At 48.8% G+C, this 54,172-nt stretch overlaps 3 protein-coding genes across 5 annotated transcripts; 1 reads left to right on the top strand and 2 right to left on the bottom strand.

Annotated features, from left to right (window-relative positions):
• The first annotated feature begins 2,168 nt into the window (after positions 1–2,168).
• Positions 2,169–16,562, top strand: SLC15A3 (solute carrier family 15 member 3). The gene is made up of 8 exons (XM_080911342.1): positions 2,169–2,850; positions 7,492–7,790; positions 11,894–12,041; positions 12,949–13,056; positions 13,528–13,696; positions 14,486–14,644; positions 15,920–16,075; positions 16,384–16,562. The coding sequence occupies exons 1-8, from the start codon at positions 2,293–2,295 to the stop codon at positions 16,536–16,538; spliced, it is 1,752 nt and encodes a 583-aa protein (XP_080767468.1). The 5' UTR covers positions 2,169–2,292; the 3' UTR covers positions 16,539–16,562.
• A 284-nt stretch (positions 16,563–16,846) lies between these two features.
• TMEM132A (transmembrane protein 132A) lies at positions 16,847–27,246 on the bottom strand. Its single transcript, XM_080911341.1, has 11 exons — positions 27,066–27,246; positions 24,515–24,729; positions 24,033–24,251; positions 23,098–23,429; positions 21,751–21,900; positions 21,239–21,437; positions 20,998–21,141; positions 19,384–19,586; positions 18,820–19,093; positions 18,318–18,509; positions 16,847–17,906 (listed from the first exon to the last, which is right to left on the bottom strand). Exons 1-11 carry the CDS (start codon positions 27,151–27,153, stop codon positions 16,863–16,865), a joined length of 3,060 nt encoding a protein of 1,019 aa, XP_080767467.1. The 5' UTR covers positions 27,154–27,246; the 3' UTR covers positions 16,847–16,862.
• Positions 27,247–28,192: 946 nt separating this feature from the next.
• TMEM109 (transmembrane protein 109) lies at positions 28,193–38,965 on the bottom strand. Of its 3 annotated transcripts, none has more exons than XM_080913546.1 (4): positions 38,552–38,965; positions 31,548–31,792; positions 30,030–30,132; positions 28,193–29,580 (listed from the first exon to the last, which is right to left on the bottom strand). In XM_080913546.1, exons 2-4 carry the CDS (start codon positions 31,782–31,784, stop codon positions 29,189–29,191), a joined length of 732 nt encoding a protein of 243 aa, XP_080769672.1. In that variant the 5' UTR covers positions 31,785–31,792; positions 38,552–38,965; the 3' UTR covers positions 28,193–29,188. The 3 variants fall into 3 exon arrangements, with proteins under 3 accessions (XP_080769672.1, XP_080769671.1, XP_080769673.1); XM_080913545.1 differs by lacking the exon at positions 38,552–38,965 and adding an exon at positions 37,122–37,331; XM_080913547.1 differs by lacking the exon at positions 38,552–38,965 and adding an exon at positions 37,011–37,140.
• Between the last annotated feature and the right edge of the window lie 15,207 nt (positions 38,966–54,172).

The following is a 54,172-nucleotide window of genomic DNA, read 5'->3' as shown; positions in this document are numbered from 1 at the left end:
ACTCATGTGGTATACATAATACATACATACATACATACATACATACATACATACATACATAATACATATATGTAAAACATTCACACACATAAAATAAAAAATAAATGCATCTTTAAAAATAAATGAATGAATTAAAACTAGGCTCGACTGTAGCTCAGTTTGTAGAGTGGTAACCTAGCATGCCCAAGGTCCAGCACTACATGTAAGGGCATGGTGACAGACACCTACAGTCCCAGTACTTTAAGGGTGGAGGTGGGAAGATCAGAAGTTCAAGGTCATCCTTGGGTACATAGTTTGCGTTATAGGCCAACCTGGCCTACATTGAGACATTGCCTCAAAAACCAAGCAAACAGGGAGTTGAGAGTTAAAAGCACTGACCGATCTTACAAAGGACCCAGTTCAATTCTCAGCACCCACATGACCGTTCACAACTGTCTAGAACTCCAGTTCCAGGGGATCTGCAACCCTCACAGACCTACATGCAAGCAAAACACTAAGGCACATTAAATTATATATATACATATATATATATGCAAACAAAATAATAAAGCAAAATTACACATACAAATTTAAAGGCTATGTGTTTGATGGTGACTCTGGTTTTGAGCAAAGATTTATCTTAGCTTTTAGCTTTCTGATGTTGTTCTTGCTGCTGCTTAAGCCACTCTCATTCCCATTCATTTATTCAACCTGTACTTCATGAATGGCTGCCATTGCTAAGCACTGGGAAGTACTAGGAATGAATGGCGAATGGTTCTCAAATGTTCCTGCACCAATAGCGAGTCCTTTTTCTCCATGGGGCAGAGCGTGAAACAATAACTAAGCCGCTGAGGTTGAACTGAGACAGGGTGACCTGCTTCGTGTGATGGTGTAAATCCAGGTGGAGCAGGATCTTTAAACTAACACCTAAATAAAGAGAAAGTAGCCCCATGGCGGGCTTGAGGAAGAGCCTATCCCGACAAGAGTCAGCAAAGCAAGGCACTGAGGCAGCCCCGGGTCTTTGCCTGGGAGATGAGCAGAAGGATCAGCAAACCACATCCAGTGGGTTGAGATGCAGTCAGAAGGGTCAGAGCCCTTTAAACTTTTAGGTCAAGAAGCGACTGGCTCTTCTTTCTTTTTCTGTAAGGCACCAGAGGGCTTTGAGTAAGGGGTGACTGTGATTTAGTCTGAGGTCAGTGCCCCCGTCAATCTTGTGGCTCCCATATGGCGCCATTTCCTTCCCCTTGCTGCTTTTGCAATGCAAAGTGCATGCCGCCATTTCCCTTGACAGAGGTTTCGGTGAGCCCTGGGGCTCAAATACCCGGGTCACTTCTCTCCTCCCTTCCGCACCCCTACTGGGGTTGTCTCTGGGTCTGTGAAGGGAATACCTGGGCCTACCAAATGCTCCACGTGGCCTTCGCAGATCCAGTGGCCTGATCTCAGCATCACCTCCCCTTGTTAGGTTGAAGGATCTTTAACTTCCTCCAAACGTGGCTCCCTAGGCAGAAGATGCCCCTCAGTGTCTGCCTGCCTCATCCAAAGTCCCCGGCTACAGAGACAATCAAACTCTAACGGAAGAGAATGCTACTTTAGGATGGGAAGGGAAATGGGTTGGAGTGAAACTGAAAGGAAGGCTCCCTTCCTGCCCCTGGGAAAGCCGGCAGACCGCCTACGAGGGCCCAGGAGAAGGGAAAGTTTTGGAAAGCTGGATGAGAAGGGACCCTGTGACCCACAGACTTTCATTTCTCCTAAATACTGGGTGACGTAGGCAGCCACGGGGCCAGTGAAAAGGGGAAGCACAGAGTTTCTTCAGAAGCAGAAAAAGGGACAGAGGCAAAGCTGGGAGGAAGAACTAGAGGGGACTCGGGAGGAAGAGAGGCAGTCAGGCAAAGAGGCGTGTGTGGAGGAGGTGGCCGGAGGGCCAGGGGAGAGAGACACTGAGGCCCAAGTGTCATAAGAGAAGGGGACAAGAGTTGAGAGAAGGCAGCCAACGGGGGAGACTAGCAGGAAGAGGGGAGGACATCGAGAAGTGAAGCAAGCAGGGTGACTGGGTGGGGCTTGGGGGTAGACTAGGCCAGAGTGGAGGAAGGAGGGGAGATGACTGGGTAGAAGCACAGGGGCGGGGGTGATGAACTAAACTGGGGAGTGGAAGGAGAGAGTGGAGAATTAAAGTGGAGAAGAAACTAGGTAGCAAGGAGAGAGACCTGAGGGAACAAGAGGAGACAAGGGCTGAGAAAAGAGGGCAATCCGGGTTAGGGGAGAAGAGGGGAGGACAGAGGAAAGAGTCTGGGTCACGGAGACAGGAAGTCCACCATGTCCGCGCCTCGCGCCGAAGAGCAGCCAAACAGGTCCGGAGAGCGGCAACCGCTGGTGGCTCGAGGCCCTCGGGGGCCTCGACGGTGGAGACGGACAGCAGCTGCTGCGGTGCTGCTAGTGGAGATGCTGGAACGCGCTGCCTTCTTTGGCGTCACCTCCAACCTTGTGCTCTACCTCAACAGCTTGAACTTCAATTGGGATGGCGAGCATGCGTCACGGGCCACACTCCTCTTCCTAGGCGCCTCCTACCTGCTGGCTCCAGTGGGAGGCTGGCTGGCCGACGTGTACCTGGGCCGCTTCCTTGCTATCTCACTAAGCCTGCTGCTCTACCTAGCCGCCTCTGGCTTATTGCTCAGCACCATCACCAACGATGGCCGCAGATCCTTCTGTGGAGAAATGCCCGAGCTGCCACTGGAACCAGCCTGCCCATCCGCAAACTGCCAAGGCTCCTGGACCAGCCCTTACTGCGCGACCACCCTCTACTTGGTGTTGCTGCTCCTGGCACTGGCTGCCAGCTCCGTCAGGAGCAACCTCACCTCGTTCGGGGCTGACCAGGTGAGTGGTCAGAGGCACTGTGCCACAGAGGCCAAGGGAGACTGGAAATCCCGAGATCGAGGTTCTAGCCTCCGGAGGGACCACAGGCAAACCACTTCCCCTCTCTACCTCAGTTTCCTTATATGAAAACAGATGGGCTGCTCATTCTAGCAAGAGCCATGTAGGAGCCTCAATAGGATTTGCCACAGGTCCCGTGGCCCTCTGAGCCATTCCCTATACCCCAGGCCTATTGCCTTTTACTTTTTAAGGCAGAGTCTCAGCATTCCAGGCTGGCCTCCACTGGATTTGTGCCTGTGAAGAGTTATGAACTCCGGAACTTCCTGCCTCTACCTCCCAAATGCTGGTGTGCTTCCATGTCTGACCCAGTGATGTGTGTATGTTTGTGTCTGTCTGTCTTTCTTATTTTAACATAAGCTCACACTTCTGTAACCCAGATCAGTCTAGAATCCATTAAGGAGCTCAGGTTGGCCTCACATTTGTGGCTATGACCCTGACTCAGACTCCTATGTGCTAGGATTTCAAATGTGAGCCAGCTCGTTGCTTTTCATGTTTTAACTTGGTCCTCTTAACTACCCCCTCAATTTACCTCAGATGACAGAGATCAGGTCACGAGGGACAGTGAAGCAGCCGAGTCTCAGGTCCCAGCTTATGCCCTCTCTGAATGTGTGACTGGGACTTGGGTCCTGGTGCAGGGACCAGCCAGCCTTTTCTCACCCAGCAACACTAGGGGTAGTGGGTCAATGACCGACTTAAAGCCCCGCTGACATGGCTCTGTTTTGGGGTAGCTGTGCACAAATCAGAGAGTTAATAATAGGTGCACCAGTAGAGGATATTATTTTAAAAACCACACTGTGAATTATCACTGAATCACGGGATTCAGAAACACACATAGACAGCCATGGGAAAGATGAGGTGTCCATGGAAAGTGACAGTGATAGTGACGGTGTGATCAGGCCTCTGGGTGAACTGTACTTCTCTCTAATTTACTTTGTTTTGCTCAGAGGCACTCACAAGGTAGAGTTCTAAATGAGTTGTCTTTTGGCTGGCATCCACAACCTTGCACCCACCACTGGGACCACAGTCCTTACTAAGGATTTCCCTTTTAATACATTTATTGTTTGTGCTTATGTGTGTTTGTGTCTTTGCAAGTATATGTGCACATTATGTGAGCAGGTGCATAGGAGGGGTCCGAAGAAGGTGCTGGGTCCCTTGGAGCTTGAGTTATAGGCATTTGTGAGCAACCCGAGAGCAGAGGATTCCTGATACTCACTGAAAGGAATGTTCCTTCTGTTAACCTTACTCTTTGATTGGCATCCCCCTACTTACCCACTCCCAGCTGCCCTGAGACCCTGGCATAGATAGGGATGGCCAACTATTAACAGGGGCTAGCTGGCACCTACTCTACAAAACTGAATACAATGAAAAATGTATTGATACTGAGTGTGCTATAAGGGAAAGCAGGCTGGGAAGAGACTGTCACGCTGCCTACAGCACTGGGTAATGATGCAATATGTGGGTCTCCCTTTGGTTAGAATGAGTGAGTCTCTTTGTGGGCATTTCCTGGCATGTGATTTGTGCCCCATGAAGGAAGACAGCTCAGATTGGTAGTGTACAGTTCTGCTATACATAGCATTTCCTGTTGGGTAATAATAACTATGTAAATGAGCCATGCAAATCTAGGAGTATCCTGTTGATCAAGATTCAGCCCTGGTTTGGTTACAGGGCATCTCTGCCACTAGCAGTTGGGATTCCTGGACCACGCTTGTGAGCACTTTTTAAAGGAGGCCATCTGTTTTCTGACCTCTCTCATCAGTGGCCTTTCCACCATCTTTCCAAGGGCCTCAGCCACCCACCGAGCATCTCTTCTCTTCCTCCTTCTGGTGGAAGAGCTGGTTGCCCAGGGAACAGATCACTGAGCCTTTGTAACATCCATGGCTTCATTCAGTGAGTCATCTCTTGAAGTCAGTCATTGTTATTTTGACACAAAATCACTATGTATAAGATAAATATTATTTCTGTTTTGGCAACCATCACAACAAATCCATTGTGCTGGAATTCTTGAATCTCAGTCCGTGAGTGGCTTCAAACCAGACTTGAGTTGAAGGGCTCCTTTCCCTTCCCACATCCCTGTAATTTTTGCTGTCTTTGTATCACAGGACAGTGTAGAGACACTGGACTGCCTTGAGGCAGTGTAGACTTGAATTGGATTTGAGATGGCTCTACTGCAGTGGAAAGATGGGTGGGGCCACAGGATTGGGTGTAGCCTAGCATAGGACAGGCTGCTGTAGCACTTGGGAGATTAAGTACTAAGTCTGGAACTTGGGGAGTCTGGCACCATCTGGAAAAGAGCCATGCCTAGGAGCTGCGAGTTCAGCACACTTGCTGATTTCAGGAAGGGCCATACATCATTCTCCACGAGGTTTTCACTTGCTCTAAAAGGACTCATTTATATCCTGCATGGGCCGCCTGGTGTTTTCCTTCCAGCTACAACTGTCATATGCACTTACTTCCAATTAATAAATGAAAGTAGCTGTTCATAATGGGGTGTGTCCAACCGTCTCCTCGAAGGTCCAGGCAAGGATTCTCTGCAGGCTGACCTGGCCTTGCCCATCCTTCATTCACCAAGGGTACCTAGATCCCCAAGGCAGTGCAACTGTAAGCACATCTGTACAAACTATAACTTTACATTTAGATAAGGAGAAAAACATTTATCTCTCCCTCAGCATAGCAGCTGCAAGGAAAGCATGTGAGAATCCTCTTAGTAAGTGGAAATCTGCATTCCATGCCTGGAAAGGGTGGAAGGAGTGATTGATTCTGAGATTTGGTGGTTATTAGAACATGGCTGTTAGCCAGACTTGATATGGCAGGCCTGGAATTCTAAGTACTTAGGAGGTTTGGGAAGGAGGCTGGTAAATTCTTCATTAACTACAGAGTGAGTTCAAGATCAGTCTCTACTGTGTTTCAAAATAAAAGTCAAAGAGGGCTGGGGATATATCTCAGTGGTAGAACGCATGTATAGCATGCTTGAGACCCTCAGCTGGACCTTCAGCATGGAAGATAAAGGGTAAAGGGGTAAGACTACATACATGCTACAAAAATATGAGGACCTGAAGTGGGATCCTAGAAGCCCTGTAAAAAGCATAAATACACATGCCTGTCACCCCAGTGCACACTCACACATAGATAAATCTCAGCACATGCATCCACATGCACACACTCATGCTTGTGCATGTATGCACATACATATATGCACATATACACAATGTATATACACAGACAAACCTCAACATACTCGGACACACAAACACATATGTGTACACATAGATAAACCCCCAATGCAAGTGTGTGTGCATGTGTATGTGCGCGCACACACACACAGATTCGTTTGAGAAGTGACCCTCAGTTCTTATGAAGTTTTATAAACGCAAGAGACTAGGTCTTTCTTATGAGCTATTGAATCAGAATCTAAGAGTCATGGTCTGGTAATGCAGCCAGTGCAGCTAGCCAGAGTGGGGGATCTACTGTAGAATGACCTAAATCCTAAAGTGAGATCTGACCTTGCTAAGTGGTGTGTGAAAAATATTTTTTCATAAGGTCGCAGACTGCTCTGAGTCTGTGCATTTAGAACCACCCCCACCCACCCACTGTGTTTCTCCAGCTTTGTTTGAACATGGATAGAAGGGAGGGAGGCACATCAGAGGGGCAAACATTCATGCAGTATCAGGATGCAACTCAAGCTGCAGACAAAATTCTTAATCGGTCTCAGTCTAATCTTTCAGTAGCCAGCATAGGTCACATTTAGTAGTGTGGAATGAACGGAGACTTTCATGACTTCTTGCTGATTATGAAAGTAACGCACAGTGTGGGTTGTTCAAAGACAAAGGAGTAAATCAACCAGTGAACAGAATGGCTTTGAAGACATTTGTTGTATGTCCTAGTTGGTGACAATAAAAAACAATGTGTGTCATGAGCATATAAAAACATCTTCGTCAAAGTGTCTCAGCCGTTAACTGGCTCTCAGGAGAAGGGTGGATTCACACATGGGAGAGATTGCTCAGCAATTAACATGCTCACCGTGCAAGTATAAAGACCAGAGTCTGGATTCCCAGAACCCACACAGATGGTCCTTGGATTTAGTGGCCCGCCTGTAATTCTGTCTTTGAAAAGCAGAGATGGGATCCCCAGAACAACGTGGCTAAGAAGACTAGCCATACTGGTGAATTCTGGGTTTGACTGAGAGACCCTCCCTCACTGAATAAGGTGAACTAGCAAATTGAGGACAAGTCCTGATATCAGGCCTCAAACCTCCATATGTACTCACACACATGTGCATGAGCACCTCAGGACATATGTACCTATATACAAGCAAACATGTATGAACACATATGTAAACCACATACATGAAAAGGCATTTAATGGATTATATATACATACACATATATATATATATATATATATATATATATATATATATATATATATACACATACACATACACATATACATATACTTAGCAATCAGACATTAGCAATGTGCTTACTGGCCCAGAAGCATCCCTGCAGGATGTATGTGTACAGAGCCAGCCCCCCCAACCCCGAATCCCCCCACCCTCCCTCACTCTCATCCCTGGCTGAATGGCAGGTTATGGATCTCGGGCGCGATGCCACCCGCCGCTTCTTCAACTGGTTCTATTGGAGCATCAACCTGGGAGCCATACTGTCCCTGCTGGTGGTGGCCTTCATCGAGCAGAACATCAGCTTCCTATGGGGCTACAGCATCATTGTGGGCCTCGTGGGCCTAGCATTCTTCATTTTTCTCTTTGCCACACCTGTCTTCATCACCAAGCCCCCAACGGGCAGCCAAGTGTCATCTATGCTGAAACTTGCATTCCAAAACTGCTGTCCCCAGCTGTGTCGGTGGCGGTGGCGGCACTCTTCCAGGTAACAAAGGCCAAAGGTGACTGCCGAACACCACCTCCGGGGTGGGGGTGGGGTAAATCCAACTTGTTGGCTTTCTGGCTCAGCTTCTGGGCTGGCACTGAATGAGAAGCTGCTCTACAGTGGGTCAGAGTCACTATGATGAGGATGGTAGTTAAACTGAAAATGATTCGGGTGCCAGTGTTGGTGGTGGTGGTATTACTGGTGATTCCTTAAGTAGAAATCCTAAGGACAGAACTGTGGGGACAGCCCAATCAGTAAAGTGCTTGCCTTCCAAGTACTCTGAGGACCTGAGCTCCATCCCCAGTACCCCACCCTGTCATGGTGGCACAAACCTAGAGTCTCAGCACTGAAGAGGTGGAGACAGGTGAGTCCCTGGGGCTTGCTGAACATCATCTTAGCTTAATTCTTGAGCCGCAGGCCAATGAGACCATCTCAAAGAAGGCAGACAGTGTTTCTAAAAGTAAGACTCAGGGTTCTCCGTGCACGTGCACACATTTTGCACCTGTGTAAACACATACACACATTAATGGCTTGAGAAATGTCTTAATTTCTAAAGTGTTTGCTGCATACATACACATGAATTTAGAACCCATGTAAAAAGCAAGGCATAACCACATACATGTTTGTAATCCCAGCACTGGGGGTGGGGGCAGAGACAGAGGATCATTGGTTTGCAAGTCAACAGCCTAGCCCTAGGTTCAATGAGAGATCCTATCCCTATCAGGTGTCCTCTGGTCTCCATGTGCACATATACCTCTCCCCCCCCCTTCTCCTCTCCCTTCCTCCCTCTCCTTTCCTCCCTCTCCCTCTGTCACACTCAAATTTTAAAACATGTTAATAGGTGAGAAGGAATTAAGGAAGATACTCAGTGTCACCTCTAGGCCTACCCAGAAATGTGCACACATAATGTAATTTCATTCTGTTGCTGTGACAAACACCAGGATCGAAAGTAGCATAGAGAAACCAGGCAGTGATGGTGTGCAGGTCTTTAATCCCAGCACTGAGGAGGCAGAGGCAGGCGGATCTCTGTTAGTTAGAGGCCAGCCTGGTCTACAAAGTGAGCTCTGGGAAGTCAGGGCTACACCAAGAAACCCCATTTAAAGTAGCAATGAAATAGAGGAGGAGAGGGTTTATTTCAGTTTACAAATTACAGCCTATCACTGAAGAAAGTGAGGGCGGAAACTTGAAGCAGAAACCATGAAGGGATACTGCTCTCTGTCCTACCAAGGTTCATGCTGGCTCTTTTTATATAACCTAGGACCACCTGCCCAGGGAATGGTGCCTACCATAGGGGCCTCCTACATCAATCAAAAATCAAAACAACTCCCCCTAGACATCCCCACAGGCCAGTCTTATCTGGGCAACCCCTCAGTTGGGACTCTTTTCTCAGGTGTCTCTAAGCTATGTGACAAAGTTGATAGTTAAAGTTAACTAGGACACCTGTGCTCATGTACTGAACAACAGTATACGTACACATAGACACACACACATATACATACACACACAAACACATATACACAAATACACACATATACACATATGCACACTAATACACTCATACACAAACACATATAACACATATAACACATGCATATATACATACACAAACATGTATACACATACACATGAACAGATTGATACACATACAGGCACACACATACACACAAATATATGCACATACACCATGCACACACACACTCACACATTAAGTAAATAAAGTTTCTGAAGACTGGACAGAAAGGACAGAAGTTGACGACCAAGCATTTCCGCCGACACTTGTAATCCACTTCTCCCAGGTGTGAGCTCATGAGGGAGGAGCCATGCCAACTGCTTCCTGAATATTCTACTTCACATAATAACAGGGTTGTTTATTTTAGAATAATTAGATCAACTGTGGCTCCACCTTTGATCTTGCTCTTTGCCCTTTATCCTGAGAATACCTGATTTTTTTTTTCTTGTCCAAGAACCTTGTGTCATTCTTTGAGACTCAAGAAAGGATAACATCTCTACAAAGACTCAGATCATATCTCAGAGAACTTCCCTGTGGCCACCATGTTATCTGCCCAGCCTCACTGTCATCACCTACCTGCCCGTTGGCAGTGTTTCTTGTTACTGCCAATTCCATCAGCACATCGCCACTTCTGCCAAGGCCATCACTGGCATTCATTTTCCTTCTTAGAATTGTGAACTCGGGTGTACATCTGTGTGTGTGTGTGTGTGTGTGTGTGTGTGTGTGCCTGCCACAACATGCATATGGAGATGATACTTGTGGGAATCAGTTCTCTCATACCATATGAGCCCAGGGATCAAACTCAGGTGGGGAGACCTAGTGGCAAGAGCCTATTGAGTCATCTTGTACCTTCAATCTCTAGCTTACGAAATAGCAGGTTTCCTTCTGGCATTTTGATGCCTGCTAGATTTTTGTTAGCCCTTCCCTCTTCATCCCTCTGCCCCACTCCTCACCATACCCTTCTAGGCCCCCTCCCTGCTTACCATGGCATGCATTCTATCACCCTTCCTGGCCCCTCCCTTAAGTTTCTTTTGTTCACCTTTCCTGCTCCCCTTTCTAGTTTCCTAGCTTCTGAACATAATCACACGTACGTGTGGATGTGTAGCAATAGTTAGCAACTGGGATGCACACATGACAGACATGTATGGTCGGTCATACAGCATTTGTCTTCCCGAGCCTGGGTTACTTCACTTCATATGATACTCTCTGTTCCCATCCGTTCTCCTCAGATTTCATAAATCCATTGTTCCTTACAGTTGAATAAAATTCTGCCATGTACAACTGACTACTTATGACGAGTAGATATATCTCTAATCCTGGCTGGACCCAGTCCCAGCTGGGGTCAATGGGATCTAGGGCAGAAGGAGGATGCACCAGCCTTCCCCAGCCTGTTCGGTTGCTGGAGGTCAGTCAGTAAAGCTGCAGATGCCAAGGAGTCTGGTGTTTTTAATTAGATCTTACTGTCTCACAACCCTCACCGCAGCTAACTGACTCGGGCATCAGCTTTTCATCCTCTCCCGAATGATGCGGGTAACTAGGGTTATTGAGGCTTTTCTTGTCCTCTGCTGCTCTTGGCATCACTGGGTCATTTAGGAGCTTCAGTGGGCTAGATTCTAGAACATTCTCACATGGTGGGAATAGATGTGAGGTCAGAGCTCATCTGGGACGGTTGGAGAAAGCCTCGGTTTCCCGTGGCCTCTGCTGCTTACACTTCTTTGGAGATGGTGTCTGGCATGTGAGAAGATGGAACACTCTAAGAAGGAATGGTGCAGATGGTGGGAGGCAGAAGCTGAGGGTCTCCTTAAGGCCTGCAGAGGCTTACACTTGCAGAGCAGGGCATGAGCCAAGTGTTGCAAAGCTTGGATCTGGCGAGAGAATCTGAGCACAGTGCTGGTGAGGAGCAGCAAAGAATGCTGGGAGGGAAGGGGGTGATGGCAGCTGTCCCTGAAGGAGACCAGCTGGACATTTTCCCTCTGGAGTCTCAGAGGACAGCTCAGGACTTTCAGATGAGAAAGGTTCAAAAACCCTTGAGGGCAAAGGGTAAAGGTTGTCGTTCGTGGTGGTCAGTCTGTCTGTTCTCCTGGTAATGAGCAGTCTGTCTTTCTGCGCTCTACCTCACTGTTAAGTGCACTGAGGATAGACCTGGGGTCAGCCTCAAGGGAACTTGAGTCAGGTGTGTGTTGGGACTTCTGTGGTTCTTGTGGTAATGGATGTCATGGGTTTCAAATAAAAACTGAAATCCCGGAAGACTGCTTTTCTCCACCCCTGGCTTTACCACCCCCAATCTAAACGCTGTATACAGCTTGAGAGAAGCGTAAGTCTGAGTGGGGGTAATAGTAAGGGTGATGGAGTTGCTGCTACTGCTGTTAACAGTGTAATGGAGGGGAGGAGTGGCTGGGATGAGGGGGATCTAGGAGTTGGTCCTCTCCATCCACTGTGTGGGTCCAGGGGAGCCATCTCACTGCCTCCACATTCCCATCTCCACCCTTCACGAAATGGGGACCCTGGGAGGAGGATGGTGGAGGCAGAACCAGTGACCTTGGTTTGTAGAGAGTCGAGCTGTGGCTCTTTTTTCTTCCCTATTGCCTTAAAGGAACTCTGAAGGTGCCCACCTGTTGCCTGACCAGAGGTCTAACCAGCCTGGACCTTCTCCACAAGAAGATATGGCCAACTTCCAGGTGCTGGTGAAGATCCTGCCTGTGATGGTGACCCTTGTGCCTTACTGGATGGTATATTTCCAGGTAGGCACCTCTGCCTTCTGATCAGGGGCCTGGCACCCCAGCCCCTCGTGGGCTCAACCTCTGCCTCAGAAGCATATAGCATTACTTCCCTGGGGTAATGGTGTGTGTGTGTGTGTGTGTGTGTGTGCGCGCGCGCACGCAGGCATATATGTGCCCATGCATGTGCATGTGTATACTTAGACTTCATGCGAAATTCAGTGTACATATGTGCATCATATATGTGTGCATGTGCTTTCACATGTGTGGAGCCAGGGCAATAACCTAATCCATTCCTAAACCCCAAGTAACAAGGCCATTGTCACCTCTTTGTTGGAGAGAGCCTAAGATCCCCATCATAGCCTAGGGTGGCACTGTTGTCCCACATGATACAGGGACATGGGTAAGATGTCCACAACAGCTGTTAGGACATTGACATCCTAAAGTGGTCAACAAGTGGCTGCTGACCAAAGTGACCCCAGAGCACCCCCTGTATGGTCCTCTGCCAGGAGTCTCATGGAACCCCTGCATTTCAGGGCAGTTAGATTGGCAATGTCTGGTCCAGCGACAGCTGGGGAAACCACAGTAAAGTTGTCAGCTTGTTAGAGGACAACTCCCAGTGGAGACAGCAATGTCAGTATGTTTTGCATTTCAATAAACACTTACCCATACCCACCCTGTGTGAGGCCTGGAGACACAAATGGGAAGAGCACGTGAGGGGCTGCAGCTAGGCCTGGGATTGTCTGTGGGCACTGCCCATGGCCTAAGAACCTCAGGAGCTCCCATCCCCAATCTGCTTCACAATGAGTAGAACCTTTCCCTGACTTGGGTGAGAACCGGGGCTGTGGTTAAGGAATGTCTCTCCTAAAGCATCCTGAAGCCAAAGATTCAGTGATCAGCTCCACTCCAACCTGTCTCCATCTCTCCACAGATGCAGTCCACCTATGTCCTACAAGGCCTCCACCTCCATATCCCCAACATCTTCCGGACCAACCCTAACATCTCTTTGTCACTGAGATCGGATAGCAGTAACTACAGGGTAATGGAGTAAGAGCGTGGTCAGCTAGCCAAGCTGGGGCTGTGAGACTCTACACTGTGTGTAAATAGGAGGAAATGGAGGGGGCTGCGCCCTCCCACCCCCTCAGTGAGGCAGTATGCTTATGACCAAGAAAAGCATCTGCAGAGTGGGTGATGTGTGCAACACCAAGCCCCTCTCAGCATGATCAGCTGCCCACAGAACTCAGGCAGGTCGCTGTTCAACACTGCTTTTTCTCCTATTTCCCTGGGACCCTTTCCCTGATGTGCTCAGGATGGAAAGTTGTGTCCAGGAAGAACTTCTTTGCCTTCCTTGATATAACCCTATCCCCTAGTTACACAATTGAGAAGGCTGAGTTCCCTGGCTGTTGGTGTTGGAACAGGGCCACTAGCCCTGGGTTACTCGGGGATGTTTTCCAGTCCGGAGCTCTTTCTGCTCAGTGAGCCTGCCTGTCCTGGCCCCCTCCCTGCCCAGATCCCAGAAGCCTGGCTCCTGCTGGCCAATGTTGCCGTGATACTGATTCTGGTCCCTGTCAAGGACCACTTGATCGATCCTCTGCTGCTGCGGTGTAAGCTGCTACCCTCAGCTCTGCAGAAGATGGCCCTAGGCATGTTCTTTGGGTTCACCTCCATCATTGTGGCAGGTGCGTGATGCATCATGTTCATTCAGAGCTGGAGAGGTCCTGCCCTCAAGACACACAGTATAAGAGAAAGTCATTGGATGGTACACACTTGTAGCCCTCAGCACTCAGAAGGATCAGGATTTCAAGGCCAACCTGGACTATATGAGTCTGTCTGAAAACAAAGAAAAATAGCAAAGCTAAGTGAACACTGCCTTGTTGATCATGTGCAACCCAAACTGAATTTTTTTTTTTACAGCTGTGCTCTTTAAAGAATGTTTTTCTGTGCCAACCTCCGGCATTTTATCCTCAGGGAGTTTATTGCTTTTTGGGAAAGGGAATGGAGTCTCCACAAGGTTAGGTGACTTGACCAGGGTTGCACAACAAGCCAATGGAAGGGCCAGCATTGGAACACAAGTCCAAACAGATTGTGATTCACTCACCACGGCAAAGGTGTCTCCCAAGCGCTGAAGGGAGAAGATGATAGAATGTGGGCTGGAAACATTGCCAGGATACCTTGCCCTATGTGATCTTAAGGAAAGTAGGCCAGCTTGAAAACCATACTGGGCCTAAGATTCAGTCCTAACTGAATACCACCTGTGTGACTCTGGGCTGATGGCTCAACCTAAGTTTCACTTTCTTCATTTGCAAAGAATGCCATAACAGACTAGATTAATGAGAACTCCTACTAAATACAGGACCTAGCTGAGATTCCTAGCAGCCAAGGTAGCAGGGTGGGGTGTTGGAACTCAGGCTCTAAACTGCCTGTGGTGGTCTGACTGTTCTCTTGTTCTCCACCCGACAACCGCTTAGGAGTCCTGGAAAAAGAGCGCTTACAGTACATTGCTGCCAACCAGACAGTGCCTCAGCTGATTGGGAAGGACTTATACTATGCAGCACCGTTGTCTATCTGGTGGCAAATCCCCCAGTACCTGCTCATCGGAATCAGTGAGATTTTTGCCAGCATCCCAGGTACACTGGATTCCCTCCCTAGCTCTTATACTGGTTCTGGGCTCTGCTTGGGTGTACCTCCAGACCAGGAGGGAACTGTGAACACAGCCCTGTGGCTTCTGTATGGAAGAGAGCAGTGATTATCAATGAGGTCTCTGCATCTGCTCCAGGGAGGTTTGAGGGACTCTCTAGCCCTGGGTTCAGGCTTGAGCCAGCACAACAGACCCCGTGGAGTTGGAGGTTAAAGGTACTTTCCACATATCCCCGTGTGCTGTGGACTGTCTGCCTTTTGCCTCTGCCTCTTTCCTCAATAATCCCCTGGCTTGGGGGCTCCTCCCTTCTGGAATTTCAGGACTCTCTCTCTCTCTCTCTCTCTCTCTCTCTCTCTCTCTCTCTCTCTCTCTCTCTCAGTGTGTGTGTGTGTGTGTGTGTGTGTGTGTGTGTGTGTGTGTACACTCCCAATCCCTTTCCAGCCTGGACAGGGAACCAGGACTGTAAGCAGTGGTAGGCTTTTCCACTAGGCCCTGATGGAAATTCTCCATCTCGATGATAACACTGTGAACTCAACTTGCAAGCAGAGAAGTGCTGGCCTGGGGACTGCAGAGTGTGTGGGCTGTGGGTGAAGCAGGGAGAGACAAGAGGGCTTCTGGGAAAGCTGAAGTCAGCAAGTGTGGCAAGGACCTTAATGCAGTGACAACTTCATAGGCCAGGAGCATGGTGTGAAGTGAGGGGGTGGCAGTGGAGAGGAGAGCGTGGGGAGCAAAGTCACAGTGGGTCCAGTGGCTGAGCCTGGATGGTGAAGATTCCCCCAGACCATCTTTCCTTCCTCCCATCAGTCTGACAGGCATGGAAGCCTCCAGGAAGTTTCAGAGACCCATCCAACCATGGGTGGGTGATGAGGTCAGGGCCCAGGGGAGATGGGGCAGAAAGCGAGGCCTCCATGTGGAAACCGTTATAGATCCTGAATAGAAATGGTTTGGTGATAGTATGGAAGGAAGGTGGGCACAGAAGGTGGAGGAGAAGCTGAAGAGGATGCTGTCTCAGCCTTAATCCATCCCCACCACTGGGGGACCTAGGAGGGAAGGAAATAGTCAAGAGCTCTGGGTAGTGCTTACAGTAGCCAGGGGGAGTGCTTCATCAGGTATGGATGAGCAGGGCAGATAACTGTCTCATGTCACAGGCTAGTGCTGTCACCCATGGCAGTTAGGATAGAAGCTTGGAAGAGTGTGAGTGCCCACACTTGGACCCATCTCTGCTTGCCCTGTAGCTTAAGTCATTTCCCTCTCTCTCCCACAGGTCTGGAGTTCGCTTACTCAGAAGCCCCACGCTCCATGCAGGGTGCAATCATGGGCATCTTCTTCTGCCTTTCGGGGGTGGGCTCTCTGCTAGGCTCTGGCTTGGTGGCCCTACTGTCCTTTCCAGGGGGTTGGATGTACTGCCCGAAGGACTTTGGTGAGTAAGAGGGGACACGCCCCAGAGAAGACAGGATTTGAGGGAGGCTTAGGGATGGGAAGAACAGCCATGCTTTAGACTCAATGGCCCTCAGAGGTACCTTGTTGCCTCTGGAACTCAGCTATTATTGTTTGAGTGGTCACTTTTTTTTCTCCTGATATTTGCTTCAAGCCTTCTCATAGAGGAATGGGAGACACACCAAGAAACACTTGGGGAGTTCAGATACTAGGGGGCTCTCTCCCCTGCACTCTTAGACCACACCAGTTGGAGTGTAGCTTTAGCTACTAACCCATCCCTCCTCTCCCTAGGGAACATCAACAACTGCCAGATGGACCGCTACTTCTTCCTGCTAGCTGGCATTCAGGCTGGCACAGCTGTCCTGTTTCTCTGGATTGTGCGTCGCTACGAGAGGACCCGTCAGGACCCAGCCTCCCAGAGCTCATCCAGCAGGGTCAGGGGCTAAAGTGGTTTCCACCCACCCTGATAGAGAGAGCCACAGCAGTACCAGCTATGCCCATTCTTTTATCATTTATTCTGTACCCAACATTAGAATGAAGTGGTTCCCATAAATAAGGGGCATGCGCCCTCCCTCTTGACCATAGTCCATGACAAGGGGTGGGGGTGAAAGGGGCCTGGGATGGGGTCCCTGAAGGGACCCAGCAGGGGACTCAGATAAACAAGCACCAGAGGATGAGCATGAGGGTCAGGCAAGAAGTATAGCCAGATATCCCATTGGTCCCAATGCCTGAGCTGGTGGGCAAAGCTGCACCTGGCGGGCCAGGGGTAGTCAGGAGCTGCCCCGGATCCTCTCCATGTAGTTTCGAAGCTCCTCTGGATCCTTCAGCCCCATGTCCTCGCACACCCAGCGGATGTCCTCCTCACCTGCTACCAGGATGGACTGTACAGCCGGGGCCCCTATAGGCTCCTCAGGCAGCTGGGCTGGGGGTGCTGGTGCAAATGTCACAAATTCGACTCGCTTCCGACGTCCCCCAGCTTCTTTGCGGGCCAGGGTGCTCGAGGAGCCAGCAGGGCTCTCTGAAGCACTGGGAGCCACGGCTGAGGTATCCCCTCCTGCCCCACTTTCACAAGGACAGCCCCCCTCCCCCTTGGGTGGACCCGAGGAAGAGCATCGGTCCAGCTGCCGACTCAGTTCCTCCTGATCGGTACCCAGCCAGACCCAGTTATGAGGCTGAGGGGAGGCAGGGTCTGTAGTGCTGTCAGGAGGCTCTTTGCGCTGATAGCGCAACACAAAGACCACACCATTGACCAGGAAGATGAGGATGGCCAAACAGAAGATGCCCAGGAGAGCATACATTCCCAGCTCTAGGTCGGTGACGCGCTGAGGGGCAGGCATCATCTCTTCCTCATCTTCCTCCTCTTCTTTGGCCTCATTCTCTTCCTTCCCAGCTTCTTCCTCTGCCCGCTCAAACTTGCCCCTAATACCCACATGGCCCCCCACATCACCTGCTATCTGCCGCTTTCCTTCCACGGCGGCTTCTGTGAACGGTGGGGTCTGGGCAGGGCTGGATGGGAGGGCAGGAGCTGCTGTGGGCAAAGGGGGCAGCCCCAGCCAGGCGGTGCCTGAGGCCAGGGGAACACGATGGCGGCCCCGGCGGCAGGGTTCCGGTGGGTGCAGAGCCACGTGGAGGGGCAGCCCTTCGGCACCCACGCCACTCACCACCACACCAAGTTGGGCTCCCTGCTCTTCAGACGGCAGAACTGCACTGGGCTCCTCAGCTGAGACGGATAGTCCCAGGTCATGGCGGTCGTAGAGCTCGGCTGGGGCCAAAGTGTGGTCAGAGAAGGACAGCCACAGGGAGAGGGCCACCTCCTGCAGGGCACACGGACACAAGCAGAGACACGCGAGGGCACGCACGCATGCACACACAGACCACTCCCACAGTGACAGGCCACACGGAAGAAAGAGCACGGAGGAAACAGAGACACAGGCAAATGGACAAAACACAGGGAGAGAGGGGACGCGTGTCAATCACCTGTCTGCCACTCAGCCCAGGAGTCTGAGTCCTCAGGAGAACCTAAAGAACCTCCCAACGCCATGTTCCAGCCTGCCACTGCTTGATCAGTTCCAGCCAGAGAACTCACTACCTCACAGGGAAGTAGTCCTTATTTGAAAACCCTAGAGCAAGGGGTCCAAGTACCAGGACCCACTTCCTCCCATCCTCCTCCTCCATCACCCCCCATCTACCGCAGCTGACCATGCTCTCTCACCCCCAGCCATCACCTGCTTTGGGGCTGGAAGAGCTGACTGGGCCCAGCATGTGGCTGTGACCTCTCCAGGGTGGGACATGCCCCGGCTCAGGGACAGTGAGATGCCCATCACCGGCTGCACTTGTAAATTCAGCACTGAGACCTTGTCCTCTGTCACAGCCAGTGCCTGCTCTCCCAGGATGGAGTCAGATAGTGGGGAACGAACCTAAGAGTGGGAAACAACTGAAAGTGGGGGGGGAGGGTCTCCCTGTTTTGGCATCATTTTCTCTACACTCTAACACACTTAAAAGACTCTGATCCACACCAGAGGGCTGTCCGTTTTCCGGAGGCATTTCCTACAGTGAACTCCACTCTCATCCAGCCACCTATGCCTCCCAGACTGCCCACCTACTCTCCCCAGCCACAGTAAGCCCCTTCTGCAGCCTTCACACCTAACCATGAACAGTCTGGGGTCACCAGTATCCTGGGAGAAGGGGCCACAATCTTGCTCTTTAGTGTCCCCTGTGGCGGCTCACCTCGATAGAGGTGACTCCGGGCTCTCGTCCCACTAAGATGCGGCCATCTTCCAAGGTGGCTATGCGAGGATCTTGCACATGGGCATGGGCTGCCACGAGGTGACTCACATCCAGCAACCAGTCAGGACCGAGTAGGTGGGTGAGGCGGCGGCCACCGTCCAGCGGGTGAGCCGCAAAGGGCACTAAGAAGCGCACACCGGCTCTCTGGTACTGCAGGCGGCAGCCGCGGGAGCGCCGGTCCACCTCCTCAGCAGCAGCCTCAGGCTCCAACTGCCTGCGCGGGGAGGGGCGTCAGTGAGGGGCCCGCCCACTGGACACTATGATTGGCCCGCCATGATGGGTTGCATTTTGAACTGTGAGCCAAAATAAATCCCGTGTTTCTTAAGTTTGTTTTGTCAAATGTTTTGTCATGGCAACATGGAAAGTAATTAATATAGGCTGGATAGGCAGAAGGCATCACCAGTCCCCAGCCGAGGTCCACGGAAGTGTCTGCTGTGTACCTTTAGCTCCAGAAGGGATTCACTAAGCCCTATGTCCTATGGGCTCCTGCAGGTCTGCACTCACCCTTCTGCTGGACCTGGGACCCTCCAGCCTCGGATCTGTTCCAGAGTGGTGTCAGTCAGCTCAATGCGCAAAGGTAGGAGTGGGGCCCAAACAGTCAGCTTCAGTGAGGCCCGAAGTCGGCGCCACCAGAAGTCCACCCGCACCCCCTTGGCACCCCGACTCTCCTGGCCAGCCACGAACACAGCATCACAGGCCTCAGATACCTACGGAAAGGCAGAGATGGGCTGAGACACAAATGACAGTCATTGATATGTCACCTTCTTCAGCTATAAGCAGGCCTACAATTCAAACTCAGATCTGATTATCACAAGTCTTATGGTGGGCTTGAGGGAGGGTGGGACCCACTGCTCTTAGCTTAACATATTTTGCTGTACTACCAAAATCCACTCCAGGGACACTGGGCCATACTTTAGGTTCTCCAAGGGGTGAGTTGGGCCATTTGCATACAACTTACACAGCCTAGCAGGGTCTGGGTTGAATTTACAACTTTAGCTCCTCGGTGCCAATCTCGGACATTGGTGCTGGAGGCACCTAACAGCCAGCTACAGCTAAGTGTGTGAAGGCAGAGAGGCTAGACAGGCTCACATATCCACCCACGAGCCCCCAAGGTGTTGTCATCGCTGCCTGGGATCTGGGCCAATGCTTCCTCTCTAGGACCACAAGACAGAGAAAACTGTCTACTGTCTTAACCACCCCAGGTCATTACAACAGTGATTATTATGATTAATTCGTCTAATTCTAACAGTAGAAACTGCTGAAACTTCAGTTCCTGCTATTGCTGGATACTGTCTTAGGTACCTAATGATATGTTAAAGTCGAGGGACCGGAGGCTCAGAGCGGTTAAGACACTTGCACATGACCACACGGCTAGTAACAAAGATGGGTCGAGATGATTAATACTGTGAGCTTGACAAGACCTGGCACTCGCTAGGAGACAGATCCGGAGTCGCATCTGTGAGGGAATTCCTAGGCTGAGCTCACTGAGGTGGGAGAACTCCTTTTATCTGTGCACCAGTATTCGTCCCTCTGCCTTCTGACTTCAGTGCAATGCGAGCCTCCAGCTCCTATACTCGTCCTTCCCTGACGTAATGGACCGTACCCCAGAACTATGAGCCAGAATACGCCCTTCCTTCCTAAACTGCTCTTGTCAGTCATTTTGTCCCAGCAGTGAGAAAAGTCACTAACACAGCTTCCCCCCCAAGACCTCCCTGACTTCAAAGCACAGGCTTAGCTCCCCGGCCAGGGCCAAGATGGACATATGGACAAGGATGTGAAAATAAGCTTAAGGCTGGGCAGTGGTGGTGCAGGCCTTTAATCCCAGAACTTGGGAGGCAGAGGAAGGAGGATCTCTGGGTTCAAGGCCAGCCTGGTCTACAAAGTGAGTTCCAGGGCAGCCACAGCTACACAGAGCAACTCTGTCTTGAAAAAAACAAAATATAAAAAAATTTTTTTAAAAAAGCTTAAGGTTGAGCTTTCAGAGTTCCTACTTTACAGAGGGGAAGAATGAAAGGAGCTGGCATTATGAGGTCCGTGGCTGAGCTGCTCTCTTAAAGATGTACCGCAGAATATTTTGTTTGGCTGAGCAGAATCACAGGGACAAGTGCTGCCACTCACCTGAAGGACCTGTGTATTGGCTGATTCACAGCCAATGTGCTCTGTCACCTCCTCCAGGGCTCCCCCACTGTCCACCGTGACGAGACGCACAGGGATACGCTGGGGCACTCCAGTCAATGGAGCTGTGTTCACCAGCTCCTCAGCCTGAGGGTGTAAGGGGCATCAGTTCCAGGGTTCTCACCTTCTGGGGTTCCTGGGTCCAGGCATCCAGTGGGGCTGAGCACAAAGGGTAGGCTCTTACCTTGGCCAGAGGGATGAGGGCTCTGATGTCCCGCTCAGACACCAGGATCTCCCACACCATTTTGTCCTTCTCTGCTTCGGGGGCCTGACCTGGGTACTCCAGCTGCCACGTGACAGGGCGAGTGACTGCCACACCCCCACCAGTGCTATTCTCCACCGCAAAGTCCACCCACAGGAACTCGGACAGTTCAAGGGGGTTACTGGCAGAAGAGAGATGAGCCAAGTGTTTGCCAGCTGCCAGGTACCACCGGGGTTCACAAGTAGACTCTATAATCATTTCCATCTGACTGACAAGAAGGTCAAGGCACAGCGGGTGGTGTCCGTCCCCCAAAATCATAGTGAAAAGTAACAGAACCTAAGCCTGCATCCGGGCTACAGAGCCCAACTTGGCCTCTAGGCCCCTCTTAAGATCCACAGAACCATTAATCTATGTCCCCAAATGATCTGGGGTGAAAATCCATCAGATCCCCAAACCTGTTCCCCAACACTCTAGGACTAGATCTCTCTAGGCACCTGGAATCTGGTCCTGCAGGCCCAGCACGGTGACAGGTGATCAGACTGGTGTGGTGCTTTGAGCCTTTGAAGCGGTCTAGCTTAGCAGTCCAGAGGGTGGGTTGGGCTGGGCGGGCAGCTGTCACCTGCAGTCCTTTCTTCACCTTGATCCTGCAAAGAGGTTGTTAGTCAAGATGGAGACTGAGCTGCCAATTGCTTTGGGAAGGCAGATGAAGAGCTAGAGATGTTACACCCTGTCTGGCCTTCCTGGTTCCAATAGGAATCTCCTTCTATTCTTCCCAGAAGGCCCCCAACTCAAGACAGGTCATATCACACTCCTTTCTCTACCCACCCCAAAGCCACTTACAACTCTACTGCCCACAGCTGAAGCCCAGGCCTGGTGTTCCAGAGCCTCCAGGTCCTGACTCAGCCTCAGCCTCAATAGGAGCAGTGACATCTCTTCATACATTCTAGGTTTGGGCCACACCAAGAGTCATTCCTCCCTAGCCCAACTCACATTCATGTCCCCCAGGCCTTTGCCCAGGCTACACCCATAGCCTAGTCTACCTTTCTTCCTAAACACTATTTCTTGGAGGTGGTAGGTAATTTTCCCCTTACTCTGCCCACTGGCTCAAGTCCTCAGGGTTCATTATAGCTTCAGCTGAGCACCCCCACACTGCCTAATCTAGTTCATGCTTTCTCTTCCAGTCCTCGGTACAGGTGGGAGCAGGGCCTTGCACACTTCTGTGCAACAACACCAGTGTGGAAACACAGGACTGGTACGGTAAGATCTGCAGAATCAGTGGATGACGGAGACTGAGTAGGCCTGAGAGGTAGGTAGGGAGACACGTGGGGTGGAACTCCCACAGAGCCACAAATGTAGAGAAGTTACATTACACATCCTTGCCAGCTTCACTGGGTAGGAGAGAGGATGCTTTGGAGTAACTTCCTATAGAAAAGGGTAACAGAATGGGGGTCTCTGATGGGAAGGAATGGCTTTGTCCAAAGCGTTCCTCCCCCCTCAACCCCCCCAGCAAGAGTGGCAAGTAGGAGAAACTTATGGATACTCAAGCCCAGATGGATATCCATCTTATCGTTGTTTGAGCATAACCCAGCATGGACGCTACACTTCTCAGGCTCCAATCCTCTCCTGCCTCCTCGACCCCAGGACATGAAGTCCCATGGTGGCTTTCTACTCCTGGCTTATGCCCTGCACAGTATCTTGCAGTTCTCTGCTTGGGAGTTTTATGCAGAACGCACGGTTGGTGGAGACCCAGCGCTCCTGTGTGAGTAAAGGAAAACTAGGAACCCGATGTCTTCCTACTTAACCCTCATTACCTCTTCCACCCACAGGGGCCGAGTACTCACCGCAGAGTAAGAAGGTTGGCTGTGAAGTTGTGTCGAAGCAGGAGGGTGGCAGTGAAGAGCTGGCCAGGCCTCATCGGCACATCAGGTGCACGCAAAGTGACTACTTCATCCAGTGGTACCTCCTGGTACTGTGGGGGGTCTTCAGGGTGCAGCTCCACACCGCCCACCGGAAGAGCCTGCTCCTTGGGTTCCTCCTCTGTGCCAGGGCCACAACCCCCAGGGCCCTCACCTGCAGGCTCCAGTGTGTAGGCCAGTTCAGCCCTTGTGGTGGCACTCTGGGAGAACCACTGAGAGGGGAATTCCAGTTCCACTACACAGGCACCCAGAGAAGGCTGCAAACACAACAAGAGCAAAGGCTGTGGTTGGCCCGGGGAAGGGTGGGAAGGGGTCTTGCTCCCATTGGTGCAAAAACCTATGAAAGGCAGAGCCAAGGATGTCTCCTGGGTGCCACCATAAACTAGGGAGCCACCAGGTCTAGGTCTCAGACTACCCTATGAGTGACTCTTCTTGAACAGACTCATAGCAAAATGGGATAATCTTTACCACATCCCAGGACGTGCCTAGAGCTCAGAATATCAAGAACCAGAAACAGTTCTCTCCAGTGGGTGTTTGGATCCAACTGCACGATAGTGGAAACAGAACCCACGAAAATTCCATCAGTACACACAAAGGCCCATGGCTCTGTTACAGTGACTCTAACGTTTGTCTCACTTCTTCTCCAGTACTCTATAGGTGGGAACCGGTGCCTCAGAGACATATGTGCCCAAAGACAGGCACCATGAACTGCAGTCCTCAAGGGACCCTCTCTGAGGGCTATCAGGAATGGAAAGAGAGTTGGGTGGCATTGGCCCTAGACTCTCAGACTGGGGTAGAGTCCTTCCTTTCCACCCTGGCACCACACCTGCCTGGTGCAGCAGCAGAAGCAGCTCACTCACCTGGAAGCGGCAGGCTTGGTGGGCGGTGCCTGCAGGGTGTGTGGCATGCAGCCGTGCACAGGGCAAGCTGCCAGGTCCTGGTGGCCAATCCTGCCCTTTGAGGTGGAAGAGGACACGGGCATAGGGCTCTGCTGGAGTCACCGCTGCTTCCACGGAAACAGCCCGCACATCCCAAGGGACAGGCCGCCGGTGGGGCTCAGTGACCCTAGGAGGGACCACCTGGAAAAGGACAAGCATGCTCAACTGCAGAGTCAGGCAGAGAGGCAGATAACACGATCACCAGGTCCGGGAAGGTGGGATTTCAGGCTTCTAATCTCAGTGTAGAGCTTAGAGGCCTCAGTCTTCCTATGTAGAGAATGGGAAAAGCTATGCAGGGTCACATCGCCCTGATGTGCCCATTCCCTTGTTGGTGCTTAGAGTGAGAAGAGCCCCAAAACCCCATGGGACTCATTTGCCTGGGAGTCCCTGGACCCTATCCTTACCTGCTGAGTGGCAAAAGGTGGGTAGGAGGCCCGGAGAAGTGGCTGTGCCCTGGGCCAAGGTTGCATGAGCAGGAAGGTCTCAGAGCGGGAGCCCAGGGAAGAGTTGGCAGGTGGGTAGTGGCCCACCTGCTGCACACGGAAATGCTCAGGGGCATCCAGGAGTTCCAGGGACACTGGCAGGTAGATGGGGTCCAGGGCATCTGGGTTACTTCCAACTGGAGAGGAACAAGGGTAGACATGGAATGGCTACAGAACTCACAGAGGTTAGACAGGGCTTCCTTTTTACTGTGGGGATGAGGAGGAGAGGGTAAAATGGACTACAAATGTACCATCTCTCAGATGTAGAGGAATCATTCCACTTCATGGATGAGGTGACTGAGGTACTGAGAGCCTCACAAAAGTAGACAGGGTTTGAGAGAGTCAGAGATCGGAAGTAAACTTCCCAGTTATTCCTTCTACCTTACACAGAACTTGTCTCTCTCTGGCGGCAGAGCCCTTGCAACATCTCTTCTACATATTCCTACTACCTGTCTGCCTCAGATAGGGCATTTGGAGGGCAGAACGCCTCATGCATTGGGAACTACTAAGTAAAATACGGTTCCTAGGTGAGCTTTGTAGAAATGGAGACTCTTTTGGCTGTGTCTGTGCCCTTTGGTGAACATGGCTGCTCACCCCCTCCAAGTCTGATTCCTGTCATGGCACACCCACACCAAATTTCCAAACTTGATCCCTTCTGGGGATCAAGCTCTAGTGCTAGCTGGAGATTGGGGTTCAGGAATGAGACTTGAGGAGGGTACCAAAGAGGTCTGTTAGGCTACCAGCACTCACAAAGTGTGGGAACAGAGCCTGAGGAGATGAAATATTCATTCATAAAAAGCACAAAGGTCCACTATGGCTATATTGATTTGTACTATAATCCCCAAAGAGTAACAATTTTTAAAGCACTTGACCCCACACAGATCCAATTTTACAGGTATTAACTTCTTCAGTCCTCACACAATTCTGTGGATTAATTTCTATTGCTACAGATTCCACTTAATGGATTTAGAAAATGATGTATGAGGATTCTCCAACCTGCAGTGGAACTGAGAGGCCACTAAGGAATTCACCACCTAGTTACCCAGCCTTTTCACCCACTGCGACGCCAGCATGCCATATGGGCTTCACACGGTACCCCCACCCTCCTTCAGAGTCAAGAGCACATTCCGTCTCCTCAAGGAAGCCTTTTGTGGTCAGCCAGCCCCTCGCTAGACCTTGTTCGGGCTCTGCTTGCTGCTACTGCTTTTCTAAGATGGGGAACTATCCTATCCTCCCATTTCTCCAGAGTACCTGGAATAGAAAGTACAGTCGATGTGCCTGGCTCCGCTGCCTCTCCTAAATGATGTCAACCCCAGGCTCTGTCTTACTCATTCTGGAATTCCTTCAAACCTCCTCAAAAGGTTTGGGGGCTCGGGAAAGAGATCTGACTTTATGTCCTAGCTCTACTCCTTGAAAGATGGGCCAGTCACCAGCATCTTGGAGCCTGGGGTTCCTCACTGGTAAAAGGGGTGGGAGTATTTCATAACCCGGTGGGCAGGGGAGAGCTTTGTAAGCTCGGTAGATCATATGTGAAGTGAGATTGTTAGTGAGCGGAATGACAAAGCTTTCCTTCCCTCTTTGTGGAGGGGTTATAAGGACTGGTTCTGCAGGGTGCATGCACCTGAAAGAAGTTCCAGAACCAGCTCTCTCAGCTCTACAGCTGATCTGAGATGGTGGGGCTTTTCTCTAGAGCACCCCCATCCCCTGCGCGCCAATATCCCTAAGGGTAACAAGTGAGTGACTGTTGGCCCTTAGGGTGGCTCCGGTCCACCTTCTAATTCAATGTTTCCATAATTACAAGATGCTCAGTAGCCTGACTCCCACGGACTCCCATGGCTCCCATTACTGGGAGTCCAGCCCTCTTGATGGGGCAGAAGGGTAGAGACTACTTCACGATTTCCCATTTCCCATAGCACCTTCCACCTTTCAGCCCCAGCTCATGTCAGGCACACGGTAGCTCCTGCCCCTTACTCAGTGACGGGTACACCCACAAGGGGCTCGGAAAGGTAAGGCTGGGAATCTCCTAGAAGACTCCAAGGTTGGAGATCTTGGAACAGAGAGAAGCGTATCTCTCGGATCCCAGGCAAAGCGGTTGTTTTGCATTCCTGTGACTAACAGGGAGGCTTCTTGGGGCTAGAAAAGCGGGTTAGGGAGAGGTGGTGCAAGGGGAGAGCGGAGCAGCCGGGTTAGATGTCGGGGCTGGAAAGGCGGTTGGCGCGCAGAGGAGTTGGGACCGGGCTTGTGAGGATGGGAGGGAGGGAAGACCTTAGGCTCAGGTAGGAGCATCCAGGTAGTGCACAGAGAAGGCAAAAGGGCTGTTGGCTGGGAGCCGGTTTCCCAAGGTTAGACCTCTCCAGGGCATTGCTCTAGGTTTAGTTCCAGAGCCCAGAGGCTTGGGGGCATCACTGGCGCGCGGCATCGGCGGGCAGGGCCAGGTCGCCCCTCCCATCCCTTCCCCTCCCTTCCCTCTGACCTCTCACGACTTCCAGGGCGAGAGCCACCAGGAGGCAGAGCCAGGCACCGTACGGCCCCCGAGGGGCTGCAGCCGCGCGTTCAGTCATCGAGGTGCACTCCTTCCCACCAAAGGCGGGTAACCGGCGCGCGGCTCAGGTGGCTGCGATCTGGCCCCGCATCTCCCGCGCCCGCTCCGCGCCGGCCGCTCTAGCCCCCAGTTCTCTGTGCCGCCGGCCCACGGCTGCAGTTCCCAGACAATGGAGCGGGATCAGTGGGGTGGGAGGGAACGCAGGCACATGGGCCGTCCCCTTCGCCCCGCCGGGTCCTAGTGCCCCGCGGATGCCAAAACCCAGAGTCCCCCCCGCCCCCCCTCGCCCCCCTGTGCCTAGGGTCGGAAGAAGGCAGCATCCCTGGAGACTAAGCAGATAGATGCCCTCCGCCAGGAGGCACAAGGTGAGCTCTGGGATTCCTCTTGGAAGCTGATGATCAAGGAGAAAACCAAGCAAACGGAAAACCTTTCCTCTGCCTCATGCCCTCCCCACAAGCATCTCACCTGTGAAGGAATCTAGAATTCAGGGACAGAAGAGAACAGAGCTGCTGAGACTGAAAAGGGCCACCTTAGACAATCCGTAGAGGCAGCTTGTTTCATGCCCAAATCTATCCCAGAAAGAATTCTAAAGGTGAAGGCTGGTCCACCCTTTTGAGGGAGTCCTGACTCCTGCCTAGCCTTGCTCCCAGGTAGTGCTGGGAGAGGTCCAGATGATCTGGCATCTCCATGGCAACTTAAAGAGGAAAAAGAAACAGAGACAAGCCCCAGCCTTATACAAAACAGCAGAACCACCCCGAGCCACAGTGAGAACCTTACTGCAGTAAATTCTTGAGTCTGTGAGGGAAAGCCAGTTTTTCCAGACTCCCCAGGCTAGCAACATAAACACCCTGCAGGAAGGGGCAACTTCAGTCCCAACACCACTGCCAGATCTGCAAGTTTTACAAGACAGTGCATGCCTTCCTCCAAGGTCCTAGAAGAAAAGGTATCAGATACATCCTGCCTTCCTGAGTTCTCCCTTCCTCTCAACAGATTCCTGTTATAAGTCCAGAAGGTTGGGCTGCCCCCACAGAAGAGAGTATGGCAGCAGAGTCTTTGAGTAAATACATTTTATTCAGAAGAAGATAACAAAATAGCATGCACTTTATTTAAAACCACCAAGCGCTGATAAAAATATATCGCTGCAGCCATGATTCCACATCAGACCTTATCGGTAAGAATAGGCATTTATTCTTCACATCTTGTGCTGGACCTGGCATAGGACACCTCCCTCCACCAGGGCCCTAAAGGCCAAGGCCAAGAGTGAGCAAGTGCCCTGGTGAAGAGGGGTTAATGACAGGCTCCCTTCCAGCCCCGGAGAACAGATCAGGGCAAAGCCATGCCCTTCCCAGCTACTGGGACACAACACTGACCAATGGTTGCTCCTGGATAGCATGGAGTAGACAGGAATAAAACTGCAAGACAGCAGGTCCTCCTGCCCTTTTCAAGGTCCCTAGAATCTCCAAGGGAGATCTGACAGTCCCTGCAGGGCCCCAGCCTTTGCTTTGTTTGCTAGAGTGGGGATTTTGCAAGGGACTGCTCACTCTGAACACAAAGTAGCCACAGCACACTTTACTACACTCAGTGTAGCAAGGGGCAATTGGAGGGTGCTGCTGACTCCTGTTAAGGCACTTGTAACAGAACATAGATGCACAGGCCTCCAGGGACCATTTCCTCCTCCCTTATCCTCAGGTCTCCAATCTCCTGCAAGGCCTTTTGTAAGGAAGCCAGGCAGCAGCAGGTTAATCATCAGGGAGATCAGTGGCAGTGGAGCTGGCTGAGAGCAGAAGCCAGGGCTGAGGGCTGAGGCCCCTCCAACCTGCCCTGAGGGAAGCAGGCTGGGAGCAGAGACAGGGCAGGGAGCCATCCCTAGACTGAGCACTGGCAGAGGACCGGTTCTCTGTCTCAGCTAGGGGCTAGCGCAGGGGTAAAGGTGTGAAAGGTTCAGACACAAGGCAAGGAAAGGGCGGAAGAAGGGAGGCTGCAAGGAGGGCCATGAGACCCAGAAGCAGCACAGCTCTTTGGTATGGTGAGGATGTCACTTTGAGACACCCTTCTCATTCTTCCTCCATGCTCCTGGGTATCTTGGCTGCTCGCCTCTGCCTCCCTCGAAGCTCTTCTATCTGGCGCTCCAGCCCTCTCACCTTGGCTTCCAGGTGGGTCCCTGAGCTCTTGGAGCCAGTAAGCCGACTCAGCAAGGCAAAGAGAGTTAGGAAGGCCAAGAGCATCAAGGCCCGGGTAGATGGGTCCGGCACAGACCTCACCAGGCCCACAAAGCCAGCCACAAAGAGGACAAGCTTCAGACCCCCCAGGATCCGCCCTAGCAAGGCCAAGACCAAGCCTAGGAGCAGGGACAGCAGCCAGTAGATGACCAGTGCTGCTGCTCCCCACAGTAGAAGGGTCTGGACTTGGCTAGTGCTGAGCTTTAAGCCCTGGGTGAGTTGTTCACCTGAAAGGGAAAAGGACATAGAGTCAGCAATCTAGAAATGTGGTAAGGGCACAGAGGGGCAAGAAATAGTGAAGCAGAATGGACCAACAGCCTTGCAAAGGCATAGTCCATCCTTCCAGACTTGGGAAACAGGTTCAAATCCCAACCTCCTGGCTTGGGACTCCTGGAAGACTACGACTCTTGCGGAAATGGAGTTTTATTTATTATATGAGAACAGGGCATGTGCCTCCATGGGCTGTGGGTAACCAAAGAGGAGACAGTACACCTTTGCACGATGCCCAACATTAAGTAAACCCCTGGTACGGTGGTTAGAGTCTCTAGCCTCCCCTTCTATTGCACCTCTGGGGACATCTGCAAACAGCTGGGGGAATGTCTAGCCCTGTACAGATAAACCCCCACCAACAGCAAGGTCAGGCACAGCCCTGGATATCTCATTCTCTGCTACTCACCATCCAGTCCCAGGGCATTCAGCAACTGGGTAGCAATCCCAGACAGGGCAAAGCAGGCCACAGAGATGGCTGATGAGATGGCCCACATCACCTGCAACAGGGTCTGTGGAAAAGACAAAGCCACCATGAATGAGGCTCTTCTCTTTCTGCCCGGCCAATACTTTCACAGCCTGGACAATACCTGCAGGGAAATCTCTGAGCTGTTTCTTCCCCAGTGGAGGTAAGTCTGGGTGAAAAGTCCACGGACTCTGAGTCTAGTGAAGGAGCCCTTCTGCCATATTTCTTCACTGACCCAGAATCCAGGATTCTAAGACAGACATCGGTTGGTCAGCTGAGCTGTTTTGGAGGTAGTGGGACGTGCACTTGTGTGTGAATGGATGAATCACTATATCCCTATGAAACTGGAGGCCTCCAAGCCTCCTAGGGAATTATTAGGGTATGTGAAAAATGACCATGCAGGGCTGAGACATGTAGGGGGAAAGAAGTCAATCAACTATACTACATTATGGATTTGTATGTGCCTGCCTACGTACCCACACAGAACCAAGTGGAGGCCGGAAGCTGACATCAAGATGCCTTCCTCAATTCTCCACTTTTTAAGAGTTCATTTTTATTTATGTGTCTATGTGTGTTTGTATAAATGAGTGGTGGTGGGGGTGGGGTACAACCAGAGAAGCCAGAAGAGAACATTGGTTCCCCTGAAGCTGTAGCACCAACTGGTTGTGAACCACCTGTGGGTACTGGAACCAAGCTCTGGTCCTCCGAGAAAGCAGCAAGCTTCCATAAATGCTGACCTACCTCTCCAGCCTCTCAATTTTTTGGAACAGGGCCACTACTGAACCTGGAGCTCTAGTTTCTGCTAGTCTGGCCAGCCAGGAAGCTCCTGGTATCTGCCTAACTCTGCTCACCCCACTTTCCTCTGCTGGAGGCTACTGACATACACACCATGCCCAGATTTTACATATGTTCTGAAGATCTGAACTCATGTCTGCATGCTTGTATAGTAAACACTTGGCCCACTGAGCCATTTTTCCAGCCCTATAGTCTGGATTTTAGAAACCATTGGCTTGGCACTTTGGTATGAACTATCAGAAGGGTGAGACACCACACTAGAAATGGCACTGGTGGAAGAACCGACCCTGCCATAGGCCTTAATGAGCCCCACCTCACTTTTACAGGTGAAGACCTGGGATGAGGAACTGTGCTCTGCCAGTTCAAGATGAGAGGTCTGACTCAGACCAAGTCAAATGCTGTGGGAACCCATCAAGTTGAGTTTATAAGGGTAGCTCATTTTGTAGTCTTTCTGGCCAAACAGACCAAGCCTGGAGAAGGATGGGAGTGGTACGAGAAGCCTGGAAGGCTAGACCAGGCAAACAGCCTGCAGGAGAGGCAGGGGTGCCAGGCTGTGTTTGTGGAAGGTGGGGCTCTCAGCAGCACCCAGGACAGAAAGGCTATGGTGCTAACAATGTCTCTCCTTCTCTTTCTGTACACAGCCACTGCAGGCACAGCCTTCCTTACCTCTGAAATCACATGCATGGTCTCTGGCCCCAGCCAGGTATCCAATGTCTCCTTCAGAGATCGGCCAATCTGCGTCAAAATATCAGCTGAGGCCTCCCTCTTCTGTTGGCCAGGTGAGACAAACTCTCGATGAGTCTGGGCCGTTGCCGAGCAGACGAGGAGAAGGGCCACTAGGACCTTTAGGACAGCTCTGAAAAGATGCTTGCTCCATAATGGACTGCTGTGTGCGCCTGCCATGTTTGTGTCTGTCAAGAGAGGGCCACAGGGTAGGCAATGAGCCAGAGCTGATGAACACTTTTACTCTCCCAGTTGATCCCCTTCTTTACCCCTGGCCTAGACCTAAAATGGGCTGTTTGCAAAAAAAAAAAAAAAAAAAAAAAAAGAACCACAACTTGGAATCTGAGCTGGTATAACCATCGAAGCTTCCTCTTTTGTATTCTCTGCCATATCAATACACCAGCAAGCACTACCCTGAGCCTTAACGTAGCCAAGATCTCACTGTAGTCTATTCTCCTGAAGGCCTGTCTCTACATCTTAGGCACCATGTACATGAATGATTTTTAAGTCTCTAAAGGCTTCATCCTCAGAAGCTCATAATGTACTTAAGTCATAGATGATAGGGAAAAGAAACTTAAAAATAGCACATAAGTAGGATTACCACTCCGCACACCAATGACTGACTTTGCAACAGAATCTCGTGGGGCCATTATGCAAGGTGGCTTTTCTCCCTGGCCCCTGTGGGCACAGATGTGAAGAAAGAGGGCTGCAGGTGAGCACCTGTGCAAGGTCACTCAGAAGAACTTCAACCCAAGCCTCTGCTTCCAAATCCTACCCTTGGTGGGAGATAAAGTATTCAGCGGATCACAACTGGGGCTGCTCAGTGACATCACCTGAAAGTGACATAAAGTGTCAGTGCCTGTGTCTAAGCACTCTGGCGCTGATGGCACTGTCTCTGTGTGACCTGGTCGTGGACACAGCTCCTCAATGATTCTACAATTCAAAGTTGAGAACCACCCTAAGGCCAAACTCTCTTTCTCCCCAACTGTTACTCAATAGTCAATGTAAGATTTTGGTGACTACCTGTGCGAGGTGTTCTGTTCTGTTCTGTTCTTATCCTCAGCAAGCAAGCAATCCCTTCTACACTGAACATCTTCTAATTCAACCTTGTTCTGACACTACTGACCTGGAGACTGTCATATCCCTTGGCCTATTTGGGAGTGGGAAATTGATGTCATTCTGTGTCAATGGTTATGACATAGTATATACATATAGACAAACATATAAGCACACCTAAACACACAAACACACACACACACACACACCAACAGTTTGGTTTTTGTCTACCCTTCCTGGCTCAGAGTTCACACATTTCATGTAATCTAATACACGGCTTCCTGCAACACCTTCAGAGGATGAAGGGTGAAAGACAGCCCTTTCCAACATGCCTTTCATGATAATAAGACCATTTTTAGAGCACTCCCTAGATAACCACAGGATTAGAGAGGCAATTACCAAGGGGACCAGCCATGCCTTTAGGGGGTTGAGACTCTCATCCCTAACCTCTGAGGAGGAAGGGCAGCTAATGATTGAGTTAATTCCTATGAGCAGTGATTTGGTTGATCACACCAATATAATGTGACCCTTCTTTAGGGGTATCCTTTCCAAGGTTATTCTCTTGCCCACAGATACATTACTAAGCTCTGAAGAGAAGCTATACCACAGTGATTAAAATGTTAACTGTTGCTGGGGGCAGGTAGCCAAGAGATGGATGGCTTGCCTACCATCTCATGGCCTTGGGTTTGATCCTTAAAAGGACAGACAGACAGACAGATATCAACTGCTAAATAATCTTTCTCCCCCTCCCTTTTAAGTTTTTTTGAGGCAGGTTTTCTCTGTGTAGCTCTGGGTGTCCTGGAACTCACAGACAAGGCTGGTCTCTCACTCAGAGATTTGCCTGCCTCTGCCTCTGAGTGTTGGGATTAAAGGTATAAGCCCCCACCACTGACTTAAATAATCTTTATATGTATAGAATCCATAGCATCTAGTGAATTTTGGATTATATCAGGATGTGTATCTTCTTTGTTCTTTAATTCGGTGCTTCAACTAATAAAAAACATATAAATGGCTCCAGAGTCTAACTTATAGACAAGTAATGTCTAGGAACTATGGGAACTAGCTCTAGGAAGTTGAAGTCAAGTTCTATTATGACATTCTGGCCAGAAGTGCGGAATAGGGCTGCATGCCCCTGGTGAGAAGACCCCACTATGCATGTAGCATCCCCACCCCAAACCTTCCTCTCTACAAACCCTTTAATATAACTGCACTCCATAAGATGGAGACTTGGGGCCAACAGCCCCCTGTTTTCTCAGAGGCAGGCAGGCCCTAAATGAATCTGATTTCTTTCCACAAATTCTCTTCCAAGTATTTGCTTTTGAGCAATAGAGGCGGGACTTGTGTCTATAACTTCAGATGCCAGTCACCAAGTCCTGGCTTATTTTATCTGTGCTCCGTCTGACTGTAAGTCAAGATTCTTACAACCCCTCAGTCAGGTTTAATTAACTGGCTAGAGAGAGTCAAGAGTTCAGAGAAATGCTTAGGTTCCCTGGGTAACCACAGATATTTACTATAAAAGGAGACTGATGTATGCCAGCTGTAAAGATGGTAGCACATGGTCTGGAAGAAGGCGTGCAGAGATTCCATGCCCTATCTGGGCACACTGCCCTCAGAAGGTCTCCATGTTTATCCATCAGGAAGCTCTCTAAACCTGGTCTCTTCTGCATTTTCCTAGAAATTTCATTATATAAATGTGATCAACAAAAATCTCTGCCCATTGGAATCAACTCAATCAGTAGTCCCCCTTCCTCCTGAGAGGTACCAACCCTTTTAAGATATGGCTGGTCCCCCTGGCAACTACTCTCTCTAATCCTTTGGTAATCTAGGGAGCTCTCTAAAAATAGAGTTATTGACAAGGAAGGTATATTTGAAAGGGCTGTGTTTACCCTTTATCCACTGGGGATGATGAAGGAAGCTAGGCAAAAGGCTACTGATTTTGACAAAAGGTAAGTTCCCATGCATTAAATTATAAGGGATAGATGAGATCTGAGCAAGGAAGGGTAGATAAAAACCAGCTGCTGGTGTTATGTGTGCATATCACATCACTGACACAGAATGACCTCAACCTCATGCTGCCAAAATAAGCAAAGGGTTCAGAAACAGCCAGCCCTTAAAGAAAGATTATCAGGAATAAAAAGCAAGACACTGGACTGGTCTTGCATGTACTACTTTTCTCAATCTGACAGATACTTATCGGGTAGGCATTGTCATCCTGATGATGAAATCCAGAAAGGAGAGGCAGTGTGTGGGAAAACCAAGCGGTGAATTCAGGCATAGCTACTGAGCACTCCTTCTTTGTCTGAAACCTCTTTGCTGAACTGCGTTCATATAAAGTCACATAACAGATTATCCATAAGCTAGAACACACTTGGCATCCACCAACCATCTCTGGAAATTACAGTAAAAACTTGCCCAAGCACCTTGTGCTTTGTGCTCTGATCTCATCCATTAACATGATGCCACACGTGAGTTAAGACTCAGCAAGCACCAACTTATTGAAGCAGGTAAGGAGCGAGGAAGAAGAATGTTTGCTGGCCCACCTTTTTCTTTCCCATTCTGCTGGAGAAATGTCAAAAGGCTCTAGTAAATCCCATTCTGCCTCGGGCTCAGAAAGACACCTGCAGCTCCAGAGAGTTTCTGTGTTTAGAGCTGCTGCGTAGAGGCCGAGACAAGGAAGGCTCTAAGGTGGTGGAGAGGCCAGGTTTTGAAGTGTTTGTGGTTACCAGGGTACTGGGGGAGTTGGCCACAAATCTAATGTCATCCGGATAGCAGAGGGAAAAGGAAGACATTCCATTTGGGCAGAGAAGGCTTAAAAAAAAAAAAAAAAGAAAGAAAGAAAGAAAGAAAGAGAGAGAGAGAGAAAGAGAAACCCAACCTTCTAAAAATACTACATTTGGGGTAGCTTCTGGACCAGAAACAGCTGCCAGACTCCCCTCCCAAGGCCTGTAAGGTCAAGTGGAATTGCAAGACACACAGTTCAAGTGGACGAGCCTCAAGCTGAGAGAACCTTCTACTCTTTGGCACAAGTCAAGGGCCAGATGGTTCCTGCCTGCCACTGGTAGATGTGAGAAACATGGGTTAGCTCCTAAGCTATCTGGGTCACAATCACGATTGGGGCCTTAAGGAGCAGGGTTGCTATCTTGGGTTGGATCCTATACCCAAGGACCTCCAATAGGAGGGATCAGGTGTCGTCTCTTCCCTACGAGAAGGTCAGGGTGACACGTGCAGCAACTCCCATAGCAGCCTGCTGTGTTCTCTGTGCCATCTTCAACTTAAAGCAGCCATCTGCCCCAGTCTAGGGGATCTTGAACTAACTCTCCACAGAGAGGTCAGCTCTGTTCCTCCAGGTGAGCTGAGGTGAGCCAGAAACTGAATCTCACAGGATTCTGGAGAACACTGGGTGTGAAGAAAAGGAGCAAGCTACTTTCTTTACCGGTTCCTCTTCCTTTCCTCGCCTTTCCTTTTTTTGAGTGAAGCCCGGGTAATATGAATCCGACCCACCATCATCATGCTTCCTCAAGGCTCATTGAGAACTCTGCAGTTTTGCTGTTGTTTTAGCCAGGGCCTAATTTCGCACAGGACAGCCTGAACTTTATGCAGCTGAGGATGACTTTGAACTCCTGATGCTCCTGCTTCCCACCTTCCAAGTATTGAGTTTACAAGTGTGTGCCGCCTGTGTGTTGCACCAGGGATTGGACGCAGGGCTTTGTATATAAAAGCAAACACTCTACCAACTGAGATACATACAGCCCTCATCAAAATATTAATACAGGAAGAGGTTATGGTCATTAAGATAACATTGGCCTATGCAAATGAAAGCATGTCTGAAACTTTTTTGTTTCCTCAAATGTGAGGGAGGAAGGGAGGGAGGGAGAAAGAGAGAGGGAAAGAGAGAGAGAGAGAGGCTGGAAATCAAACTCAGAGCTATCAGGTAGGCAAGCACTTTACCACAGAGTTACAAAAGAACAGTGTGTGTATACAGATGTGTTGTCTGCATGTGTGGAAACCTAAGACCAACTTGAACAAGTTGGCTCTCTCCTTCTACCATGTGGGTCCCAGGGGACTGACTCAGTTCATCAGGCTTAATGGCAGGTGCCTTTTCCCCATGGAGCATCTTATCAGCCCTTTAGTTATCATGATGCCCCATTTTGCTTAGAACAGAAGTGGGGTACCATATCCCCAAGCCCAGCAGCTCAGGCTCACCTTTTGCTTGTCTCATACTTCCACACTGTCTTGGTAACCCCTGCTCTCTGCCCACCGGAACACACAGTTCTACTAACTACCATCTAGCTCAAAGCCGAAGACACCCAAACCTCCCAAAGAAAGCCTTCATACTAGCAGACGACCCACCTGCAGGTTACACACCAAGAAGGTAAGAAGAGACAGCCAAAGACAGCACTGAGACTGGCCACTCCTGTTCAGATAGCTGCAATTCAGCTTAGGAGGGGCTGCTTTACTTACTATGGTGGTGAGACATCACTATATGTTCAGCAGTGCTTTGCTCTGCCAGGGTGGGGTAGGGCTGACTCTACCCTGAGTCAGGGCTCCTTCCTCTTCTTCTGTCCTTTCACACTGTAAAGTTCTAAGGGGCAGGAACTAACGTGGTGCCCTCTGCTGGCCCCAACTGTTCCTTCACTACTCAACAGCTGTCCGGTGGATCTACAATTCTCAACTCTGGATTGCCCATCTGGTCTGCCTGCATAGCTTGTTAAACAAGGATGTCTGCCCCACCCAGGCAACCCACTCAGACCCTCCCAGGGAGGAGCTCAGCCTTTTTTTTTTTTTTAAGCTCCTCAGGATTCCTGAAGCATAATCAGACAGCAGTTGCAAAGGTCAGCAACCCAGAGAAGAGTCTACTTTAAGCAAAGCCTCCTAAGAGCTCTCTGTACAAAGGACACAGGCTCAATTCTATCACAAATTAGCTGCCACTACCTTTATACCTGTTACTTAACCTATCTGAATTTCAATCTCCTCAAATGCAAATTCTGTTGAAACTGGGTTAAGAGTTGCTTCAAGAAGTTAAATAATTTGTGCAAGCACGGTGTTCAAAGTTTGTCCCACAGCTCCCAGTAACTCTCAATTCTAGCTTGACATTAACTTTTCTTGGAATCCCCAGTACCTAGCATAGAATGACTAAGTGCTTGCTAAATGAGTATCAGAAGCCCTGCCAAGAAGCCACAGTGTAGGACATAAAGACACGGAGAGGTTATTTGAATAGTCAATCCAAATATGACAGCCACATGAGAGGCTCAGCTGAGCTAGAAGGTCCTAAACGTAGCGAAGTCGCCACTAAGGAGAATGAAGTCAGCGTTCTGGCAGGTTGGAGGCATCCCTAGCTAAACCCCTGACAGCTGCTACCCAGCAACTGTTTGTGGGGCAGGGTGTTTGCAAAGGCGGGGGGGGGGGGGTTTGCAGCCTTGCCTCTCCCTTTCCAAGGCCCAGACTCCAGACGACAGGGTCAGTGGCATGTGCTATTTCGAACAGCACATTCCCTGCCAAGCACTCTATAGTTGCATAGCGAGGCCTATGAGGTCAGGGTACCCAGAGGGGGACTCCAACTGAGGTGGCAGAAGGCTGGACCATGGGGCTGGGGGAGGTGTGCAGCTCAGCACTGGCCTCATCCCCCAAATCTGGCAGCTGCTCCCTCCTGAGGACTGGACCTCAGTGCTCGAACCCACTTATCCCGGGAAACACTCTCATCCTGGGTTACCTAGTAACAACGCCCCTGTTGCATAGCAACAAGGATCTGGGTCCCAGGCTTGCTAAACCCCACGCTCCACGTTCGACCCCTCCCCACTTGGGCTCACAAGGCCTCGCGGCTCCGCCCTGTCGCCTCCTGCAAATCTAACCCTTAAACTGCATCCACAGCCCTGATCTCGGCCCTCACTCACCCTGCTCCGGCCACCGCTATCCTTCACGTGGGACTTCGCTAGAAAACGCGCCACAAAGCCGGCGCCTCAACTCCCGGGGTGTTGGTTTTTAGTCTGCGCATGCGCGAGGCGGCCGGCGCTAGAGACTGGCAGGCCTGGCTGAAGCAGGAGCAGGCACCGAAGACGCATGCGCTCTGCTCGCTCCGTTTGTATGTAGTTGAGTTTTCCCTCCCAAGTATTTCCAAGAGAAGAATGGCGTCGGAAATTGGAGTTGGAACGGAAGCGAAGCCTTTGGCAGGAAAGGGGAAGGAAAGAGCTCTGTCGAGGCTGTGGCGTGGGTAGAGTTGGTGCTTGATGCGGGGCTTCGGTGCAGATCCAAGTCTGCGACGCATTTAGGCAGGCACAGTTCCCTGGGGGATGTGTAAGGCGGGGCCGCTGGCGAGAACATGGAGAGTTGAGAAACCTTTCACGCTAAAAAAGGCACAGAATGGGGGGGGGGGGGAGGCACAAGGTGTAAGTGGGCACATTAACGGTGTATATGATCTTGGGGAAATTCATCCGCTCCGGGAAAGGGCAAAACCTCACTCTATGCGGGTGACCGCCAAAGCTTTGCTTACAATTGTTAGGAAAAAGCTAGCAACCCCGGTGTCCCGAGGTTTGTTTTAAGAACCTTAGAACACTGGGGTAGCTTTGTGGATGAGGTAGGCGTAGAGATGTACATTTTTTAATTATAAGTTTTATTTATATTAGTACACTTCAGCTGTCTTCAGACACACCAGAAGAGGGCATCAGATCCCATTACAGGTGGTTATGAACCACCATGTGGTTGCTGGAAATTGAACTCAGGATCTCTGGAAGAGCAGTCAGTGCTCTTAACTGCTGAGCCCTCTCTTCAGCCCATAAAATTTAAAATTATATGAATTTATGGTTTCTATGCATGTGTTTGGTTGTGCTCACTACAATACTTCCATGGAAGTCAGTTCTCTCCTACTATGTGGATCCCGGAGGTCGGATTCAGGTTGTCAGGTGTGGCGAACAAGCCCCTTTACTACAGCAGCATCTCACCTGCTCGAATGCTGTTGCTGTTGGTTCTCCCCATCACTCTGGCTGCCATGAGCCAGCCTCCTTTAATGCTAAAATCTCTTCCCCAGAATGAAACTGCCCCAGCCCCTCCTTGAATCATCCTTTTAGTTTTTCCTTCATCCCAATCTGTCACCTCATACATTGTTTCTCCTTCAGAGGAGAACATCTGTCTCTCAGGCACATCTGTCTTCATCTGCATCTTTGGTGGCTTCTTGCTTCTCAACCGGAAGTCTTCCTTCCAGAATCAGTACTAGTAGAATCCTCATTCTGGGGCCTTCTAATAGTTGTAACTTGACATTTGCTTGTGAAATTTCTTTTCCCAATTCAGTCTGCCTCAATGGAAAAAAAAAATCTCAGGGGTGGTGGGTGGGAGTGGTGTTTCTGGGCTCTATCTAGAGTTTGTTTTAGGTTGCAAGTACCTTTTGGGAAATTAATGCAGGGACACATTGAGGTAGGACAGAAAAATGGAAATGTATAGGAACATTGGAAGGGATAAGGAGGCCCTCACTCATGAGTCTGGCTAAAGCCTCCCACTAGATGAGAATCAAGATTCCAACACAACTACTTAAGGCCTTTCTCTCTTCCCTGCTGTAAACCTGCAAGTTTCTAGGAATTTCACTAGAAATTTACAGTAAGAAGGACCTGTCAGAGTGGCTCATGGTCATATTTTACTAGATTATACTCCTAACCTAGTCACTTCTGGAGCCACCTTATAATATTACTTATCAGAAAGAAAGAAAATGATAAAAACAATTCTTAGCAACTCTTTTAAGATGTAACTTGATAGCTGGCAGAATATTTCATATGAACACTTGGTTATGTCTTATTCCTTCCTTGGTCTGTCTGTCGTTCTGTTGCTCTCTGTGTGTGTGTCTGCTAAATCATGTTCCTAAAAATATGTACCAGTGTATCTTTAATAAACTTCAACTCTGCTTCTTTTGTCAAGTAGGGGTAGCCTTAGCTGTCCTGGGACTAGCTCTGAAGACCAGGCTATCCCTGGACTTGAAAAGATCTTCCTGCCTCTGCCTTTGGAGTGCTGCGATTAAAAGTGTACACTACTACTGCCCAGCTAGCCTTAAATTCTTTTCTGTGTTGAAAGAAGATCAAGTTTTACCTGAGTCATGATCTCTAAACAATGAGACTGGGGAGATGCCTTCGTGGTGAAGAGCACTGGTTACCCTTCCAGAGGATCCTGGTTCAATTCCAGCACCCACATGGAAGCTCACAACTGTACTGAGAGTTTTGTGTTTTTTATTCCTTTAAAAACATAAAACTATGGGCTGGAGAGATGGTTCTTCCAGAGAGATACTGAGTTCAATTCTCAGCAACCACATGATGGCTCACAATCATCTAAGGGATCCTATGTTGTGGGGCGCCGCCCACACATTCCCACGCATTCGCCATTACAAGATGGCGCTGATATCTGGCTGGAGTTAGCAGTAAACAAGCCATGTGCGCACAGGCTGGGTAACTTCCGCTTCATGAGTTCCGCCTCTTCCCGTGGCGTCATAGGGCCTGGTGAGTCTCAACCAATCAGGGGGCTCCGCGTCCAAGGCAAGGACTGATCCTTTTATAGGGAACGGGCTGGATAGCTCCTCTCTCTTCCTTTCTCTTCTGCCTCTCTCTCCCTCTCTCTTCCTCTCTTCTTCCTCTCTTCCCCTCGTTGGTTTTTCGGCCGTCTCGTGGAGCTTGTTCGTCCTGTTCGTCTCCTTGGATCTCTTGGTTTTCTCCGTCCTTTTCGTTACGTGAAGCAAGTACCGGTTTTTCCAGATTAATAAAGTTTACCGCAGAAGGATTCTATTTTGTGTGCCGCGTCGTTCTTGCAGGCGAGACGGTTGCGCGGGACATCTGGTGCCGAAACCCGGGAAATTCGACCACTCCATCGTCTGCACCACAGAATTCAGAACTGCGGGGAGATTAGTTCGGCAAGGTATGTCTGATCCTGGATCTTTCTTTAATTTGGTTTAAATCCTCCACGGCCGTGTGAAGGGTCTGTAGAGGCTCCGGTCTTCGTCAGTGCAGTTTTTATTCTCTTCCTCTTAATTTCCTCTGTGTCCAACGGGGCTGGTGTTAATTTTGTGCTTAAGTCGGACGTAGATAAGCAGAGGCACCCCTGCGTTCCATAAGTCTTTGTAGATAAAAAAAGCGAGAACGCGCTGAGACTTGCCTTTCAGTTTCGCCTTGGGCCGCCACGCGAATAAGCCGCGGGCATTACATCGCTGTAATGGGCTCTTCACACTCGACCATTACAGCCCTGCAGTCAATTCTTAAGCAGAGAGATTTAGAATTGCCCACCCGCATCTTGCAGCGTTTTGTAAGAGAGGTTGAGCGTACTGCCCCTTGGTTTGCAGTTTCTGGGTCTCTCTCACCAGCCTCATGGAACAGATTGGGTAGAGAATTAAACTGTGCACAGAATGCTGGAAACCTCGGGCCCGGAACCATGGCCATTTGGACGATGGTACAAAATTGTTTAAGAGATGAGAGTTGTAGGCCCGCCGTCGCTGCGGGGCAAGAGGTATTGAGTGAAGCGCAGGATAGGCTATCAGAAGCCGAACAGAGTGAGAGAATGGGCGCGCGCAGGAAAAGGTATTATCCCCCTAAGGAAAAAGGACCTCCAGGAACGCTGTACAGCGGGAGAGTTGTTACCCACAAACCTTCAGATTTTCATTCTTTTATGCCCTCTAATGTTAAGAAAAGGAGAGTCAGCTTGTACCCTGTAGAAGACTTTGAGGCCCTTAACATTGGTAGCCTCGAGACTTCAGATGATGATTATGAGCGAGAAGGCTTAGACCCAGAAGAGGAGGCAGGGGTAGATGAAGGAGCAGCTAGTTATGAGGAAAAAAGATATTATCCTGACGAGCAGTATAGGCCCACGCGCTTGTCCCCAGTTGTCCCGACAGCGCCTCCTTTACCAGTAGCCTCTCCTTATGAGACACGCGCACCTTTAAAAGCCTTCTCATTCCTCCCAGAGAGAGTAAAGAAACAGGTGCGTCTTGCATTATGCCACAAAAATTTGATGATTTTAAAAGAGGCATTTCCTATATTGCTACAGGCCCTAAAAAGTAAGGGCCTATATATTGCCACAGAAAAGCTCCAGATTTTTGATACTGGTCAATTCCTAGGGTCTGTGGTATTTATTCACTGATAGGATTGTCCCTCAAAAGCTCGAGATAAGAAGGGATCACCTCCACACTCTTAATGATTTTCAAAAATTACTGGGAGACATTAATTGGCTTAGACCTTTTCTTAAGATTCCTTCTGCTGAACTTAAACCCTTATTCGATGTTTTAGAAGGAGATCCGCATGTTTCCTCACCTAAAAGTTTGACCCCGCAAGCAGAAAGAGCGTTACAGTTGGTAGAAGAAGCTATACAGGATGCACAATTGGTTCGCATGGATTATGATAAACCTTTCTCATTAGGTGTTTTTAAAACAAACTGGCTCCCTACTGCAGTGCTTTGGCAGCAAGGGCCCTTATTGTGGGTGCATCCTAATTCCTCGCCAGCTAAAATAATTGACTGGTATCCAGATGCTGTGGCGCAATTAGCGCTGAGGGGGCTAAAATCTGCCATCACGCATTTTGACAGTGAGCCACAGCTGTTAATTGTTCCCTATAATGCCATGCAGGTTTCCACTCTTGCTGCCACTTCAAATGATTGGGCTATCTTAGTCACTTCCTTTTCAGGAAAAATAGGTAATCATTACCCAAAACATCCAATTTTACAGTTTGCTTTAACTCAACCTGTAGTTTTTCCCAAAGTAACGTCCTGTAGTCCCCTAAAAGAAGGGTTAGTTATTTATACTGACGGTTCCAAAACGGGGCTGGGGGCTTTTGTGGTTAACGGTCAGGTCTACTCGAGGCAGTACACAGAAACCTCCCCACAGGTGGTAGAATGTTTAGTGGTTCTTGAGGTTTTACAACGTTTTTCAGAGCCTATAAATATAGTGTCTGATTCATCTTATGTTGTTAATGCTGTCAATTTGCTTGAGGCGGCTGGCATTATTAAACCGTCTAGCAGAGTTGCCTCAATTTTTGCGCAAATTCAAAATTGCCTTCTAGCCAGAAGATCGCCCTTTTATATTACTCACATTAGAGCTCATTCTGGATTGCCAGGACCTATGGCTAAAGGCAATGATTTGGCAGACAGGGCTACAAAAATAATTGCTATAGCCATGTCTTCGCCGCTAGAGGCTGCTAAAAGTTTTCACAAAAACTTTCATGTAACTTCCGAAACTTTGCGGCGCCGCTTTTCCATTTCCAGAAAACAGGCTCGCGATATTGTTGTCAATTGCCAAAATTGCAGTCAGTTTCTGCCTGCGCCCCACTCGGGGGTTAATCCTCGGGGCATCCAGCCTCTTCAAATATGGCAAATGGACGTTACCCATGTCCCCGCCTTTGGTAAGCTGCAATATGTACATGTATCCATTGATACCTGTTCAGGAATAATTGTAGCCACTCCCTTATCTGGAGAAAAGGCCTCACATGCCATCCAACATTGCTTGGAGGCTTGGAGTGCCTGGGGTAAGCCAAAGTTCTTAAAGACAGACAACGGACCGGCTTTTACCTCACAAAAATTTCAACAATTTTGTAGCCAGATGGCTGTGACTCATCTTACAGGTTTGCCGTATAATCCACAAGGACAAGGTATTGTGGAACATGCTCACCGCACTCTTAAATCATATCTAATAAAACAGAAAGGTGGAATTATGCAGGCTTTGCCCCCTGTGCCTAGGACAGCAGTATCCATGGCACTGTTCACCTTAAACTTTTTAAATCTTGATGACCATGGCCATACGGCAGCTGAAAGGCATTGCCTACCCATGGATAAACCAAAAGAGATGGTAAAATGGAAAGATGTCATAACTAATGAATGGAAAGGACCGGATCTTGTGTTGATAAGATCCAGGGGAGCTGTTTGTGTTTTTCCTCAGGATGAAAATAATCCTTTCTGGGTTCCCGAGAGGCTCACGCGAAAAACGGCAGAGACTCCTGATGACAGCCCTGCTCCTGACGCGGTGGAACCAGAGAGCCAGAGAAGAGACGAGATGGGCGATTCTGTCGGCATTCCTGAAACCAATTCCAGTGGAACTTGATGCTACAGTCTCCCCTAACCTTTTCACCCCCAATACTAACTTGGGTGGGGGTGGGACTCTTGGGAGCAATCCTTTGCTGCGGACTTGCGTTGCTTCTCTGGCTGGTTTGTAAGCTCGAGGCCCAAACAAAAAAGAGACAAGGTGGTTACTGCCCAAGCGCCGGTCGCTCTAGAACATGCAGCATCAGCCGATATCTGTTTGTCTTTGCTTAAGCAGTAGGTCGCCGGCCAGACAGCTCTTGCACTCCTAGAACTTCGGTTCATTGCACAGGATTAGAGTGTCTGGTTTGAGCAGCCCATGAGGGATGCCGAGCTTAGCATCGCACTGAGAAACCCCTGGTCGCGGGGTATTCTCCGGGAGATAAGCCATTTGTATGAGGGTTTCCTGCCCCAGTGTCCCTCCCTCAGAAAAACGGCAGAGGACAGGTCAGGTGTACTGCGGGCTACAAAAGGCCTAGCGGTTACTCCTGTACATGGTCTTTATACACCTTAATGAGGATTTGACCTCTATCTCCGCCCTCCTAATATGGGTGTCCTACTTTGCTTAAAGTATAAAAGATAGGGGGAGATGTGGGGCGCCGCCCACACATTCCCACGCATTCGCCATTACAAGATGGCGCTGATATCTGGCTGGAGTTAGCAGTAAGCAAGCCATGTGCGCACAGGCTGGGTAACTTCCGCTTCATGAGTTCCGCCTCTTCCCGTGGCGTCATAGGGCCTGGTGAGTCTCAACCAATCAGGGGGCTCCGCGTCCAAGGCAAGGACTGATCCTTTTATAGGGAACGGGCTGGATAGCTCCTCTCTCTTCCTTTCTCTTCTGCCTCTCTCTCCCTCTCTCTTCCTCTCTTCTTCCTCTCTTCCCCTCGTTGGTTTTTCGGCCGTCTCGTGGAGCTTGTTCGTCTCCTTGGATCTCTTGGTTTTCTCCGTCCTTTTCGTTACGTGAAGCAAGTACCGGTTTTTCCAGATTAATAAAGTTTACCGCAGAAGGATTCTATTTTGTGTGCCGCGTCGTTCTTGCAGGCGAGACGGTTGCGCGGGACACTATGTCCTCTTCTGGTGTGTCTGAAGACAACTGCAATGTACTCATAATAAATAAATAAATCTTTTTTAAAACCCATAAAATTATTAGAATACGCTTTTGTTTTAATTCCAGGTATAGGGATTTGAGGCATGGTTTTGGCAGCTGCAGGTAGTTTCTGTGACTGCAATGTTTGGAATTCTGCAAACTTTTCAGAGGATACATAAATGATGGAGCTCCCTGGTAAGTACTAGTGGATATTGGTCATTTAGGGAGGTTGGTTGTAGTTTGTTAGTAGCTCCAAAGAAGAAACAAAAAGAAATTAGATTTAGGGATTTTTCTAATTCTTCTCTCCCCTCTGTTTTTGTTTCTCTCCTAGCTCCTGTTAGGAGGTAAAGTGGGGAGGGGGAGAACCCACAGAGCAGAAAGGACCAGTTACAAGTGGTACCTAGTGTGGGGCTTGAAAATTAAGGATAAAAAAATGAGATCTTGGGGGCTGGAGAGATGGCTTAGCAGTTAAGAGCACTGACTGGCTGCTCTTCCAGAGGTCCTGAGTTCAATTCCCAGCAACTACATGGAGGCTCACAACCATCTGTAATGAGATCTGATGCCCTCTTCTGGTGTGTCTGAAGACAGCTACAGTTTGTATATGTAAAGTAAATAAATATTTGTTAAAAATGAGATCTTGGGTTTCAAATGCAGTAAAGGAAAGGGCAAGGGATGAAGAAGTAGATTAAAAAAAAGAAACATATATATATATATATACATGCATACATACATACATCATGGCTGGTGCTGCTGAGATATCCCCCACTTTGTCCCAGAGAGGATTTTCTGTTTTTAATTTTTCTTTTTTGTATATTTTGTTTTTAAAAAAAGTTTGAAAGGCTGGTTGAGCAGTTGGAAAAGTTGTGGGTGAAAATTGAGGATCCTAAGAAACAAAAAGTGGCTGAAATAGGGAAACAAAAGGGCGCCAGTCTGCTCACTCGTTTCTGAGAGGGTTGCAGAGTTGACTGGGCAGCTGGAGAGGTTGCAAGTGGAGGTGGACACACTTGGGAACTGAGGGGCACCGGAAAAGAGAACAAACAGTCTCAGTCCTCATGACTGATCCCGAGAGTGGGAGGGTCCCACGGGAGGGAAGAGAGAAAAGAAACTCTACCAGAGTGGGGTCAGGTCAGAGTAAAGCTAGAAAGCAGGAAATCTGATGAAAGAATTTATCTTAAACCAGCTGCACTGCCGGAGTGAGAGGTGGCCTGTGGTTAGAAGACCACCATCAGCTTTCCTAGTAGTCAAACAGCCAATGCCTGCTAATAGCATGGAACATATTAGTGCTAATATGATGAGACAGGATGGCATCCTTACAGAAATGATAGATCTGACCCATTTTAAAGAGGCTATGATTTCATATGGGATGCACTTGCCTTATGTGAAATAAATTCTAATAACTAGTTCACTCAAAGTATTATTCCCCAAGACTGGAAGGGATTGTTGACAGCTGTATCAGAGGCCAGTCCAGAGTTGTGGTGGTTAACATGTAGGAGGGAAGAAGCTGTGAATATTGGACAGTGAAATAGAGCGAGGGTAGTGAATATAGTCAAAGACCAGTTGCTAGGTGACGGGCGGTACTGTGATATAGAAGAGCAGATTCAATTTGATGGTGCTACTATAGAAGAATGTCCCTAATTGCTTTGAGAGCTTGGGACAAAGGAGGGAAGCCTGGGGAAAAGTTTGCCTCATTTACAAAGGTCATATAAGGCTCTAGAGAAGCTGTCACTGTTTTTTTTTTTTTTTTAATTTTACAAAGATTAGTCTCAGCTGTGAACAAAACTATATCTGACCCTGAAGCAGGACAAGTGTTGATAGAAACCTTGGCATTTGAAAATGTAAATATTGATTGTAAAAAAGTTATTGGACCATTAAAAGCCTAAGCAGCACCTATGAATGAATGGATAAGGGATATGGCAGATGCTGGTTTAATATGTACCATGCTGATATTATAGGTCAAGCTATAGCTGGAGGTCTTGGAATAAAAATGGCCACTGCTTCAGTTGTGGGAAATACGGGCATTTGCAAAGAGACTGAGACCAAATCAAAAGCCTCAGATCTCAAAATGCCCAGTGCGTTAACTGCAATGAATACAGTACTTTGGATAAGAAATGTGACTGAGCCATTTGTAGGGGCAGCGGTTTTCCTAAATCTCTAACAGAAAGAATGACCAGGTTTCCCGGGGGTGTGTTTGCAATGCAGCAAGGGCTGCTGTTGGACTCAGGAGTGTAGATCTAAAAGAAATATTCAAGGTAATTTCTTCCCAAGGGGAAACGGCCTTGGGGGCTTGGAGCCCTGCAGCAGCAAAAGTAGGAACCGTTTCAGTCAGGGAACAACAGTAGCAGAGAGACATTGGATTGTAGAAAAAAAAAAAAAAAAACCTATGGAATTAAATCAGACTATATACTATAAGGATGTGTTATTATCAAAATGGAATCCAGCAAAACTTTTGCATTAGGGACTCATATTTGTTTATATTTCCATAGGAAATAAAAAGCCGTGGATACCATCAAAACTGATAATGATTAAAATAGAGCAAGAGAGGCTCCTGAAAACCTTGGCCACCGACCCAGAAGTGCTATTTCCATTGAAAATGTCTGTTTATAATTTCCTGCTACACACAGCACAATGACTTAAAACAGAAGGGGGAACTGTAGTGACAATTTTGGAATTTTGGTTTATTTAAAAACACAGAAATGTTAATAAGAATGTGCTTTTGTTTTAATCCCAGGTGTGGGATTCGGGGAGGCTTCAGACAGTCCACAGCAGCTGACTATGACTTGTCTCAGGCTCTAGCAGAAGCATGATTTTGCCAGCTGCAAATAATTTCTGTGATTGTGTGACATTTGGAAGTCTACGAACTCTGATAGGCGGTGGTGGCTATTGATCGTTTAGGGAGGCTGTTTGTGGTTTGTTAGTAGTCATGGTCAAGGAAAAAAACAAAAGGAAAGAAATTAGATTCAGTGATTTTTTTTTCTTCTAATTCTTCTCTCCCCTCTCTCATTGTTTTTCTTCTATCTAGTGTTAGGTGGTGAAGTGGGGGAGGAGGATAATGGGAGGAAAAAAGAACTCACAAAGTATCAAAGACTAGCTACACACAACTGTCTGCAGCTCCAGTTCTAGAGGATCTGACACCCTCACACAGACATTCCAATGGCAAAACACCAATGCACAAAAATAGATAAATGTATATAGTTAGAATCCCTAAAAGAATAAAGGAACCCCTCAAGCTTTTGTGAGTGACAGTGTGAAACTGTCCGTTCATCCCTGCCACCACTGACACAAGGAAAGGGAACAAGGTCATTTAATCCTCTCTGTCAGCTGTTTAAGAAACCCTGATACCTTACCTAATCCTCTGCTGTCAGGCCACACTTAAGGTTAACAATTCTGAAAAACAGAGGTACTTTGGGGATCTGGGGCACTGTGTTTCCATATTTCCTAAGTAGCAGCAGCTCTGGGTTTAGGGGTGCCAGCTGGGGGAGCAAGGCATGGAATTCCTGTTTCAGGGACGCACAACATTTTATGCATATACCCTTTCTCCCCCGGGTTCTTTTGATCATTCCAAAAACTAAACATCCCTGTTAGAAATCAGGAAAATGGCTCACCAAAGTATGGTGCTTTGGTACATGTTCTAGTTTGCTTCCTATTATGATAAACACCATGCCCAAAAGCAGCTTGGGAAAGAGTTTACTTACCTGCCCCAATCTTAGTCCATCACTGAGGGAAGTCAAGACAGGTACTCAAAGCAGGAACTTGGAGGCAGAAACTAACGTGGAGGCCATAGGAAAATACTGTTTACTGGCTTGCTCCCATGACTCACTCAGCCGGCTTTTCGTACACACCTGGACCTGCTCATGGTATTGTTCACGTTGGGCTGACCATGGCAGGCTGGTCCTTCCTACCTCTATCATAAATTTAAAAAAATGTCTCATAGACTTGCCTGCAGGGCAATCTGATAGAGCCATTTTCCTTCTTCCCAGATAACCCTAAGTTATATCAAGTTGGCCAAAACCCCTAATGAACAACTAATGAACCAGCATGGCACACTGAACTATATAGACTACAGAAGAAGGCTCAGAACCAATGTCTCTAACCTCCAGGCCCTCCTGTCTCTTGTCGCCTTTACCTACCCCCAAGTTTGTGTGTGTGGGGGGGGCTCTCTCTGAAGTACCCTTATTGGCCTAAAGATAGTCACCCTCATAAAGGCATCCTTCTGTCATAAGTCCCTTGCCTGAAAATCCAGCCAGCCTGGGAAGTTTCCCTCATTGTCAGTTTAACTTTTTCCCTCTCCCTCCCTCCCTCCCTCCCCTCCTCCTCTTCCTCCCCTCCCACCTCCACCACTTCCTCCTCCTCCTCCTCCTGTATTGAGATAGGTTCTCATACAGCCCAAGCTAGCCTCAACTCACTGTGTAGCTAAGGATGACCTTGAACTCATCCTGCTTGCTCCAGAGCCCTGAGATTACAGGAGTGTACTGCCATACCTTTTTCAGTGCTGAGGTGGAACCTAAGGCTTCATGCACACTAGGTAAGCCCTTTACGAGTTGAACTATGTCCTCAGTTCACAATTATTTACACTTCTGAAGCACCCTCAGATAACTTTTATTGTCTGAGAGACCGTGTGCATGTGTGTATGTGTGTGTGTGTGTGTGTGTGTGTGTGTGTGTGTGTGTGTGTAAGTGTACAGGAACTGAACCTCATGGTCTTAGCAAGTGAGGCAAGTGCTCTACCTCGACCTCTGAAACACGTCCCCAGTGCCCCCCACTCCTTATGATTTAGCCCAAGTTCATTTTTTTCATCTCTTGTCACCTCTCCATATCCAGAAGCACCAAGCCCTCACTCCCTACCAGGATACTATCAAATCCCCATTCACCTGGCCCTTCTCTGTTACATCTTCATGGGACTCTGGCATACATGTATATGTTTATGTATATGTATATTATATGTATACATATATAGGTATATATAATTTTAAGTGGTTTACTTCTATCTAATTATCATAATTTTACTTCATAGACTTGATTCTTAGAACTTATTACGGTAAACGTTTTTTCTTTTCTTCATAACCCGAATCCTTTCCATTCTTGGAGGAGCTGGTTTTTGAGACTGAAAAAAGCTTCAAGAGGCTCCCTTCTCTGATTTCTAGAAATTCCCCATTTACATCACAGCTATGAGCTCCCTGGTATGAACGCAGTTCTGATGTTGCTCATGAAATATCACCAATTTGTAATACAATCTCTACGAGGCTATCTCTTCGGCAAGTAACTAATCACCAGGTGTCACAGTCTGCTTTCTGTTGTAACAGGATACCAGATGTTGTGTGTTATAAAGAAAAGAGAGAAAGAGCTAGTATGTCTGGTAGAGATGTGGAATGCTGAGGTGGGAGATGATGCCTCTGTGGGCCCATGCTGAGGCATCCCTTCCCCCTGAGGTACCAGTCTTACAACGGATATAGTATGGAATAGAGTTTATTTGGGGCACGAGAAAGGGAGTTGAGGAGGGAGTAGGGACGTGGGGGGAGAGAGAAGCCGAGTAAGAACACCGGAAGAGAGAGGGAGAAGGGACTGAGAGTAAGAGGATAAGAGTGAGGGAGGGGCAAACAGCCCGTTTTATAGTAAGACATACCTACTGTTGCCAGGTAACTGTGGGGCGGAGCCTAGAAGGAATGCACCAGAGGCTATTTATAAATCAGTGAAGGTTAATCTAGCTCAGGAATTCAGAGGCTATGAAGACCGGGACCGGCTCCAGCACCTGAAGAGTGCTACAACATATAACACAACAAAGAATCCCATGGTAACTCAAAGCAATGTGCCAGACAGCAAAGTGCGTGCGAGCGTGTGTGTGTGTGTGTGTGTGTGTGTGTGTGTGTGTGTGTGCGCGTGCCTGTGTTGTGTGTGTGCCCACGTGTACATACCACTGTGGGTATATTGGAGATCAGAGGTTAACTTTCTGGAGTTAGTTCTCCCAGTCCCCTTTATCTGGGAGCTGTGATTGAACTTGGTCATCAAGCTTGAACAGCAATGCATTTCCCTGATGAACCATCTGGCTGGCCCTATTTGTTGTTGTTGTTTTTGATTTTCATATTTGTGGTGCTAGAGATCAAGCCCAGCATCTTGCACTAACTAGGCAGGCACCCTGCCACTGAGCTCTGCCCGAAACTCGACCGAACAAGTTTTTATTACAAAGCCATTCCTTTAATACTAACCTGTTAATTTCGTTATCTATTTGGTCAGAACCCTCACCACCCAGTCACTTCCCAAAGGTCCCTCTCTCAACACTGTTAAGAGGGCCAAGTTTGCAACCTGCCAAGTCTCATTTCTTTTATTCCAAGTGTTATGTGGCTTTTCCTGGGGAGAGAGCCAAAAAAAATCTCCAACCAAGCCTAGCTGATGAAGCGGTGAGTTTATAGGTGTCACTTACAGGCCCATGGATGTCTCAAAGTCAACTACATGACTAAAAAACCCACCCCAGTATTAGAGAGAATTCACAAAAGCTATCTCCATGGGGCTCCCTGATCAACTTGTAGGCAGTTCCACTAAGAGTCCTTTCTCTCCCCAATGATTTACTGCCTTTATAATGGTGGGGTTTGAAAATCCTGTAACATTCTGAATTTACTGAGCCTGGTAACTGTCACTAGTCCCTTACATATTAAAGGCCTCCTTCCTTCCTCCTGGCCCCTTCTTGGGGGAATGTTTCAATTCAGAGAACCCAGATACACAATACTATTCTGTTCCAAACTCCATAGTATGTATCTTCCCCAGGAAATTTCTGGAAATATGGTTATCAGCTCAAAACTTAATCAAACGCTGCTTTGTTGCCAGACCAATCTAGTCTAATCACCTTGTTTTTAGGAGCCCCACCTAGACTCGTTTATTTCCTACCATACATCTAAATACTTGAGATGCCTGGCCAGTCTGGCAACCTGCCATTCAATAAACAATAGTGACAATGTCCCTGCTAAGTGCCAGGCACTGGGGTCACACTCTTGAACTCCTTTTTTTTTTTTTTAAGATTATTTATTTATTTCATGTATGGGAGTACACTGTTGCTGTCTTCAAACACACCAAAAGAAGGCATCAGATCCCATTACAGATGGTTGTGAGCCACCATGTGGTTGCTGGGAATTGAACTCAGGACCTCTGAAAAAGCTGTCTCTCCTGCCCCCCTCACTCTTGAACTCTTGAGAATGAACAGAGAATAGTACAATATAGATGAGGAGGACTCAGACACCAAAGAGGATGCTCTAAAGAAATTAATTAAAACAACAACAGTTATTCAAAATGGGTTAGATAATTAAACAAAAAACAAAACAAAAAGTCGGCCAGAGGTTAAGAAAGATCCACTGAGGAAGCAATACTTAAGATGAAGCTCAGGCTTGCCTTGGAGGGCCTGGCTGGGACTGGAGATGGGGAAGGAGTTGAAGAAAGGTGGTCATGTAAACATTTTGAGCCACCTACCAAAGGACTGCTGGGGCCACTGAAGAGCTAGTGTGGCTAGGAGGAAGGTGAGGGGAGACTGTGTGGGAGGTTGGCTCATCAGATATCTGCGGTCTCCGGGACTGACACATGTCTTATTTAGGTCTCAGCAAAAATGTTGCCACCCTTTGGGTTGGTGAGATAGCTCACTGGTGAGAGGAACTTCCTGTCAAGTCTGACAACCTGACTTTACTCCCAAGACCAACATGATAGGAGTGAAACAATTCTCTCAGGTTTTCCTTTGACTTCTATACATGTGCTGTGGCACATATGTATACATACTCACTAAAATAAAATTTAAGTGCTAAAAGTAAACATCATCTCTTAACCGCTGAGCCATCTCTTCAGCCCTCTGTCCTGTTTTCCTAGGTCAGAAAGCTGGTTTTAATTTGGTAATTTTAGTTTTATTTATGTACTTTTTTTTCTGAGATAAGTTCTCAATGTGCCACCAGGCCTAGCCTATTTATTTTAGTGTGTGTGCTTGTGTGTGTGTGTAGGTTGGAGGATAATATGCAAAGTCAATTCTTTCCTTCTGCCATGTGGGTCTTAGGGACTGAACTCAGGTATTAGGCTCAGCAGCTGTCTGGTCTTTGTTAGAGAAAACAAAAGAAGTTGGTAGGAGGCAGAGAACCATTATTATAACAAATATCTGAGGCAGGCTACTTTAAAGAAAAGAGGGTTCTCTTGGTTCAAAGATCTAGAAGTGCAAGGTTCAAAGAGAATGATATAGGCAATGTTTAGGACCTCTTCCTGGTGTCACAACTACGGAAGGGAACGTGTTCCCCCCCCCCATTCACTCTTTCCTTCCCTATAAGAACCCCACCAGGATTCTTGAAATGTCCTATTCTAATTCCAAAGATCCCACTTCTAAATGCCACAGTTAAGCCAAATAGTAAAGACACAGCTTTGATTTAGCACTCAAAAGGCAGACA

This window comes from Micromys minutus (genome assembly GCF_963924665.1).
Source record: "Micromys minutus genome assembly, chromosome: 2".
Lineage (NCBI taxonomy): Eukaryota > Metazoa > Chordata > Mammalia > Rodentia > Muridae > Micromys > Micromys minutus.
This window is presented reverse-complemented; position numbering and strand designations above follow the sequence as displayed.

Excerpts from the sequence above, each read along its gene's own strand:
- TMEM132A (XM_080911341.1), bottom strand. The coding sequence starts at position 27,153 with ATGACTGAACGCGCGGCTGCAGCCCCTCGGGGGCCGTACGGTGCCTGG. Across the intron at positions 24,730-27,065 it reads CGCCCTGGAAGTCGTGAGAG|TTGGAAGTAACCCAGATGCC; the intron begins GTCAGAGGGAAG and ends GTTCCTCTCCAG. Across the intron at positions 17,907-18,317 it reads CTCTTCCAGCCCCAAAGCAG|GAGGTGGCCCTCTCCCTGTG; the intron begins GTGATGGCTGGG and ends TGTGCCCTGCAG.
- TMEM109 (XM_080913545.1), bottom strand. Across the intron at positions 30,133-31,547 it reads CCATGCATGTGATTTCAGAG|ACCCTGTTGCAGGTGATGTG; the intron begins GTAAGGAAGGCT and ends TCTTTTCCACAG. Across the intron at positions 29,581-30,029 it reads GAATGCCCTGGGACTGGATG|GTGAACAACTCACCCAGGGC; the intron begins GTGAGTAGCAGA and ends TTTCCCTTTCAG.
- SLC15A3 (XM_080911342.1), top strand. The coding sequence starts at position 2,293 with ATGTCCGCGCCTCGCGCCGAAGAGCAGCCAAACAGGTCCGGAGAGCGG. Across the intron at positions 2,851-7,491 it reads CCTCGTTCGGGGCTGACCAG|GTTATGGATCTCGGGCGCGA; the intron begins GTGAGTGGTCAG and ends GCTGAATGGCAG. Across the intron at positions 12,042-12,948 it reads ACTGGATGGTATATTTCCAG|ATGCAGTCCACCTATGTCCT; the intron begins GTAGGCACCTCT and ends ATCTCTCCACAG.